Source organism: Fundulus heteroclitus, chromosome 11, assembly GCF_011125445.2.
Source record: "Fundulus heteroclitus isolate FHET01 chromosome 11, MU-UCD_Fhet_4.1, whole genome shotgun sequence".
Classification (NCBI taxonomy): Eukaryota; Metazoa; Chordata; class Actinopteri; order Cyprinodontiformes; family Fundulidae; genus Fundulus; species Fundulus heteroclitus.
The window spans coordinates 12,895,390-12,956,337 of record NC_046371.1 but is presented as its reverse complement, the minus strand read 5'-3'; the positions used below and the strand labels follow the sequence as shown (position 1 = coordinate 12,956,337).

At 40.4% G+C, this 60,948-nt stretch overlaps 2 protein-coding genes across 3 annotated transcripts; one reads left to right on the top strand and one right to left on the bottom strand.

Moving 5' to 3' along the window:
• Nucleotides 1–380: 380 nt before the first annotated feature.
• sept8a (septin 8a) lies at nucleotides 381–39,840 on the top strand. The gene is made up of 10 exons (XM_012876192.3): nucleotides 381–547; nucleotides 14,501–14,615; nucleotides 15,939–16,134; nucleotides 17,869–18,055; nucleotides 24,146–24,307; nucleotides 25,640–25,736; nucleotides 33,082–33,250; nucleotides 33,412–33,544; nucleotides 35,953–36,122; nucleotides 38,761–39,840. Exons 1-10 carry the CDS (start codon nucleotides 518–520, stop codon nucleotides 38,762–38,764), a joined length of 1,263 nt encoding a protein of 420 aa, XP_012731646.1. The 5' UTR covers nucleotides 381–517; the 3' UTR covers nucleotides 38,765–39,840.
• Nucleotides 39,841–45,221: 5,381 nt separating this feature from the next.
• Nucleotides 45,222–54,041, bottom strand: ccni2 (cyclin I family, member 2). 2 transcript variants are annotated; one of them, XM_021323423.2, is made up of 7 exons: nucleotides 53,640–54,041; nucleotides 52,504–52,730; nucleotides 51,346–51,480; nucleotides 51,072–51,146; nucleotides 50,849–50,989; nucleotides 47,499–47,795; nucleotides 45,222–46,564 (listed from the first exon to the last, which is right to left on the bottom strand). In XM_021323423.2, exons 2-7 carry the CDS (start codon nucleotides 52,711–52,713, stop codon nucleotides 46,244–46,246), a joined length of 1,179 nt encoding a protein of 392 aa, XP_021179098.2. In that variant the 5' UTR covers nucleotides 52,714–52,730; nucleotides 53,640–54,041; the 3' UTR covers nucleotides 45,222–46,243. The 2 variants fall into 2 exon arrangements, with proteins under 2 accessions (XP_021179098.2, XP_021179099.2); XM_021323424.2 differs by having other exon boundaries at nucleotides 52,504–52,660; nucleotides 53,640–54,037.
• Nucleotides 54,042–60,948: the final 6,907 nt, after the last annotated feature.

Genomic DNA, 60,948 nt, shown 5'->3' with positions numbered 1-60,948 from the left:
AAACAACGACACGGCTTTGGAAGTGTAGAAGAATTGGCCTAGTTGTCACTTAAAGGGGGAAAAAAAGTGGATCTGTAAGCTAATGTAACACACAATCCGCTTCAATATCTGCAAGTGCAAAGAGTATGAGCTCAGCACTTTTTTCTAACGCTCCATATTTACCTTTATTTACCTGAATGTAGGTGTTTAACTTTAAATGTCATGACTACGTTTGGCACGAGCGCGCAAAGCGTTTCCAAGACAACCAGTATCAACCCTCGGGTAAATATGAAGGAAAAGACCGAGAAGCGGATCTAAACACGGCAGCGGGGAGTCATCTTGTCGCGCCTTCTCTTTGAGCAGCTAGCGGCTCCCCTCCGCCTCGCGTCGCTCTGTTCCCGTCCGTCCCCCCTGACAGCTCAGCTCGCCCCGGGGCTGGTTTAGCAGGCGAGGTACGGAGAGAGGAGGAGGAGTGCAGTTCCCTTTCGCCTCCGCTCAGTCCGCCGCTCAAGCACGCCGTCTACACGCATTCCACACCATGGCTGCCACGGACGTGGACGTATTTTCGGTAAGCAGAGAGCACGGCGCGTCGCGTATCAGTCCCGTCGGCGGAACAGAAAATGGCAAAAAAAAAAAAAAAAAAAAAGTGCAGCGTTTAAGAGGGGCAACTTGGTCGGTTGACGTAAATATGCGTGCGTGCGTGCGTGTGTGTGTGTGTGTGCGTGTGTGTGAGCGGGGTGTGTAGCTAAGCCTCCCCCGCTCATGGAGCCTGTTCATCAGCCTCTGGCGAGATGGTGGAAGTGATTTCTGCGACGGTGACTCAGTGGGTTTGTCGCCGCTACTGCTAACTTGTACGTGTGGCTGTGTCTTCGCATAATTTACTCACGTCTGCTTGCTTGCTTATTTGTGAGTAGAGTGATGCTAACGTTAAAGGCTGGCTGGCTTTAGTAGAAGTGCCTCCAAACGCGACACCAAGGGGGAAGAGAACCACCAACTCCCACGTCGTTGTACGTTCCAGGAGAGAGCTGTACAGAATGGGTAGCTGCAGAAGAAAGTGCCCCTGGGTTCCCACACCTGGAGCACCTTCGCTTGCTTTGACGTGCAGCGTCCCATGTCAGCAACCCATCTCACCTGGATGCTGATGGCTGTGGGCAGGTAGGCTCTCCTGTAGAGGCCTGTCTTACAGCGGCCCCCGGAGAAGCCTCTGACTGAAGAGCCTGTGTGTTGTGGGACGATCTGATGAACGTTCTTCGTTTTTGTGAAGGATCCATATTTTTAACTCATCATCTCCGCAAGTTCTGGAGGAATCTCCATAACAGAACAGAACCGAGCTAGCCATCTGTGCCACCTTTATTCATATAGCACTTTAAAACAATCACAGCTGAAGTGCTGAACATGGCTGCAAAACATAAACGTACATTATAGCGGAAGAAGAATATATAAGTAAGGCGTAGGAGCAATAAGAGGTTAAACACAATAAAAACATATAAAAACAAACGGGGGTAAACAGGCTGTGATCGTTTTGGCCCGTATGCGACCCATAATATATCTGTCTTTTACAATTCTGATATCGCGTAGGGGTGGGCGATATGAAGAAAATCTAATATCACGATCTCTTTGGGCTATATCACGATACACCATAAATATATCACGATATGTTCAAATAACCTTGAAAAGCAAATGTTTTTAGCCACATAGTGCCTAAAGTTGCATTGGTATATCTCAAATTGACGTGTCAATTTTTTTTTGTTTGAAAAATTGATTGCAAAATAAAAAATTTATTTAAAATGTTTTATTTTAGCCATTTTTTTTAACGACAGCTGTACACAGAAGCTTTTCACAAATTACAATATTGTCACATTAGAGCTCTTTCGTGGTCAACACTGGACCTTAAAAAAACAGAACATCCCAGCGGCCAAAAGGACTACAGAGGAAAAATCTGACACAAAATAAACCTGAAATAAAAGGTGCTCTTTTGTGCTTAAGACATAAAAATTTGTATAATTAAAAATGTGACAATCCCAAAAACAAAAGCTTGTATTGTGACTATAAAATCAACTGACCAGTCGCAGCTACATATTCAGAGCATCTCAAAAATATTTCCGTTGCTCTTTAGGTGCTGGGAAATTTTAAACCAGAAACGTTTTTGTTTTTTTTGTCATATGGGATTTAGCAAAAGAAGACGCCAGTTTCAACAGATTTACGGCTGGTTTAATTAAAGTTTCCTTCAGTGTTTTGGGGGGGGGGGGGGGGGGTGGGGGTGGGGGGTGTCGACATGCGGAGTTTACAACAGTCTTCATTTTGCACTGGATGACTTTTTAGGTGGAACAAATTTGTGCTGCTGCTACCTTTTGTGGCAATGACGTTTCGGCATGTTTTGCAAATTACCGCATTTTGTTCCAACATCCTTCTTGTGAAATCCAAACCACTGCCAGATTATTGACCCAGGGCTGTTTCTCTTCAGACTCATTTTCTTATTTACCTGAAACGTCCGCTGTCGCCATAGTTCTCGCTGTCTCGTCAACGTAAATAAGCTCACGGGTTCGTTGTTGTGTGTGTGTGTGTGTGTGTGCGCCAGAACTCTTTCTGGTTTGGAGGAGTGAGTGAGTGATGCGTTCACAGCATGTGGGAAAAACTAAACTCACAGTGAATTAAATACAGCGGCTCAATCTTGCCATTAAAATTTACACTCCATGGTCGCAATAAAGTAATTTTAACCATCGCGCGGAGGAAAACTTGAGATACATTGAGGATATTCGATACATCGGCCACCGCTAGCTAAGCGTTGTTTATTTTAAATGTGTCGATGTCTGAGAGCGACATAAAACAGTCAGGAAAGCTACCGGTCAACATAGCTAACACACTTGACGCACATTACGGCCAAGGTCCGAAATTAACACTCAGCTGACGCCAAATGCCAGTAAATTTTCCATTTGAGTATAAAAGGTGTTTTTCAGCCATCATTTGCTCCTCGCTTAGAATGCACTAACAGCACGCCTTTTGTTTAGTCTTGAAAATTTGTTGAAAAAAGAAGAAACTTGTCAAAAGCTCAGCCTTTATGGTTGAATCAACACCCATACAGGACTAGCTGCCTCTGTGGTGAAAATAGTCCCAAAAAAGTTTCCCTTGCATATTGTTTTCTGAATTTTTAAAGAGTTTTTTTTTTAACATCAAAAAGCATAATGTTAAATAAATAGAATAGAGCCCTGGTAGCCTCTACTTGTTTTTTAATTGCACAAATGAACTAAAATCTTTGAACTGATCCACAGAACCAGAACCAAACTCTCCTCTAACTGTGTAGGATGGACAGTTCTGATATGTTTACGTAATTCAATTAAATTTTATTTTTATAGCGCCAATTCACAACACGCGTCATCTCAAGGCACTTTACAAAGTCAAAATCAATCAAATCATACAGATTGGTCAAAAGGCTTCTTATCTAAGGAAACCCAGTAGATTGGTCTGCCCCTCCCCCCCTATTGTTACATAATGGTGCGATCCCATATGCTCAAATGCGATTGGCTGGGTAGGCGCCATGCTGGCCAATCACGGCTTAGCTCTGCCCTGAGCACAGGGAGCCGAGCAGTGCAAGGAAAACGCTGTTCTTAGTCTCTTCGGAGCGTCGTCTTTCAGGGCCGTGTGCGTCTTTCTTTTGCGGATGACACGTGACTATCTGAAGACATCTGTTGTTTACTGAAGCTTTCTGTCAGTAAAACGTCTTTCTGCTTTGCTTTTGTTTTGCGAGTTTATAATAAACGCACAACTTGGTAGTCAAGAATCGGGCAGTGTGGGACGCTGCAGCTGACAATACCTATGCTGCTAACGTCTCGAGTATCAGTAGCGGTAGCGTAGGCCATCATTAGCGGGAGGGAGAGCGTCGTACAACACAACTAACCACCCGGCTGGAACAAGGTGTGCTGAATACTTGGCAGTAAAATGTTATTTAACGAAGCAATCGAGGCACTCGAATCATTTCTGCCCCAGTAGATGTTATAGTCTGAATAGTGACGCTAAATAACTGGACTTTTAGCTCTATAGAGGGCGGCAGTGGTAGGATGGATATATTTTCAGAGTAGGTTGGAGATCGTTTTGTATTATCCTTATTGGTTTGCTGTGTGTTACCAGTCAGGTGTGACCCAATGAACGCTGGGCGGCACGGTGCAGTTTGCAGGAAGCCCCCGGTAGTAACTCCCTGTAATAATAGTACGAGAGAGCATTTCACAGTAGAGTGGCCGGAGCGAACGGCTGGGATTTAAAGAGCGGGGATTAACTTTTTTTGGCAGATGCTTGAAAAGGTTCTTGAATTGGACAGTAAGCAGCTCTGAGATCCCGGGATAAAGAGATTAAGCCCTCACTGCGGGCCACTCCTACTGCTTAGCGGCGCAACGCGTCTTCATAGAGTAATGGAGCGGATCCGAGAAAAGAGGACGCAGCCAACGCTGCTCAATTAGAACTTTTCATTTCGGACCGAGTCCAGCACCGGTTCCAGGAGATCTTGCAGACTGGTGATTTTTTTTTTTTTTTAAAAGTCTCTCCTGGAATACAAAACCAGAGGATTGATTGGAGGGAAACGCTGAGAATGCAATGGAACGGGCCAGAGTTTGCAGCTGCCTGACCGACTTCCTGTCTGACTTTGTGAACTAAGTGAGACCACATTGAGCAAACTGTCATGCGCCCCTGCCTGTTTGTGTGAACCGAGCGCTGTTAATTATGTGGAGCAATTGATGGAGACACGTGGTTTGTCAGACCTTGTAGGTCCACATCGATCCAGTCTGATGGAAACGGTAGCTCTGGGAGACATTTCTGCGCGGGGACACTGGGGAAGCAATCGACAGAGCCCGACCAATCATTTTTATTATGTTCATCCAGTGAAGGCATCAGATTGTGTACAGTGAAACAGTGGTCTCTATTTTTAATCGGTTATGTAATAAAATACCCCGCACCGTACCGTATGCAGCCTGCACATTGCTTGCTGACCCTGAAGAGTGCTGCCTCTCCCTTGAGTCTTGCATGCTTATAATGACATTAGCGTCATATAGAGCTTGGAGCAAAGAGACAAGGAATGAGGAAGTGGTTCATATGCGCTTTAGTTGGAGGTTTATTTCATGAACTCACTTGTTTTTTTTTTGTTTTTTTTTTACACCAAGACAAGTCGCGACAAATTTCTCTTGTAGTTCAGCTTAAATCATTAAACATATATACTGATGTTGGAGTTTATTTTTTTTTTGGTGTGTGTGTATCGTTGGCTGTATCGTGAATATAAAATCTAGATTCAAATGTATCAATCACAGTAAGATTTAGGGATGCACCGATATGAGAATTTGGGCTGATGTCGATATTAATCTTGTGGTTATGTCCGTTAACCGATAGTTACCTGTGTGTGTGTGTGTATGTGTGTATATATATATATATATATATATATATATATATATATATATATATATATATATATATATATATATATATATATATATATATATATAATACACACACACTAGGCTAGGGCTGGACGATATAGAAGAAAAGTACATTGATGAAATACAAATCATATTGATCAATATTGATAATTATCAATAAATTCAAAACGTATATTGTAAGTGCAGCCCTGGCTATGTCATTCTCTTGCTTAGTGACCTATTTTTAGATACAGAACACACAAGCACTGAATTAAAAAGCAACCCTTTATTCAACCAACTTTTTACCAAAACTGCAAGTTTTTAAAAAAGAAAAAAAAGAATACGTGCTCTCTGAAATCTTTGAAAGGGGCGGAGCTTGCTTCCTTGGTCTGCGTTTGTGATTGGTTTGGAGGATGTAACGACTGTAATACTAACCTACATGATAGGCTGGAATGCAAAAGGAAGGAAAACTGTTATTGAACTTTTTATTGACCCTTAAAACTGACTAACATCGGCCGATACCAACGTTAATGCCGATATATCGTCCATCCCTAGTAAGACTGATGGAGAGTGACAGTCGAGCTGTAGGATCTTTGGTGATAACGACCTATCCGTCTGAAGAAAAGGAATGCAAAACTCTCGGGGAATAAAGCTGACATACCTCTTAAGATGATGTTTGGAAACGATGTTGCACGGACGAGAAGCCAATATTTACCCCCAGAAGTGAGATGCTAGCTGCTCCCATAAGACCCATCATCACCCGTTTGTCCTGTCTGGATCAGATTCTAAAACTCCAAAGTGCTGTAATTCAAACGTTACTCACCGCCCCTGCATTATTGATGTCTTCATTGATTCTGCCGGCCTCTAAGTGGCGTTATAATCGTACCTCTTGGCTATTTGAATTCTTTCTGCGCTGCTTCCATTAGTGTGTTTAAATGGTGGAGCCAAAGCTCGGTTCTCCGGGCGACCTTCAGTCGGTGCACCGGCACCTGCATCTGTACCAAAAAACGTTCCTTAGAGGCCTTACAGTTTTGCCGAGTAAATGCAGGGACGTTTTTTAAGCATGCAGGTGGTGTGGAGCTAAAGTGTGCACCAAGAACTGTGTTAGCAAAACATTGTTGGTAATATTGCAATTGATAACATATGTTTTTCTTACTTTTTTTTAACCCTTAAAATTGCCCTCAACGCTCTTCCTTGCAGAATTGCACACATTATTTCTGATGATTCAGTTTCAACATATTTGCATTAGTTTGGTTTATTGCTTTTCTTTCTAATCAGTAAATGTGTGTAAATAGATTTCAGTTTGATTATGAATAAATGGACTATAGTTGAATTAGTAGCTCGTGGTGATCGGGAGTCTTTAGATGATCGGTCTTGTCTGAAAAAGAATCGTGCCTCAGAGAAATGAATGGACTCCTGGGTTTTGAAATGGAGTATGATGGTTCTTTCTCTGTGAAGTACAAGTAATTACATTAATTAGTAAATATACTGCTTAATTTAGTTATTTATTAATACATTGGAATGGTTGATCTATTACTTATACAGAAGTATTGGATGGGCTCTTGCAGGCTGTGATTTCCACACCTGAGATTCTTGTGCCTGAGATGCTGAAGCTCACAATGTGGCGCAGAAATCACGATGAAACACTTACTTCTGTCCCTCCTTGTGTCTCTTTCCCTTCTTCTATGTGGCCTTGCGTCTATCCTACCTTTTATCTTTCCTCCCCTCTATCCTACCTCCTTCCAAGCTCCAGTCTCCTTCATTCCTTCCTCCCCTCCCCGTTTGTTTGGCTGACTCTCAAAAATGTGGGATTTCCAGACGAAAGTGTTGACATATTGACCTAAACCGTGTGATTTACTTAGATCAACGACAGAAATAACTGTATTTTCCCAAAAGTAAAGCACATCTGCCTCATGCGGTGACTTCCTTTCCGTCTCTTCACATCTGTCTATTTAATTTTTCTTTTTCCTTCGGGCACGAATGAGTATCGAGGCTAACACTTTAGCCGGTACCGTCGACGTGCGTGCGCAGCGACGGCCGTAACGAAAACGAGTTTCGATCCTTTTGTTTGTTGCTGAATTCCTGACCGCAGGCGCGACGTGGAAATCTCAACCGTCAACATTCAAGTAGGTGCAGGAGAGTGACGGCATGCGAGCCGGCTCGGCTGTTTGGGGAGGAACGCCTCGGCCTGTGAAGAACCGCTCCTCCTCGGGTTCCTGATTTAAAATCCTCTCTCTCCTTCTGGCTGAAACTACCAGGCAGCCACCAGACAGGAAAAACCAGTCAGCAGCCACTCTGTGTAAAGCGCACGAGTTGTGAGTGTTGGTCTGCTGCTGAGCTTATCATGCCCCCCCCCCCCCTCCTCTCTCTCACACACAAAACCTCAGTTGATTTTTAAACCCAATAGGTCAGAAGCCCTCGACCTGATATCTGCACATTCTCAGCTTTCAACACCCAGACATGAATCACTCTTGAAACTCTCAAAGGATGTGCAGCACAAGTATTTATGGTCGTAAAACGTTTCATTTTCACATTTGAGGGCACTATTTAAATAATTTTTCTTTTTTTTTTTTTGACAATAAGGTCAGCAGTCAGTCTCTGTTGGTCTAAGCAGCCTTTTTAGTATACGGTTATTATTTCCTCTAGTAGCTTTTTCTGTCTGAAACGCTGCAATCCTTCGGCTTATAGTCACAGAGAGACGGATAAATTACAGTTAATGAATAGAAACCTGCACTATAACCAACAGTTGACACAGTCGTAGAACCTGAATGCCGAGGTTAAATTGCGCAAAGAACCACCAGCATGCTCGCAAACATCGGCCGCGGCGAAGTGCGTCGGGCTGCCCCGGGGGAGGCAGCGAGACGCAAAAACAAGATGGAGACCAGGCAGGTGTGGATGGAGGCCTCAAGGCGTCAAAGATGACTTAAAAAAAAAAGGACGGATCAAACAAAAACAAGATGGGGTCTGGAGAGGCTGATTGGTTGATGATACTATCTTATTTTTAGTTATTGCTGCACATTAGTTTGGACAGCTTCCTTAGCAGCTGGAAGACGAGTTAATCATTTCTTATTTGTTTGACACATCTCTGTCGCTTTGCAAAGGCTGAACCTGTGTGTGTGTGTGTGTGTGTGTGTGTGTGTGTGTGTGTGTGTGTGTGTGTGTGTGTGTGTGTGTGTGTGTGTGTGTGTGTGTGTGTGTGTGTGTGTGTGTGTGTGTGTGTGTGTGGGGACTTTGCACACATACACAAGCAGCCGTCTCGATTTCAATGCTGATGTGTTCAAAGTGACTCATAAACACAGGTGTCCCAGTAAAGCATGCAGCTGAAACAACACAGGCCTGCGAGCGCAGCACCAGGAGCCATGATGTGAAGCTGAGTTATGGGGTTCAAGCACGTTCGGATTCGGTTCTTTTCATCAATGATATTCAGCATCATTGAAAATCATTTATATGCTATTTTTTTTGTTTTATTTTGTTTATAATTAATAGGAAGCCCTTTTGTTGGCGTTACAACAAACGCTTGACCTCCAGCCATAAATCCAGTGCGTAGTTAAGTTATAAAACAGCACAGCCCTTAAGGTTTAGCAGCCTCCAAATGTTACCTATCGGACCTGTCCTATTTATGACTTCTACTAGCAAAAAATACGGAGCGGGTCCCTGACAGAAAACTGCTGAGTCTCTTAGCGCCTGGAGAGCAGCGGACACAGATATAGGGGAGGTTTGGCTGTAGTTTAACGGGGAATGAAGAGCAAACCGAGGATCGGCTGTACCTGCAGCTTGAGGCGCGGTCATCGGGTGGCAGAAACGTTTCTTTTATATGAAAGAGATAGAGCGGCTGCCTATCCTTCTGATAAAACAGAGCATTTTATACTTCACTGGAGCGGCTTAATAAGCTCAAAGTCAGAGGCTGTCAGCGGCTGTACGGGTGTTGTTCCTCACTAGTGCAAGGGCAATTTATTTAACTTAAATATCAGTCCTACTCTTCTTTTTTTCCCCCCACAAATGGGCCTATTTTGAGAGAAAAATGTGTTCATGCCCATAATTTGGTAGTTGGAGGACCCAGTTTTGGGCTTCCTCTCTACCTACTGACCCATTATGGTTATGGTCTGATAAAACAAAGCTTTAACCCCTGGGATCTTACTCTAAATGGCATGTTTGACACGTGGGCATCACCAAAGGTGTACCATATCCTCAGCGAAACGTGGTAAATCTTAAAAGAGACAGACGGGGTCTATGTTGTGTTAAAATTACACTTTTATGTATTCTAGTAGGTTAGTTATCAGCTGTGTCTTATATTTATCTACAGCAGTTTTTTTTATGGTGACAGACATTTCAGATAAAGCTTTGATTCAGAGATGCTTTTTATAATGACTTTTATGAAAAGCAAAAACATATTGAGATAAATATCGTATATCGGCATTCAGCCTAAAAATATTGAGAGATTCTTTTTGGGTCCATATCAACCCAGCCGTAGGTGTGGGCTTACTTTTCTTCAGGGGTTTTTGAAATTTTGAACTAGAGATGCACCTATCCGATACAGGGATCGGATATCGGCTCTGATATTGACTAAGTAGCTGGATCGGATATTGGACGATTGATGCCGATCCTGCTTTCCAATTCATTCAGTCATTTATTTTTTTAATTAATATCATACACAGCAAGCCTGATAACTTCACTCACATGGCAAGGCACACGGTTTATTCATTCAACAGTATCGGTAATCAGCTGATATGCTCAGCCCAGGTATCGGCATCGCATTGGATTGGAAAAAAACCGTGTCGGTGCATCTCTATTTTGAACAGTTTCAAATACCCATCAGTTTAGTCCAAAACCCTCCGCCATCTGCCAGCAATGTGAAGATAAAGAGGGATTTTACATGTCAAAGCGAGTCTGGTATGCATTCAAACTAAGAAAAGAATCACCTCACCAGAAGTGGGGAAAAAAATAACTTTTTCAAATAGCTTAGACAAAGTCACCGGCACTCTTACCCCAATGAAGGCTGAAGGCTTAAACTGAATCACGCGTTTCAAACAAGTATTTAGTTTTTTTCCCTCCAACTAATCAGTTTGTTTGTGCAGTTGAATTGCACACCACGTTTGTCACGTAAAATGTAGGAAAATTGTGAAATGATTTAAAAATGGTCTCATTTGTAACAAGGATGTGAACCCTTTTGAGATCCACTGGATCTGCACTTTCATTCTTAGTTTCATCTTTAAAAAAGAGAAAAAAAGACCTATTTAAAGTCACAATAAGTCACAAGCCTGCAGCTCTGTAATAACATTGTACTAACCAGCCCATAATGTTTGCGCCTCATTTTGTTTTTAAGGCGCCCCGGGGCCTCTCTGCAGCCATTTCCTGTTGGCCTGGCGATACGGTGGCCTGGGAGCAGCGCCGTCTCGTCACTCTGGGACAGTTAACCAGAAGCTTTTCATTCCTGTCATACTTCACGCTGTCTCTGGGGCTCCTCTTCGGTCTGAACGAGCACGAGTTTTGTGCGGAAGCCGATTCCTCACAGTTACTTAGAGGGGTCTAATTCTAAGTGACGGGCGAGCGTCCCGGGTTTTGTGGTGGCTCTTCTTGTCCTCTTAAAATTCAGCCTCTGCGCTTATTTACGCCGAGCTAACGGGGTCGGCGTCTGTTTGGACTTAGTCGTGCACTTTTGGTGGGATTCAGCTGTTTCTGACTGAGGGAAAGGAGTTTAGAGTAAGATATGAAATAATTGATTGGAAAAAAAGTGGGGAAAATATTGTTTTTAGTTTTTTTTTTGGTGGAATACTTTAATGTTTTATTGCTACTGATGTAAAAAAAAAAAAAAAAAAAAAAAGGTGAAAGATCTGGGAGCGTTGTAATTTGGTCCATTCTTCACTGACTTGGTTAAGTCCCAGCTGGGAAGGTTTTGTGTCCACGTCTGCAGCTCTGTTGGGTCGGATCCCCAGAGATAACACGTTTTGGTTTTGGTCAGCAGGCTCGGTTGGCAGCGTTCAGATCTGCCGCTGATGTGTCACTACTACATCCTCTACACAGACGAGCTCGGTGCGGTCCAGTGTGGGAGCTTAACCCCCAATTAGCCGCCCGGGTTAAGATTCCTTGTTGTTCTTTTGAATTGTACAGTGTCACTGTTGCGGCTTGAGTTTGTAGCAGAAGGAAGGTTTATCTTTAAAGAAGGGTTCATACCCCTGGAGTTTCACATGTTGTCATGTTACAAATAGAAACTTCAATGGATTTTGTTTGAATTTTTAATTAAGCAGACAGAAAAAGATGAATAGTTTTAATGTTTTTGTTTTTTTTAATAAATCAAGAGAGTTGGATGTGAATGTTATTCAGATTTATTTTATTGCTCCATAGCAAAAACCACAAACATTTCTGTCATACATTTCCCATGAGCAAATGGGAGCAGAAATAAGATAAAATCTTATTTTGTCTGCCTCCATGAAGCTTCCTTTGTCCGTAGTTACAGCTGTGAAGCTTTTGTTGTATATCTGAGTTTTGCACATCCAGAGACTGCATTCTCTGCATTTGTCTTTGAAATGTAGCCTAAACTCAGTACGATTATATTAAGAGTGTCTTTGGACACCGATTATCAACTTATGTCACATTCTTTATTGAATTACAGAATTTACTGGACCATAATAACATGGACGTATTTTAATCAAAGCCATTGCATTGTAGCTCTGGGCGTATGTATCAGCTCCCTATTTAAGGCGAACCTCCCGTCCCAGCCTCAAGTCTTTTTACAGCCTCTGTTTTCTAATATCATTTCCCTTTGTTTAGCTCCACATGTCCTCCCATTGTCTGTGAGGAGCTTCCCTTTCCCTGCTGAAAATGAGGCATCCCCACAGCATGATGCTGCCGCCACCACAGAGACCGTTTGTTCAGGTGGATGATGCACCCTGTTTTCTGCCACAAGGATTATTGTGTCTAAGCACAAAGTTCAGTTTTGGTCATATGTGACCAGGGCACCCTCTTCCACGTTTGCTGTGTTCTCTATATGGCTTTCTCTCAACAAATGGCTTTCTTCTCACCACTCTTTCCCGAGAAGACAGGTTTGTGGCGTGGGCCAACCCACAGTGGTCCTGAAAACGTTGTCCCTCCTGAGCTGTGGATCTCTACAGCTCATCCAGAGTTACCGCCGGTATCCTTGCCTGGGCTTTCAGTTTAATTACTGGACGGCCATCTCCTGTGTGTTTGCAGACACTCTTTCCACTTTTTCTCTTTAGACGACGGATCAAACTGTGGTGACGTGCCTGCTGTGTTCCTGTCCTCAGGATGCCTCCTGTTCTCTGATAAACCTCTGAGACCTTCTCTCAGAACAGCTGGATCCCTGCTGAAATGAAATCCCCCCCCCCGGAGGCTCGTCTCCTTTTAAGAAGGCAGCTGCACTGCAAAAAGGGAACTAAAAGTGAGTGAAAATTTCTTGAAATTAGTAAATTTTTCTTTGATTTGAGGAGCTAAATAAGATTATTTGCCAATTTAATGAGCATTTTTACCCCTAAAATAAGATAATTAGATATCCTGCACTTGAAATAAGATGATGGACATGAATTGCTCTTATTTTAAGTGCAAAAATCTTATTCCATTGGCAAATAGTCTTATTTACCTGCTCTAATCAAGGGAAAGATACACTGATTTCAAGAAAATTTCACTAAATTCTAGTTCCCTGTTTGCAGTGTGGTTTTAGTGGACTTTATTTTTGGGGTATGAGGGTAAAGGAGGCTGAATGCCATGGTCAGAACCAGCACATCGAGATCCACCGACCTTCGATTGGTGATTTTAAGCCATCCAGGCTTTTAGTTGAACCAAAGAAGGAAGTTTCATTCAGTTTCATGCGTGCTGCATGAAAGAAAAATGCTGATGGAATCATCATGCCACCTTCCGTATGGATCATTTCCTGGATAAATTTAGGCTTATGTAACTTCCCATTTTTAAAACCTTCCCTCCATGATGCTTCAGTGTGATTGCAATGGTTTCCTTCCAACACCCTCCTCCTCCTCCTCCTCCAGCAGGAATCTTAATATCTCTGCAATGTTCAGTCAGCTAGCTAAATACCACAGGAAAAGATAAAGGCTGTAAAACAAGCTCGGAGTTGACAGCGAACAACAAACAGGGACTCTTCCTCATTCCTGACATCTTTTCCGGGGATTCTGATTGTGTTGAGCCTTCGGTGGCTTCCAGCCGACAAATTTTCCTCTTAACAAATAAACATTATAAATGCAGTCCCTGTGAAGAGTCTATCAGGATTTAGTAAAGAATATGGCATCTTAACAATTTATTATTGTATATGTGAGTGTAAAAGTAGTGTTAGATGCAGAGCTTCAGTCCTTGGAAACATTAAGCCCCATTTTCTTTCCTTTTTTCACCCTAAAACCTTTAGATCCCTCCTATCTTACATGCTGCCCATCCTTTATAGTGAACTTCAGGCAGGTTATTAGGAGATCTGGTCTGTCTCGGGAGCCGGTCTCCACCCCTCAGCTCATATGCGCAGGGCTGCTGCGTTCAGCTGAGCTCTCGTCTTTGGGCTGCTCGTGCTGGGTGACATCAGCCCTGAGGTATGCGGCTCTCCGTGGCTGAGCCAGACGAGATCGGGTGGCTCCATTCATCTCAAGGTGCTGTCTGCTCTCTCCTTCGAGCTGCTTCGGTTCAGACGGTGCATCAAAAAGCCAAAAAAAACCCTTACAGTAGTTTTGTCTGCCAGGCTTAGTTTGTTCTATATTTGAAATCTTTGTCCTTTTTATGTTCTGAGATGCCGCTTCAGAGAGAAATGTATTGATTGTGGTGTGACATCCTTTTTATATAGCAGTGGTAACTTAATAAAAACAAAAACCCTCCATAAATATTGAGCCCTAAATAAAATGTTCAGGGTTTGACAGTGTGCATCCATTTTTTTTTTTATCACGTCTCTTGTCCCCCTTTCCTGTAGAGGATTATTTACGCTCATCCCTCCCGCAGGCGCTGATTAACCAAATCACAACATATACAGCTGATGGGTTTTAGATCCGCACACACAGCAGAAGACCTTTGATGTTATACTAGCGTAGAAATGTCCCTCGTCTACTGTTAATTAATATCTTCCCATAGGTTTTTCCTCCTCCGTGCACCAGATTTGTAATGTTTCGCCTCGTGTCTTTCAGAATGAGGAGAAACGTAACCTCAGCCTGGGCGGCCATGTTGGATTCGACAGCCTCCCTGACCAGCTGGTCAGTAAATCGGTCACGCAGGGTTTTTGCTTCAACATCCTCTGTGTAGGTGAGTAACAAAACGGGTTGGTTGGATGATAAAGAGTGGAACATCGGATGTGTTGCAGACGTTTTCGCGTTAACTTTATTTAAAACGTAAAATAACAATGACATGGAACAGGAAATGAAAGAAGCTATCCAACCATAGTACAAATAAAAGCAGGAAAAATAACGGTGACCACCTCTTATAAACCAGTGGATGTAATTTATTTAACTGTATTCAATAGTGTAAGAGCACAAAAACATTTTGGTATGTTTAGGGTGAATGAATTCTTGGTGGAGAATCCACGGATCACAAGTTTGTAGCACAATGGCAAGTCAAGGTTTTTATGTTTCTAAAAAATAAAACTGTTATCTCAAAACAAACACAAAATGTTCAGAGTTGACTTTAATGACTTGATTTTAAATTATCTTTAGCGTGAATTAGCAATAGCGTGGCTAGCTTTCCTTAAAACGGTAGGAAAGCTAGCCATGCTGCGTGTAAAGAATAAGATCCTTGACTTGACTAAGACATTTCTTAAAAGCTCAAAAGGCTAAAACTGAGCAACTTTGCTGCAATCAATGGGTTATTCCTCAAATGACGTCACATTAGCCCCGGAGACAGCCTCGGTTTCCGGGAAGGTCGGACAAAGAGAGTAAAAACTACAATGGCAACCGCAATACCAATCATTTTGGAAGATGACGACATCCCAGGAGCTTCATTTCAACCTGCTTTGATCAAGAAACTCAGCGAAGAACAGCTGAAACGTTGGTTGAAATGTAGAGACCTCAAAATGACCGGAAAGAAAGCAGTATTCATGGAAAGTCAGGACAGGCTGTCTACTCGCACAACGGATGTAGGAGGGTGTTGATATTTGCCCGGCTAATAGCTGTTGTTGGGCGGTGCGATAAAAAGGGGATAAAAAGCCCAAAAAAGTGACTTCACGTTCATAAACTCGCCCAATAAATGGCAACTGCTGACTCTGAAAAGATCTGTTCACTATTTGACTCATGCAAGTTACCTTCTCCGTTTGTACGACCCCAAGATGGCTGCGATGCATTCGCACAGCGCTGTTCTAAAAATAGTAATTTGTTTGTGTTTCGCCTCTAATAATCTTGTAATTTTTAAAGTGCTCTTTTTCATTTATTGTCGGAGGAGTTCTCAAAGTCTTTGTTCAGATTGCATGAAAATCTGGTTCTTTGAAAGCAAAACACCAAGAATCGACAGATAACCGAGGACTTTTTCACAGTAGTGTGCACATACTCATGTTTCTAAGATACCCTTATTGGAAGTGGCTGATTTAGTGACGTACCTTTTGTGTCTAATCTCCTTCTGCTCTTTCATCTTTCACAGGCGAGACTGGCATTGGCAAATCAACATTAATGAACACGCTGTTTAACACCATGTTTGAAAACGAAGAGGCCAGCCACTACCAGAACGGCGTGTATCTGCGACCGCGGACCTACGATCTCCAGGAGAGCAACGTCCACCTCAAGCTAACCATCGTCGACACCGTTGGGTTCGGTGATCAGATCAACAAGGAGGACAGGTATGCTCGATGAAGTCCCCTAAACGCAGCATCTTAGCAAATGGCAAGTTTTCTATGAAGCAAAAGTGCTTTAATTGCTAGGTTTGCTATAAATCTGTGTTCCCATCTTTAAATTCAGTTTATTGTGCGACTGCTTGAAGTGGACACCGATGGGAGGAACAGAGCATATAGCTCCCAAATTCCACACACATTTTTCTTGTCTCTGTGGGGTTTAAAGGGGTGGAGGTGGAGAAAAAAATTAAGAGGAAGTAGTTTTTTTTTTTTTTTATAAACATTCAGCTGTGGAATGAAGCGTACTTGCTCGGGCTCAGCCAGCAAGCCCCACTCTCACGCTCTTTGATAGGAGCGTTCTCTGTAGGCCTTATAACCCGCCATGCTGAAGGACAGACCCTGCAGCGAGCTGGAAATGAACACAGAGAGCTTCAAAAGGTCAGAGTGTGTGCATACCACAGAGAAGATTGAGGAGAGATGTGAAGGTCGTGGACAGATGACCGTAAACATCGTGCTTACTGAGGAAATGGAAAGGATTTTTAACCTGGCTCCCTCTGAGCAGTAAAATGTCACCACTATAGGAAATTCTTGTGTTGAAAGGGAGACAAGGTGGTTTAAACATCGCTCTTGTATGACACAGTTAACAAATATTCATAAGCCCCATGGTGAGGGTTTCTTGTGGAAAGAGTCAGGTACTTTTTGGTTAAAAAAATTGCTCAACTTAAGATTTTAATGTTTCAGAATGAGCATCCATAATTTGAGAGCACACAAAGGAACAGTGTTGAATTTAAGAGCTGAATCTTTATACAGCAGCAGCTCTGCACTTTGGGGCTGTTCCTGCTAAGTTTAAGTGTGCTTTGTGTAAAGGAAAAGTGATAAGCAAACGGTTGTTGTAGAATAGGTAGCGTTTCAGCTGTGGTCGAGGCTGGGAGAAGTTTGTTTTTTTTTTATGAAAGGAGATGAGTTGTTTAAGTTAGCTCACGTGCTCTTTATTTATTTCTTTACATAAAAAAATGGATTCTTACCTAAAATGCTTCTGGGTGTTACCTGCGTCTCCTTCCTGGGCAAAGCCATTGAGAACCACGCCTGCTATTAATTATAATTCAAACATGTTTTGTCTTTTCCTTAGAAAGTACTTCTGGATTTATTCTTCTGTGTTTAGCTGTTAAATTTTACTGGCTAAAGATACTGATTAGCTATTGCTGTCCTTAACGCTCTACCATTTGGTTTTCCCTCCTCGTAGAAAGTACTCTTGGCCCCCCCAGTTGTTTTTTCGTTTCATAGAAAGTACTTGGGGTCTTCAGAGATTAGCTGTGTGTCTTTTCTGTATGAAGCCATGGACAGAGCTACGTTGTTGCCATCTGTCTGTAATGGTGTTATTGCTTTCTCCAGGTCAATCACAGAGTTTTGTATAACATGAAAAACGGAGCTGTAGCAACACATTTAAATTTCTCATGAGAGAAACATAACGAAGCTAAAGATTTCATATTTGTATCGTAGAGAGGACAGGGTGATTTGTAGCGTTTCACCAGTGAGATGATTTTCATCAGGACGACTCTAAGCTGGGATCTTGGCAGTGAATCAGAACACACAGTAACTGAAAACATAACTCTCCCGGTTTGTTTTTTCAGCGACAAGTTCATATTTTCGTACATATTCATTACCAACACATGAATGGGAAGAAAAATATTTTGCTTTCGCACAACGGCACAAATCCAGTTTCTCTTTCGGCTCTGTCCACAGTTACAAGCCAATCGTGGACTACATCGACACCCAGTTTGAAAACTATCTCCAGGAAGAGCTGAAGATCAAGCGCTCGTTGTTTAACTACCACGACACCAGGATCCACATCTGCCTTTATTTCATCGCCCCGACAGGACACTCCCTCAAGTCTCTGGACCTCGTCACAATGAAGAAACTGGACAGCAAGGTAAACACAAGTGACACACACATTCTTACCCTCTGGTCAAAACACTGGTGCTCACCTGAAACCCAGACCTCTCCATCACTTTGAATGGAGCGGGTTTCAGTGGCTTACTGGTCTGTCCTTGTCAGGGTGTGGACTCTTTTGTTCTGAAAGAAAAATGACTTTCAGTCAATGCTATAAGGTTTCAGGAAGAGTTATTTGGAGGTAACTAGAGTTGTTTTTGTTATGTTAAAAAAAAGAAGACTTTTAAACACTGGATTATAAAACAATCTGCTTTTTGTGAATTTTTGTGAAACTGAAAAAACTAAATGTCAGGTATTTGCAACGGAGCTTGTTTTATTTAAAGATGCACCGATCAGATTATTATCACCAGTTTCTACATTTTTGATTTCTCTTTCAGAATTACAAATAACAAAAATATATTTTTCTACTTTCTGGATACATTGAAATTGTAACTCTCTTAACAAACCCCATTCATAGTTCAGATAAAAGCTGGTTATAGTTACAGAGCTGTTTGTCACTCTTCATGTTTGTTTTATTTAAAAGGGAGTCTGCATATTCATGAATATACTAATATAAATAAGCAAGAATTAGCCAAAGGCTGCTTTAAACAAGTAGCATCATTGAAAATGTGCAAATCTAATCAAATCCTCTAGGTTATAGTGTAAAACTTTTAGTTTAAATAAAAGGCAACTAAAAAGAATTACTGCACATTTAATTTATGGCTTTAAAAAGACAACGTTTAGCCCACAAACCTGAACGTGTAATATGCACTGCGTCACACTAGAATACATTTACTACAATATTATTTTAATATAAATAAAGATGTTATCCATTTAAGTTCTGGGCTGTTTTTTTTAACTTTACAAGAGACTTAAAAATCCTTTCTGTCACAAATCATCATCCTTTTTAGAGTATGACCAGATGAGCTGTACCAGTGTGTGTGAGACAGGGAGCAGTCTGCTTTACACAGCTCTGCAGTTTGGAAGGATGATTGCAAAGTGGACATTTTAAACCATCGTAGCTATCTTATGGTAGCAGCTAGCACAGTTAGCCTTACTAACAGCAGAGGCAGCTGGGTGTCTGCTGTAGTGCTAACAGGCCTTAAAGGTATATAGCCCTATTATATGCTTAAATTAAGACCAAAAACCGTTTGATCATGATAAAATAAAGTCCTTTTTGTGGATAAATATAGCCCCAGCGTCGGGCGCGATTAGCAGACATGTAAACAGATGTGGCACCATCTATTAACAGTATTGCAGAACTATCATAATGGCAGTTTGCGTAATTAATAAATAAAAATGAAATAATGCTAAGGCTATGCACCTTTTGACTGTAAGATTTCCAAAAGACTGCCAACATTTCCTAAACCTGTATATTACTTGAGACAGAAATGGAACTCTGTAAAGGATAAAACCGTGCAACTTTGCTATAATATGTTCAACTTGCATGCTTTTGTTTCCTATATTTTCATGTCCTGAACCTTTTTAACACCTATTGCACTTCCTTCAATATTATTTGAGTCTTTTTGACTCCATAACATCTTCCATATGGAGTGTTCAATGAATGGGAGTAAAAAAAAAAATCTTTTTTGTTTGTTTTCATTCAATCTATTAACAATCAGGGCTAATCAAACATAAATCTGCTTCCCATCTCTAGTTTTATTTGTTTTGATTTAACTGTAATCTAAAGACACTTCCACTCATGTAAAAAAAAGCTCTTTGTATCTCAGAATTGGTCCTCATGGTGGCATGTCTAATGAATTTTAAGTTCCACTTTGACATGGCTTCAGCGGACGTGCTTCCAGGTCAATAATCAGTTGTATGCCAGTCAATAGGCACCCTCAGAAACACATTGATTTGTGGCTTGTTCATTGCTCATGAGCGAGATTTACTACACGCAGTATTGGGCAGTGGACTATCTGTTTCGCTGCATCTCTGCTCAATGTAGCTGACTAGACCCCTGGCATTTTTCCAGTTTGTTGAAAATAATCTCCTCAAAATAGGTGGAGCCCATATCAGAGTGAGCGATCCGTTTGATTTCAAAAATTGGCTTGATTTTTAAATAAGATACTTGGTGTCAGAAAACTTGAAAGTGTATTGCATTTAGCAAATTTTTTATCTATATTTTTCCAGGATTTTTTTTTAACTTAAAATAAGAATAAGATAATTGACACACTATTATTCTGTGGGAATTAATGGCAGAGTACACCATGGAAATTTCATTAAAAAGAATAAGGGATTAGGATGCAATTCATATCTAAACATGCACCATAAAAACACATGCCAAAAAACCCTGCGAATGTCTGCAATGCATGAAAACTGTTTTTTGTTGCATTGAAGACAAAGTTTTGGCATTTGTTAGTATGATTCAACATTAATTCATAAGACTGTTTCAGTAATCGAATGTTTGTTGCATCATCAATTTGATGCAGCGCGTCTTGCTCTGGGAGTTTGCTTTCCGCCCTCACATTGTTTCATTGTTATAGTTACTGACAGCACTGCTGCAGAAATGACTGAGGGAAGTCCTTGAGTCGTTCACTTTTCTGCCGATGCACGAATAAGAAATCCTGAATAAACAGATGGAGATCGAGTAACTAGATCCTGCTGCCTTACCTCTGCCAACAATCAGTGCATGTCTGCCAAATACCTCCTGATGCTATTCGTAGCAGTGACTGGTTCCTCAGCCAAAATTCACTATCAAAGAACAGAAATGGGATCATATGTTCAGGAAATAAATATTTAAAGTAAGTGTGCAATGAAATGCAATGAAAAAAAAGCACCTTTAAATATTTATTTTTAATGTTTAATATTACAACTAAACCCAATACACAAAACTTTGACTGCCGTTAAAGCTTTGAAAAGGGAAGCCAGACTACAGTTCTGAGCTACACCTGCTCACGCTTCAGATAAAGGGAAGAAATCCAAATTCAGAGCTCACTGAGTCAGTACTGCTGACCACTGAGCTTCAGTTCTGCTATTTACTGCCAGTAGAGCGATCAAGTCCTGCCACATGGCATTTGCCAGCTGTCTGCCGACACAATCCAAATAATCACGTTGCACACAGCCAAATCTCTGAGCTCCTGTTGTGAAAAGAGACGGTAAGTTACCTGAGCTAAAGATATAGAAGAGCTAAAGTTCTTCTATATATTCAAGAACAACTAAATGGAACTATACAAACTACACTGCAAATAGATCCAGTGCAGTTCTTCAGTAGCAGTATATTTTCCTTCATTTGTGAGCCGCTGATACCGTTATTGTGCATTTATCATTATCGAGGTGAACTGCTCAATATATCACAATATTGATTTTAGGCCTTATTGCCCAGTCCTATTTTATGCAATTTAATTATGAGTTGTTTTCTGGAATTGGCAAAAAAAAGTTCACAAGATCAAATTGTTTCCTTATGTTCAGCACTAAATGACACTTGTTGAACATGAGAGTTAAATGTAATTTACACAGAAACTGGCAGACATGGCAACAGCTGTGGTGTGCCTGTGAGACAGCGCTGAGGGAAGTGGGAACCCTTGCAGCAGCTCTCGTCTCACTGCTGCCTCAGTGACTCCAGAACGACTAGTAAAGTCGTCATTAAAACAAAAAGTCGCTTATTGCTCTTAACATTCTAAAAGAAAGTCGCTGGAGGGCTCTGAAAAGACACAGGATGGACACACTGGACTGTCGTCTCTAGTTTTCTTTGCCTCCTGAGGCCTGCGTGGTAGCCGCTGCTGCCTGTCACTATCCGATCTGTACCGGTAGCACGATCAGCCGCTTAGCTCCTTTGCACATATGCAAGCAGAATAACTTCTTTTCTTCTTTTCTGTATTTTTGTAATTCCCCTTAAATCATGCAATATTCACACAATTACAACACACTACAACACGAAACAACCCACCCAAAATTAGATAAAAAGAAAAAAAGCTAGAAAAACTAAAATTTGCCTTCCAGGAAGTTATTCTGTTTGCACATGTGCTAAAGAGTCAACAGTACGGCTCATGCTTCCGGTATGAAGCGCACGGTGGTTCAGTTTTTCCGCTGTTCCCTCACAGCAAGAAGGTCCCGGGTTCGAGTCCTGTGTGGAGTTTGCATGTTCTCCCTGTGTCTGCGTAGGTTTCCCCTACCACTAAAAGACATGCTGGTCAGGTCGGCCATTAGTGACTCAGGCTAACCGTCCATCTGATCTACGAAGTTTCGTTTTATGTACCTTTTATGTATAATGACAAATAAAGCATCTTATCTACAGATCGGGTAGTGACACTGCCGCTAGCCATGCAGCAAGCTTTGCATCCAGACAGGAAGGAACAGGCAGTGTTGTTTTTTCAAAATAAAGTTCATCTTAATGTTTCATGATTTTTTAATTCATTTCAAATTGATTATCTATCTATCTATCTATCTATCTATCTATCTATCTATCTATCTATCTATCTATCTATCTATCTATCTATCTATCTATCTATCTATCTATCTATCTATCTATCTATCTATCTATCTATCTATCTATCTATCTATCTATCTATCTATCTATCTATCTATCTATCTATCTATCTATATATATTGTTTTAACATATATATAAACAAATTCATTCTGAAGGTGGTGCTCCTCGATCAATTACATGTAGCGGAAACCCTGTGTTTACGCTTTATTTACTCAAGTTGCTCGTTAAATATTTGTCCACGCTAAAGGCTCAAAGTTGGATTATTCTATCCCGTTAAGGAGGTTTAAACGGGTCATGCAGTAAAAGTGTCACAAACTGTATCTCAGGCTGTTTTGCTAGTGATGTTCCTACATGTGAGCAGGAATGTATTTCCAGCTGGTAGTCTTGGTTGTTCACAGCAAACAGAGCTATTTTGGAGAGCGTTCTGGTCAGCTGGGAAAGCCCGGTCTGTGGGAAGTGTGCAAACATCACTGTCCGCTCCTTCCTCAATCTACATGTCCAGCCATCTTCCCCTCCATCTGCCACAGCGGCCCATACGAGGCTGTTATGGGTACCGGGTAGCGATTAGCGAACACGGTTTGTTAAATAGGGGCTAGAACATGATGCTGGGTGCCCCAGCTGCAGATTAATGAACCAATAAAGTGTGATGAGATTGTAATTTGGCTCCTAATGAGCACTGGGTTTTTGCTCGGAGGCTCACTATGGGATTGATTTGAGTGGATCTGTGGGAGTCTTCACATCATCCCGGATAGATTTTTGGTAAAGCAGCTGTGTAGAGGAACGCAGACAAATTGTGTTTATTTCTGCACATCTGTTGCTGATTCTACATGGAATGCAGTTTGTTTTCATAATCACAGTTTGTTCTTCGAAGTTTTAACTGAACCTATTCGCCGTTCAGCTTTGCTGCATAGTGTTTAGTATGCTGTTATGGTTGCCATCCAGTTATTGCCACCTGTGCTAATTGTGTAAAAAGAGTTAAGCTAAGAGTTGTTTTGTAGTTTTTATTATTAGCTGTATTTTATGACCAACATGAGAGTTCTCTTAACCTAGCTTTGAAGATTCTTCTGGACTTCCTTACGAATCTGCTTACTGTGCATTGAGGGTAAACTTGTGCTCTTCTCCAGCCCTGTTTGCCATAGTTTCTATTATTTTAAACACTTTAATCAAGTAGTTCACTGTAGAAATGGGCTTAGTTTAGGTTAGTTGCTATCTTGTTAATATTTCTGCCTTCAATGAATGGCATGTTTGCTTGTTTTTCTCAATTCATAGAGGATGAGAGAGTAATGAAGCTGTTATACATTCTATTTATCGATACAGGAAGTCATGGATTACTGAAAAACAACCTAAAATGTAAGATGGAAATGAGAAAGTGCTGCAGTTGCGTGTGTTTTATATGGTATATAAAGGGGGGGGGGGCATTAATTGTAATGCCTGTAGTTTTCCTAAACATCTCAATATACTTCAAGAACAAACTGGATTTTAAAAGAAATGGCAAAAATGTTTTTTATTTCTTCATAAGACATTTTACAGGGGTGCCAGTAATTGTGGAAGACATTTAGGAAAATCTACACATTTTAAACCCGCACCTTCATGGATTCATCTATATAGAAAACTCAGGATTTTACCATCTAACCTTTTGTTTGTTTGCAACCCCTCTTTAGGTCAACATAATTCCTATTATTGCCAAAGCGGACACAATCTCCAAGAGCGAGCTTCATAAGTTCAAAATCAAGATAATGAGCGAGCTCGTGAGCAATGGCGTCCAGATCTACCAGTTCCCGACAGACGACGATGCTGTCAGCGAGATCAACGCCTCGATGAACGTAAGTCACATTTTGTTTCACTTTCGTGGAGAGAAGATTCATAACATGAACTGGGCAACATGTTTGCCCAGTATAAAAACTACAAGGGGTCCAGCAGGGGGGCCACTAATGTCGTTTAAATGCTTCAGCGGTTTCTTTAAAGGGTTTCATGATCACAGACAGCAGGTCTGTAGTCGTTTGCCTCCATGATGGTGCACATTTGGGGACTGGGATGATGGTGGTGCATTTACAGCATGAGGGAACAGAAACTTGTTGAAGATTTAAGTCTCACTTTATTGAGGTGCTGTTTGCCAAATTATTTGTTTCCTAAGTGTGAAATATTACCAGTATCGATGCCACAAAATGCTGCTACAACGCATGCTTCCGGTGTCCCTGCAGCCCCGGCCTCGTCCTGGAGGGACAGACGTCCTCGTGTGTTGCAGCTCACACAAACTCAACAAAGTTGCAGCACTCATGCATATAAATGTTGTCAGTTTGCTGTCACCAGATGCCACCAATGCACCTGTGACTGACACAATACAGACAGAGGAACATGGCTGGGGACTTTGGGACATTTAGCCGTAAATCTCATTCCCCAGATCCAAAATCCTTACAATTTGTATCTTCTGGTAAAGGTATTTTTATTTAAAATTTTACATATTTTGACACGTGTTGTAAAAACTGAAACATATTCCTCCGATTTTATTTTCTCTCTATAATAAAATATTACAAACACAGTTGAAAAGGTTAATGGGTTTGACTTTATGTCAAATAAAACTATCCTGGACTTGGGTTCTTCCTTTGAACAATCATCTGTTTCTGTGATGTATTCAGACACCTTATGTCTAAACGCACAAATGAGACTACATTTAATTCGCAGTGGTTTCATCCTGGTGCTCTCTCCTGATCTATTTATAGCCTGTTACATCAGTGCCCACACCCACCAGCTCGTCCCCTTCATGGCGAGCTTCATCCCCAGCTGGTCTCAGCCATCGCCATCGAGTTGTCGAGGTAGCATGTCGGGCATGTTTATCCCGCTCTCAGTCCCAAAGAGACGCAGTGTCTGAGGGAGCAATTATGAAGTGTGTGTGTGTGTGTGTGTTCTGTAAATACCGTCATCTGAGGCTTTGTGCTCTAATTAACAGCTCCAGTAAAGCCGATGTATTAATCTGTTAATGAAAGATCGGAGAACTGTGAAATGAGTCGTATCCGACTATATTTACCTATTTAAACTTTTCAGAGTACCAGCTGAATAAGAAAACCACTCCTGTGGTCTAAAAGAGGAAAAGCAAGGTCATAAAAACAACTGGACCTCTTGATTGTAACATTTCTGTCCCCTTTCTTCCTGTGCAGGCCCATCTGCCGTTTGCTGTGGTCGGAAGCGTGGAAGAGGTCAAAGTGGGGAACAAAACGGTGCGGGCCAGACAGTACCCCTGGGGAGTGGTCCAAGGTAAGGCCTGTTCACAAAGACTCACTCGCAATAAGGCCACGTTTGTTTTCCAAAAGCAAACACGTCTCTGTGTGTTGAATGTTAGCTGGCTGTTCCAGAACACACAGATGGAGCACCGAACCGAGGTTCGTCTAAATACTGACGTATGATTACCGTATTTTTTAGGAATATAAGGCACACTTAAAATCCTTAAAATTTTCTCAAAAATTACTCCTTAAAATCTGGTGCGCCTTTATATATGATTAACGTTGTGCTTACGGACTGATTTTATGTGGTACAATGCGCTTAAAAATCTGTTAAAATGCGTAAGTACGACTTTGGTTAGCAACGAAGCCGCTCCACTCAGTGGATATTCGGAGCATTACGGTACACTGTGTCACTACCTGATAGGACCACTGAGCTGTCTACAAGACTGCCTGACTATAATGTCGAAACTAGAAGAGCATTCATGTAAGGCAGTCCGTGCCCGGAGGACACACTAGTAACAATAAACCATGTAAGTTAATTTGATATAAGGTTACGTTTCTTTGGCCTTATGCTAGAAACAGGGCAGTGTAGTCCAACTACTCTGTTCTCCCGACAGAGATGGATAGCTCTCGGATAGCTTTATATATTACACACTTGGGGACAATTTTAATGCGTCTGATGGTCAGAAAATACAGGAACATTTTATTCATTGTTTCTTTAGGCAAATACTGCCCACGTGGCTGCCAGCAAACATCAAAAACAACTTTGGTTTAATTTAAAATGTTTCAGTTTTGTCTAAATAAGGGATGAGTCCTTCAGGTTAGGTTAGGCAGCTTTTTGTCCTGGAGCCTTTTCCTGACACATGAAGAGTAACTCACATCAGTGTTTTAATTTAAAACAAGATGCTCTTTTGGTTTTTCCCCTATTATAAAGAGTGGCTAAGACAGATAGCCCTCTGTCAAGATGGTATTGCTCATTGCTGCCATGAAAATGTATTTATAAATTGTTTAACATCCTGATAAACCTTAAAAGGAGACATAAACCACAACTATGCGTTTTCTGGGAACTGTTTGGCATGCCTATAATTGTGCAACTAATGATTTTTTATTTTATTTTGTTTAGTTAAAAACAACTTCTTTTTTGCCGGGGAAAAAAATCTAATTAAAGGTTTAATTTTTCAGTTTTATATCAGTAATAAAAGAGTGATTCTCAAGGAGGTGGACCAATAAACGTGGAGGACGCTGTAGCTACGAGAAAATATTACGAAAGATGTAAAATAATAACACAACACTGAGTCATAAGTGTGTTGAAAGGAAATAAGTTCAGACATTGTGCAACAGTTTTGCAATAATGTTTAGAATGAATGTTGCCATATCCTTCATCTATGTAGCTACATTTGTGAAGTGTTAATCTTCTCTAGTGATATAAATCCTGTGGTGGGATTATTGTCTTAATTTTTTTTATCATAACCAAAATATTATGTTTCGTTGATCCAAGAAAAGTAAATAATCTGTTTTTGGGCGTTGAATTTATTTTGCTCCTAGTTTGTCTTTTTTGTGTGTGAAAGTCTTTTAGATGTCCAAAGTTGTAGGTTTTTACAGCAGCTCCAATATCGTTAGAAATGTTCTTTATTTTGATTATTTCTTGGTCTGTTTATCAAAAACGTGTCTTTATATGAAGTAAAGGTAGTTTTAACATTTAGTTCTGGTTAATCATTACGGTGTATGAGCTGCTGTGAAGGGCGTCTGACGTTTTCAGAGTGTTTAACTCAGCGTTTCTGTGTCAATGGTGAAAATCTGCCTGGGGCACGGTTGGCCATTTTATTTATACCCAGCCTGTTAATGCTCCACGTGTGGTTTCCTGCAGAGTGAAACAATAGTAAAAGGACAGAAGGTGAAAGACACGCTAACATGTGCTGCTATCAGTTTTTATATTGAGATCTTTTTATGGCTTTCTGTGCGTGTTTTATGCCGTTTTTGGGTTTAAACTCTTTACGTTGAACGTGTTTTGCATAGAGATGTCACCTCCAGTTTCAGATTTCTTCTGAGTTTTCTTTTCCCGCTGCTCATTCCTCAGTGTTTGCCAGCGCTGGTAAACAGTTTAATTTAATAACGTGACCCAGAGATGCGCTGTGAGAATATCGCTGCTCATGTGGGAGCTCCTCTCTGGAAAACGCTCCCTCCTTTTCCTCGGTTTACTGCTCTCTCTCTGGCTGACCCACGCTCTTCCTTTCCTCTCCCCATTCTGCTCTCCGACCACTCTCATTCTCCAACCCTCAGAGGATGCTCTCTGGTTATTTATGAAGCTTGTTGTGCGTTTCCTGGGGGACCGATTTCTCTTACCCCCCCCCCCCCCCCCCTTCCCCATCCCCCCTTTTCTTTTCTTGAGTCACAACAAAAGCAACAGCTCAGTGACAGTTTAATGGTGGTTGAAAACAGCCTTTTAAAACTGCCTTTTGAACCTTCGTTTTTAAACTGCTTTAAAAAACTTCACCAAATTCTTTTTATTTAATTTTTTTTACTTTATTAACTGTAAAGCACAGTTAAAGGGTGGCTATTAAACCTTTTGGCTGCCTTAAGTTCTGCCTAAATGGTCAAGTTCTGTTTGTTAATATCCAATTTAGAAATATCAAATAGATTTATATTAAAGTCTTGCTTATAAGTTATAACATAATCTACATGTGTATTTTTTATACTGTATACAGCTTTTTGGTCACATATGTAAAAAAAAAAAAAAAAAAAAAAAGTAAGAGCATGATATGTTAACTGAAACAAAAAATCTGTATTTTCTCTTCTTTCTTATGCACTTCTTGTTACTGTGCACTATTTTATTTTTATATTTGTATCATGTTCGAATAAATTTCATTTCATTTCAAAAATTTCATTTCATTTCATTTCAAAAAAAGAGTTTTCCAAAGTTTGCCTAGGATAACAACAACTAATGACACTTTGTGGAAAGCCTTTTTTTTTCTCTACGCTGTATTAAAATGTTGTTTTTGGCAAATAAAAAGTGGCAAAAGATTAATTTTCTTTCTCTTTAGTGAAACGTGCGTTGCCTTCATTTCGTTCTTAGCCTTTCAACACACTTTTTTTAAACCGAATGTTAAAACAGGAGGAGGACAGCCGCCCCCTTGTGTTCTGCAGCTCTGTTGACTGAAATAAGGATCTCCCATCAGTGAAAACCGTTCATTCATGCCAGATGTCATATAGATTGGTTATGTAGCCTCTTGAAGAGAGCCATGAGATATTTCCATCTCCTTGAAGCGAGACAGAGGAAGGACTGTGCTGTGACAAAAAAAAGAGTGATTGTAGGCAGCTTGATGAGTGTGTGCTGGTCTTTCCTGAGGATCTCATGGCTCTGTTATCTGTGTGCTTCCTAACATCTGTGACATACAGCAGACCTCTGGTGTTTCTACTCTAAGGCCCTAATGGCTGCGTGTTGTTGTTGCGCTGCAAAAACATTTTCAAGTGTCTTATGTGAAGACGGATGTCGGGAAGCAGTGCACGCATGCAAAGAAAGCATTGAATTCTCGGTGGTCGGTCTAAGTTGGTGTCAGATAAGCTAGGGCTGGGCGATTTGGACCAAAAATAGTATCTGGACATTTTTAGGCTGAATGCCGATATGCGATATTTATCTCAATATATTTTTCTTTTCATAAAGAAATTGTAAAAAGGCGTCTCTGAATCAAAGCTTTATCCCAAATGTCTCACAGGCACATTTTTATTTTTCAAATAGCTGTAGATAAATAAGAGAAACTGCTGAAAACACTGGAATACATAAACGTATAATTCTAATATGACATAGACCATCTTGATATAAACAATATAGTATCATATCTATTTAAAAAAAAAAAGCTTGATATTTTTACGATCTCGATATAATGTCCAGCACATGATACACAATGGATGGTTGATCAGTAAGTTTATAGACACATTTTTTTTTTTTTTGTATTTGTGAGATTTTTTTCCACTCATAATAGGCTTTTATGTCTAATTAATTTTGGTCTCATTAATTAATTTTAACCATTCTTTTTCCAGGTAGGTCTTTATTATTAACCACACATCTACAATGATTGTTTAACAAGAACTGGGCATAAAATGCTAAATTACAAACATAGACCCTCATTAATATGTTTAAACATGTTCTATAGCAAGTTGCAGAAGAACCACCTGCTTTTTTGTAGAGATCTTTCTGCCTGGATAGTTGACCTCCTCCTTCTAATAAATGCTTGGGTCCAAATATATCCGTTTACTTCCTGGGTGCATGTTTCGCTTTGAAGCATTTAATATCCCTGAGTTTACAATTTGGTGGAGTGCCATTCCAGAAGCTTAACGTTAGATTGTTTATTTATTCCTAAACCAGTTTAAATGTGTACTTAGAATAATTAGGTTAAGGTTTGGACCCAACTGTGTCCAAATTTGGACTAAAGTTGAATAAAGTGTTCTCTCTTTATTATTCCATTCACTCTTTCCACTGCACCCGTTCTGCTAGCATTAACTTAATTAATGGACCGCTATGCCGAAAGTTCTCAAAATTACGTGGAAATTACGACACGGATGTTTGAGAGCAACATGGTAAAGTCAGTGAAGCTCTTGAACGTGCAGCTATAAACCTCGTGAGCAACGTAAGCTAACGCTAGCTACGCAACGCGGAAACCCTTGTCCTTGTATTAATATTAATTTTATCCTGCCGAAAACAGAACAGTTTAAACGTGTCATTAAAAGACCAACGTTTTACATTAGATTTATGTCCAGGGTGACTCCAGGTAAACTTGACCAGAACTGTAAGTGGTATTGGAGCATAACTTGCAGTGTCAGCAATTTTTGATGTTGAAACCCTCACCGATTTAAAATTCCCACTAAAGATTTTAACCCTTTAAATATAACCCCAGTACTGTTCATGTTGTTGGAACGTGCAACATTTAGAAACGTATGAGTTTTGTAACTGAGAAGAACGCCCTGGCTGTGACTCTGTTGCTCTGTCATGTCGTTAGGTGGTCCGTTTTTTAATGTGAGACGTGGCCACAGGTTCAAATGCCTTCCTCAGTCATTCCTTACTGTGTTCACTTCTGTATTTTGTAGTTTCCGTGTGTTGATCGGCTCACCCAGGATGCATTTTAGCGGCAGGATGAAACTCCTCAGCGTCAGCAGATTTCCCTGCGTCGGCACTCTGAGGGGCTCAGATCTGCAGTCAGTCGGAGGATTGGCCTTTATTTAGCCCTCAGCAGGGGGCCAGAACAGAGGGGTTATTAGGAGCCCAATAAGCAGGCGGTTTCAGAACAGAAAGTGCCTCCAGAAAGTTTTTTTTTTTTTTCATTTCTTCTTTACCTTATGTTTCTTACCGCTGATACGCGGTTAGGTGGAAAAATGTGTACATTTTTTGTTTTTCAAATAAATTCAGGGTTTCTGGAGTTGTTTCTTTTTGACAAACAGGAATGTGTTGTTAGTTATTCAGTTGCTCTGTTTTCTCCCAGGCTAATACAAAGATTTCCTTCTGTTTAGGTGAGGTGTTTAGGTTTGTTCTGTTGCCTGTTTTACTTCAGTAATATACTGTTATGCTCTGCTGGGCCCTTTCTATAATTTTCCACTAATTAAAGCTAAATACCATGCTTGTTGGGCTCTGTGAAAGTCACATTAGTTGTCTTTACATTTTTAATGCTCGCAGCTAGTGATGCCATTTAAACTGCCATGTGTGGGGTTCATGACTCCTGTAGTCCACGCGCCCCTCAGGTGAAATGTAGAAGAACCTTAAAGGATCAAGCGTGGCCGATGAAAATTAGCTTTCTTCAGGCTAACTCTTCATCTGCTTTCATCTGTAAAAGGCAGCATTTGAAGATTATATTTTTGCCTTCTTGGACAAGTTTGGTTGTTGATATGTAAGAAAATAAGGAAAGGATTTTCCTTGATGAATTGAGGAGGTGGGGCCATTAATTAATGGACCTTCCAGAAAAGATTCTGGACACAGGATATCTAATGGCCCCAAAGTCCTCAAAGTATTTTATTTTCTCCTGTCCACCAGTGTTAATAGTATTAAAATAGTTTTGTATCTAATGCAGTCTTGTTGGCAATGCTACAGATATGTGGGACTGTTGGGTTTGTTCTTCATTACTTTTTGAATCCTCTAACATAAAATAGTTTATCAGTTGATGTTTTTACCAGCATACATAGCAAATCACAACCTCTTTTCTATCTTTACATATAAAAACGAACAAATAAATACTGTTTATATATTTAAACCAAATGTCTGTTTTGATTAAACACAAAATCATGGCTGAATAAAGCTGACTTTGAAAATCTGAACTGCATCCCTCCGTTTACGCGAAGGTCCATCTTATTTATATACTGAGCTCAAACTTTACCAGCAGTGTGACTCTTCCGGAACAGTTCATGCGGTTGTGCTTGACTGAGCGGACCCCCTGAGCAAAAGCTCCAGCGGAATAGAAATGATGTCCAGAGCAGCACCAGCAGCTCTTCTCCTCGTCTGCCGTCAGTCTCTCTGTCAGGAAAGTGTCCAGCTGCGTTTCCCGCAGGTTATCCAACTCTGGGATAAAAATTAATCAGAGTTCAGAGTTTGCTGTAGTTCAAAATTTGGTGTTTTGCAAAAATAATCATACCCCCTGACCTTTTTCCACTTTTCTGCTATAACCATAAAACATTTATGCATTTTTATTTAGGTTTAAGGTGATTACCCAACAGAAAGTCGAGCATAATTAAGAAAAAGAAGGAAAATTATGCATAGTTTTCAATAAAATAGGAAAAGTTTGTATTTGTATTCAGCTCCCATTAGTCGACCAGTTGCCTTCTAAACTCTATCAATAAGCAAACAGAATCAACCTGTATGAATTCACTCTCACTAAAATCCCTATTATTAACGCTTATTTTTGGGAGGGCCTTCAAGATATGATAGAGTATGTTACACCATCCCCACTGTGAAACACGGCAGTGCAGGAATCATGTTGTGGGGATAAAAAGCCAGCTGTAAACGACTTAAAGGGTTAAGATTAAAATTTTGGGTAAACAAAATTTCTGTCTCAAGACGTGCAAAACTGATAGACTTACAACAAAAGACCTACAGCTGTAATTGCACAGGGTCTAATGGAGGTGTTGTAATGTTGTAGATTTTTGACAAAAATGTGTGTTTTTCCTTCCACTTAATAGTCAGCTACTACAGTTTGTTGGCCAGTTGCATAACATTTTAATGAAGTATATTAAAGTTCCTTCTAACACTACAAAGTTTGACCAAGTTCAATGAGTGGGGAAAAAAACGGGAGTTCTGGAAATTAAAGTCTGGAAAAATCATGTGAATTTGATGTGAAAGGTGGACAACATAACGGCACATTTCTGTCCTAACTGTGCTGTGTTGGTGTTTTCTCTCATAGTTGAGAACGAGAGCCACTGTGACTTCGTCAAACTCAGAGAGATGCTGATCCGAGTCAACATGGAGGATCTGAGGGAGCAGACGCACGCCCGCCACTACGAGCTTTACCGGCGCTGCAAACTGGAGGAGATGGGCTTTAAAGACACAGATCCAGACAGCCAGCCTTTCAGGTAGGCCGAGCGACTCGAGCTCGCCGAGTCCGCAAAGAGGGAAAACGATGCAAAAAACCACAGAACTGCTCAAGTGTCACATTCAGAAAACAATCTCTATTGTGTAGAAACAATGCCCTTTTCTATTTTTGTCTCCTTGCCTTCTCTTTTCATTCCTGCAGTCTGCAAGAAACATATGAAGCCAAGAGGAAAGAGTTTTTAGGAGACCTGCAACGCAAAGAGGAAGAAATGCGGCAAATGTTCGTGAACAAAGTAAAAGAAACTGAAGCAGAACTCAAAGAAAAGGAGCGAGAGGTAAGTGAGAAACGAGCTGCCGGGGCACCGCTTGCTTTCCACGTTCAGGACTTTCACCGAAGGTTTTGTTTTAGGTTCATCTGACACTTCCTGATTTAACCGCTTTCACTTACCAGCAGCAGAGCTATGAATGTTGGACCACATAAAGCTTTTGGTTGCAGTTTTCAGTTGAAGGGCAAACGCTGGACAACAGGAGAAGCAGCAACACTCTCCATGGCAGAGATCTCAGCTCAAACTTCCTAAATAAAAAGGGAACTGCTTCTAACAATAAAAAAAAATATATATATATATATATATATATATATATATATATATATATATATATATATATATATATATATATATATATATATATATATATATATATATTTATTTATTTTTCTGTTGTCGTCAAGAGGTCCGAAGGTGGCAACCAGAACTTCTTGCGTCTCTCATCTAGGGCTGGGCGATATGGATTAAAAAATTAATCTTCGATTTTATCATACCAAATGTGATTAATCGATTTTTCTCCTCCTTTTTGTTTCATAAAAAGAAATTAAAGAAATTATTTTAAAATCTTGCTTTTATGTCAAGCATTTTGTCAGGGAGTTGACCTGAATTCAAAGTGCAACTAAAAACAAGCTGTGAAACATGCTTGTAAAACAAGATGGCAGCCGTGCCATTATAAACAATGAAAATATAACAAAACATTTGCTGCTAGTGGTATTACACATTGAGCTAAGAACAGGCTTCACTGCACTTGTGAACTTCAAACTAAGTTAAAAAAAAAAAGTAAATAAGTAAATGAAGTACCTCGTATTATGCTAAAAAAAAGTTTCTACTTAACAATATTTTGACAATACATTTGCCTAAACATATATTCAGCATCACAGTTGAACGCTGTTTTCTTCATGGAAAGCCAATGAGTGTATTGGCAAAACAAAATCCAGATTTTCCAAAAATGAAATCTTAAAGAATTGTAAATCCGAATTAATCGATTAAATCGATTTATCGCCCAGCCCTACTCTCATCGTGTTGGTCAGCGGCTCGGTCTCTACCAAGGCGGCGCTGCAGTGTCGCCGTTTTAAAAACAGAGTTAATGATCTGCAGCAAAATGTAATGAGTCCTTCCGTTTCCCACGCTCCACCCCTTTTCTGTGTGCTCCTTCAGCGTGTTGGAGGAATAAGCTGGCCATCTCTGGCGCGTGAAGATTCCCGTGTACCGTTTCTTCTGGTCCAAGAGCAGAAAAATTTAAATTTCTAATAGTGGCACATGAGTTTCATCGGATCTTAAATTAAAATTCAGATAAAAGATAAGGTGTGAGTAGGTTGAAAAGAAGGGGAGAAGTTGATCTAATGTACCTTTTAGGGTCAAGTTGTTCTGTTCATTTCTGATGTGGATCTAAATTCCTAAAGGAATATGGTTTAGTTCAGAGTTGGGCTGATGAAAGCCACGGACAAAATTAAGACCCTTTACTTTTTTACGGACTGCTAATAATGTTTACCATCAAACTTATTCTTTTAGGCTTATTTAAGACACCTTTCTAAACTTCTAAACAGTCTTGTGCAGCTGTTGTATTTCTCTCTCTTTTTATTCAATCGTGAGATACATTTTGGCTCAGTGTTTAGAAACGTGGAGGCAGCTGTAAGAGCATGCTGTGTACGGGGTAAACAGCGTTTTCATAAAGTTGTGGCGTGATGTCAGAGTCAAAACGGCTCATATTGTGTTCTGTACTCACAGCTATCCGTCTTAGCGTGCTGGATTTCATTATAGAGAAGTCATCAGATGCTTGTGGGATAATTAGCACACCATAGAGAGAGAGAGTTGTTAATTACTGCAAGATCTGAATTTAAAGTATGTAGTTTGTGGATAGCGGTTAGCATTTTACTTTTTATCTGCCAGAGGCCATTTTCATTCATCCGTCGATCCATCTGGTGATGCACCATCTGTCCGTCTATCATGAATTCACAGCTAATTCTTGCATTTATACTTTAAAAATTTAATCCAAAAGGACAAAGGAGTCTGGAAGAGAGGCACAGTCCACTGATGTACAGTTGATCAGTTAAATAACAAGATAAAGTTTAATGCAGATTAGTCTCCTTTGTGTGTGGTAAAGCGTCATCTGTTTTAGTTTTCAAACCTCAGAGCTCTATTTTGTTTAGCTTTCAAACTTCTTAGCTACTTAACCTGCTTCACAACCTATTAGAGGGCAGTTGCAGTTGCTGTGTGTATAAAAGGCAAAGCTGCCGGACTCAAAGTTAGAACAGACATCCAGACAGAAGAAGCTGACATTTTTCTTTTTAAATCCAGATCTAAATCTGTGATTATCACTCAAATATTTACAGTATCAGGGTAAATAAAAATCAGAGCGTGCTTTTCTTAAAAACCTCTGGGTTGCTTTCTTTTTTTCTTTTTTTTTTCCCCCTCAGCTCCATGAAAAGTTCGAGCAGCTGAAGCGGATGCACCAGGATGAGAAGAGGAAGGTGGAGGAGAAGCGGAAAGAACTCGAGGATGAGATGAACGCCTTTAACAGGAAGAAGATGGCAGCTGAGACGTATTCCTTATCTCAACCCCTCAAGAAAGACAAGGACAAGAAAAAGTAAGGCGGTCCCTCCTGCTAATCGCTCCTTTCCTGTATTCTTCCAATAACAGGACGCTTCATTTTTAAGTCTTCTAATTTCTTTAAGCAGCCCTCCTTCCTACCATTGTGTGCCTCAGAGTAAAAACGGCGTCCGTCAGCAGACGTACGGCAGTTTTGCTCTTTAACTCTTTGCTTATGAGCAGGAAGTTCACATTCTGCCATGTCCAGCAGCAGATCCTCTCCTTAATGAGCCTGTGAAGGAGTGTGCTCTGCTGTTTGGAAATTATCTCCAAAACACAAGTACTTCAGCTTTTTTCAAGGACCTGGCAAGTGTGAGGGAAACTTTCCCGCTTTTTGTCCTGCCCATGTTTAACATTTCCTGTGCTTTCACTCGTTCCTTCAGTCTCACTCTAATTATTCAGGATACTTAGGGTGGAGGCAGTCGTCGCTGCCTCAGGGAGCAAAAAGCTTTAAAAAGTGATGCAGAATTTAGTCAAGAAAAGAGAAAACTTGACATTACAGATGTACTGATATTGTTTTTAGCACAGTTAAAGAGCCACACATTTATAGCTGAAACCACATTTAACTAAAAACTACTACTGTATGATGTGCTTTACACTACCTTATATTATAAATTAGATTAAATTATTAGACATAACTTTATCATAACTTCCCCACATCTAAAGAGTGTAATTGAATAAATTGCCTTACCAGATTAACTGTCAGTTTTTTAGTCTTGGATTGTGGGATATAAATTTCTAAATAAATGTGATTTGTAGTTTTTTTTCCCTCCTTTATGACGCATTTTTGACTGATGCGATGTATATTCCAGAGCTACTTATGGTGCAAAAAACAGAAATCTCCTAGTCTTTATGTTGTGTAGAAAAATATTCCCTCTTTACCAGGATCCATAATAGGCTAAATAACATGGAACACACCTGGGAGGTCGAATGGGGTAAATTAGCACAACAAGCCACCGACTCCAACCTGGAAAGTTCTCGTCAGCGCATTTTAGCGTAGCAGCCTGTTGTGCTGAAAGTTGTCAACGCTCTACTGCGTGAATGTATACTAAAACAGCGAAGCAACATATGTACATGTGTTCTGTCTTTGTTGTCTATTAGTAAATGTTTCAATTACATTTTTAAGTGGTACAGGAGCAGCATATAGTTTTCACAAGCCTATAGCACCCTCTTGTGGCGATATATGGTAATGTTTACTACTTGGTTCATGTTGGTCAGTATGATTTACCATTTAAAATTGATAAATAAGTCACACCTGACTATAAGTTGCAGGATCTACCATCTCAGAAGACCTAAACCTTTTTTGTATTCAACGAATCTTTGGATTCTTTTATAAGTAAAAACAAACTTCTGTTTAAACGTCAAATCCAGGCCTTTTCTATTACCTGATTAAGGCATTCCACAAAATTTGCTTTTTTTTTTTTTTTTTGCCTGTCTACAAACAGCAGCAGTTTTTGTCAAGTTTAACCTGATCAAGAATCAGTCGTAGCTTACACTAATAATAATAATTGAATGTTCATAGTTCAGTGAAATATTCTCAACTACACTACTTTACACTCAGTTTTTAAACTGCTTCAACAAGCATGTTCTTCCAGCACAGATATTGTGTTCTACCAAGACAATATCTGTGCTGGTATTTCAACCTTACTTACCTGTCTGATAGTAGGAAAACTTAGAAGTAACAGAATACATTTGTGTCTCTGTCAATCCTGCAAATCCAGATCTAAACGTTAATCCGTGCCTGGAGGAAGCTCCAGAGCAGTAATAAGACACACGTGGCACAGAAGCATCTCAGCATAATCTATAATTGTTCATTTTTAAGGCACAAGCCTTTGTTTTTTACTGTTACAGTAATATGTGTATGTAGCAGCTTAAAATGTGCCTAGTGGTTTGACCTAAAAGTTGCTCAGGCTGCGTCTTTCTTTAACTTCCTGTTTAACAACGGTGGCCAGAGCTGTGCTCAGTTCAACTTCATCACGTTAAAACCTCATTAAATGTAAAGTTATCAAACACTAACGCCGCCATGGAAGAGTTATTTTGAAGGGGTTCATGAACATCAATGGAAAAGCAGATAGTTGAAGATTATCAACATTATTTTGGATATTTTACTAAGGCAAGTTAATATCTGCAGTATTTTTTTTCAGGTGATCAGTTACATTAAGAGCAGGTTTTCTGTTTAGCAAATAAAATCGAAAATGAACAGATGTAAACTTAAAAGCCATTAGAGTGGTGAGCCTTGCTCTGTTCCTTCAGAATTAAGTTAAAAAGCAGACATGTGGCTCCCTCTAGTGGCTGCTCATGCACACTGTCACTGCATACAGGAGGCAAATTAGTCTTCCATTTTGTGAATATCTTAGTGCTTCCTGAGCTCTTTGGCTTTACTGATAAAGTGACGGTTTTATTTTCTGAAATTAAGTTTTGATGAAGTGTTGCATTTTACAACACGGGTGATGAACAGGTATTATATATTAAAAGCTCTATTTATTTTGTCCCCAAACACTTAGGTTTTTTTTAAATCTTTTTATTTTCCTGCAACACCATTTTCCTCTGTCTGCATATTTCACATCTTTTATTCACTGTTTACTGATTCATTCATTGATTTTCTTTATTTTCTTTATTGTTTCATTGTTTTTCAGTTAATTTTTGGGGCGCAGCACACCCATCCACACACGACCATGGATTTGTCCTCCATCACCATAGCAGCGACCACATCTGTCTTGTATTTTTTTTTTTTTTTGTCTTCTTTTGACATTCCATCTTGACATTGTGCACATGGACCAAAGACACTGAGGATGATGATGATGGTGAAGCCACAGGAGAGAGAAAGAGTGAAAGGCGATGAGGAGAAAATGATCATGTCCCATCAGTGGCCATCTCATTGATTCAGGTTCTTTCTATGTGATTTTTTGGACATTTTTTTTAATAAATATATCTGTTTATTTTAATTTTTGTTGATTTATATATTTTTTGTGTTTTCTCTTTTCTTTGTTTTTGTTTCTTCAGCCATTCAAACATTAATTAAAACGTGTCAAGCATTGTAATTTCTTGGTACTACAACGAATATGGGTAAATGATGTATTTAAAGAGAGTAGATATAAGGTGTGCCCAGTTTCTTTTTTTTTAGGACTGACATTCAAATCGAAGAGATAATGGTCCTCAACTTTAAAAGAAAAAAAAAAAATGACATTTAAAATATTCAGATGTCATTTGTCTTGACCGATTTTTTTGCAACCATGAGAAATTAGTTTAGTATAATCAGTCCGGCGTTAGAATGATCGATTTCAATTTCAGTGTGTCAAGCAATAACTGAGTACCTGCATTTACGGTGGTACTGACAGCCTAACATGTAGTCATATGTCTTAAAAGTCTATGCAATATTCTAGTGCTGTAACCCAGTTAATGTATGTGAATATTTTCTAGAGCTTATCAAGCCTTACAGTAATATGCAAATGTACTAGTTTTTAAATATGATTAATAAATATGAGGCAAGAAGCCCGTAAGAGGCTGTACCGTATTTGTAAGTGACTAAACGCCATTGTAAACCCTGCGTGATGATGTCGATATGTTGCGCCAGTGGAATCACGACTATGAAGCCAGTAAACATTTAAGCCTCAGCTCGCTGTAGGAGAGTTTGCGCTCTGACGTGGAGAAGAGAGCAGCTGTATTTACTGTCTGTCCATGCAAATAAATGCAAACCCTCCCTCCTAAAATATGAAGCCTGATTTGTTTGTCTGTGTTTACTCCGGGGAGATGAGAGCGGTGGTGAAAACGCGGGCCGGCACAGGCGCACTCAGCCACGAGGCGGCGGCTCCCGTCTGAAACCAAAACAGCTGTCGGTTCGAGGCGTGGCGTTTCAATGATCTGTAGCTGAAGAGCTGCACGATGTTTGCATAGCGCGCCGCTCTACCAGCTCTTAACCTCGCTGGGTTATCTGTTTGCCAAAGGTGGGGGTGAAAGGAGAAGTACAATGTTGCACAAAACTATTCATTAACCTTGAACATTGTGTTATGTTACAAGCAGGTAATTCATTGCATTTTTACAAATTTATATAAAACAGGTTTTTTCAGATATGTCTAAAAAGCCTTGCATCAGGGACGTGCAGAGACCGTTGAAGGGGCAGGTGCTCAAATTTAAAAGAGGGCACATGGGGCACGGATTTAAAACACGATACAGAAACATACCTTGCTATACATCCGGCTGAAATGTACCAACCCATACTATAAAGAATGTAACATGGAATCAAGGGCGTAGGTTTGATTTGAACTTTGATTTGAACTTTAACCCTAGGGACACTTCATTGCTCTGACATCATTGGTCCTACGCAGTATGCATGCTCCTATTTCTTTATGCTTGACTTGAGCGTCAGGGCGCGTTTCTTCTGTCTAAAGAGAAAAGCAGTATTTCTTACTACATTTATACAAATTTTATAAGCACGACACACACTAGATGCTTTTTGTTAATCTGGTGGCCTAGTGGTTAGAGCATTGATCTTGGGTCCCAGAGGTTCTGAGTTCAACTCCCACAGACTACCATCCTGGGTCCCTGAGCAAGACACTTAACCCCGATTGCTCCCCTGGCGCCGCACAGTGGCAGCCCACTGCTCACCAAGGGGATGGGTAAAGATGCAGAAGTGAATTTATCCATTGTGAGATCAATAAAGTTCTATTATTATTATAAATTATAAAGCAGCGCCCGATCTGATGAACGTTGAATTGAGACTTTTTTCCCACTTTGAAAAAGTTTGCATTTGAACTTACCAGCAACAGAGACCTATCAATTTTTACCATCTGCAACATTCCAAACACATTTCTTACATCATATATCTGAAGAGTAGATAACAGCTTCTCCTTACCTACATCTTCTCAGACAATTAAATTATTTCCCTAACAATAGTGAGTTGTCGATGTTTAAATGTGCAGTAAATCTTAATACATAAGGAGCATGGAGGACCCAATACTGTACTTTGAGTAAGATTGGTGACACCAAAACTGAATTGTTTCATGAGTGGTTGTCCATTTCATCACTCAAATGAGAACCACATACTATTGGTATATACTAGTAAGACTAATAAAGAACAGCAGATAAAACTTTAAGATACGTTAAGGCCTGTATTAAATAAATTTTACGACCATATCAACAGATTAAATACTTTTTACTTTTTTGGTGTACCAAATTACCCTCGTAATGAAGTAATATTTTATGGATTAAGTCCCTGATGATAAGAATGTCTAGCTCCGCCCCTGGTTTGCACTAATTTACTAATAGACAGTGTGGAAATCTTTGTACAATAAAAGCAATGTAAATAGTGTTCCTCGGTTGTATTTGTCGTAATTCTAATTCTAGAAGTAGAAATAGTGAAATAAATAGCACTATCATTTTGTGAAATCCTAATTACGCTATTATAAATAAGTAAAAGTCTAAACAAAATATAGCAGTTGTTTAGGCAGCATATAGTGTTGTTATGTTGTATATCATATAAAAGAAATATCACCTGCTATTTATACCTGAACTGCATCAGAGGGTCAACAAAAAAATTAAACAATAATAGCAACGAAATATTGGTAAAAGGGAAACCCTCACCTTTTCTTTTTCAGGCAGCTGTGGCTAAGAATCAGAATTTTTTATAGTCTACAGTCTTTGCTTTTCCATCTTTCCAGCCGGCTTCAGAACTCCAGCCTGGCACAAAATATTTAGTTTTATAAAACAGATTAGGTTTCTGTTGATAAATGCATTATACTAGATGCTATTTTGAGATGCTAACGTTGGTTACTTACATTTCTCAAGTTCCATAAATCAAAACTCTCTCGCCTGCTTCTTTACAGAACTGCACTCAGCAGCTTTCACCTATTTTACTGCAGATAATTCGTTTCTTAACTGGGACTAGTTCCGTAGCCTAGTATTAATTGTGGTAACCACAGTATTCCTGTATGATAACTGTAAAACTGAAATCTCCTCTCCAAGCAAGCATGCACAAGGACAGACTAGAAAACAGCCAATCAGAAAGAGGGAAGGCGGGATTTAAAGCAGTATAACCAATGACAGTGGAGTTAAACAGCACAGAGCACATTCAAGTGTGCTGCAGATTTAAAGGGGCAGGACCACTGAGCTATATTATACACTGGAGTGCTGATTTTGCCGAAAAACTGAAGTCACTGGCCGCCATCTTGCTACTCCCTACTCTCACAGAATCCCATAGGATTTGGTTGCAACAACAAGCAGTTTTCTGACTGTGTGAAAATATTTCACAGGTAATTCTACAGTCAGTGGATGTACTAACACTATTAACTACTAGGAAATTAGGTGCTGAAATATTTTACATGTTATTCATATTAAATATATATATATGTATATATAAGTATGTGTATATGTATATATGTATACACATATGTAAATATATGTTTTTGTACATTGTTATTTATATATTTATAAATGTTAAACATATATATTTAAATGAATAAAATGCAAAATATTTCAGCACATGACTTTCTCAGTACTTGATATTTTTAGAACATAACATAAAAGTATATGGCATTTGACATTTTAAAAGTCTTAAGCCCCCCCTGAACATGAGAAAATCCTCGTTATTCGATGCTGTAGCGCACATATTCCCTAGTTACTGGGGGGAAATAGGGAGTACCAATATAGCGGCTGGTGGCTTCAAAGCGACTCGTTCAAACAGACGGTGATTAGCACTCCAGTGTATTATATAGCTCAGTGGGCAGGACAGACTGGCCAGCGTGAGGCAGCGGAGCTGGGAGCTGCGAGAGGAAAAGTAGGGCAGAGTGAGGGTACGTTATGTGGATCATGTAACCAGCCACGGTAGATCTAAATTATTATTCTTTTGGACATGCACCATGCACACACACACCAACAAACACGCACAAAAAAAAAAAAAAAAAAAAAAAAAAAACTGACAAAAGGGCACTTTGGGCACCAAGGGGCAAAGGGGCAGGTGCTCAAGCCCCCCCCCGCCCCCCCCCCCCTCTGCACGTCCCTGCCTTGCATGCATTTGTATTCAGCCCCCCGGAGTCGATACTTGGTACAACCATCATTCAAATGCAACTTCAGCCAAGTCTCATGGCTTTGCATATCTAGAGACTGAAATTTATGCCAGTTCCTTCTTGCAAAATTGCCCAAGCTCAGTGTGTGAAAACCTGCCACAAATTAGCCATTTTATTTTAGTTTGGACTTTGAATGGACCAGTCTTGCACATGCATTGTCGTTCTGGCTGTGTATTTAGGGACGTTCTTCTGTTGGTAGGCAAATATTTTCTTCATTCACAAAACCTGTAAAAGTTTTTTTTTTCCTTCCAGAACAGCTCAGCATTTAGCTTTATCTGTATTCCCTCCAACCCTGACCAGTTTCCCTATACTTGCTAGGGAAAAATAAAAACCCAAACCTTCCTTCCAGCTTTGTGCTGTACGCCACCATTTGTCTCACTGATGTTGATGGGTCCAGGTTATTATGGAGCGTTGAGTTTCCAAAGGTGTAAAAATATTTTTTTTGTTTAAGATTTTCTCACCTGAGCTGTTGATGTCTGCAGCTCCCCCAGAGCCACCATGGACCTCTTGGCTCTCTAACGCTCTTCTCAGTTGGCTTGTCATATTTGGTAGACTGCCATGGCTTGGTTATCCTTTTTCATTTCTTTTTTTAATCATCTAACCCTGCTTTAAACTTCTCAACTTCATCCCCAACCTGCCTGCTGTGCTGATCTTCAGGAGGACTTTTGTTCACACATGTTCTTCAACAAACCATTGAGGCCTTCACAGAACAGCGGCGTTTATACTGAGACTCGGGTGGACTCGTCACTTCTAAAGGTTAACGGTATACTGGAGAAAAGGGGTCTGAATACTATTGCATGTCAAGCTCCGATTTTTCGTTTTAAACAAAAAAATGTAAACCAAGCTTCCTTTTCGTTCCAATCCCTAACTAGGCACTGCTTTTTGTTGGTCTAAGACATAAAAGCCTGATGCATTGAACTATTGCAGAAATGTTTAAACACTTTTCACCTAATAACTTTTCTAACATTGACAGGCTCTATGTACTGTATGTGCTGTGCAAATTGCATGCTAGGACAATCATGAACCAACTCATTTTACTATGTGTCAAAGGAAGTGACTGTGAGCAAATGAGCAACAAACCTAAATGTCTTTAGGAAATTTTCTGCATAGAATGTTAACTTATTTAGAGTTGTGTGAATCGGTCTAGAAAACTGATATTTTTCAAGAGTTTGGTTTTGTTAGATCGCTTTTATTTTTAGAAACTTTTTTTAATTTTTTTTCTGCTATTGGTTTCGGTGAATCTTTAGAAACAGCCAGAGGAAGTCACACCAGAGTAAAGCGTTTTTTTCCTGTTTACAGAGGAGCCTTTGCCAGGTCTATTATTATTCTGTGCGCCACCCGCGGGGCTCACTGGGTCTCTTCCAGCAGCACAATATGTTCACCGCTCTTCGTCGTGTCCTTTAAAGCATCAGGACACCGTGCTAACAAAGCTGAGCGATAATCACTGACGGGCTGCAGCAGCTGCTCATCTCTGCTGCTGCCTCCGCGTTTCACAGCACAAAAAAAAATAGAAAGTTAATGGCAGGTGAAGCCATGAGTTTTCTATACTCTGAAACTAAGCTTTTGCTTTTTTCACATGATTTTGGACCATAATTGGCTTTGACTTGTATGAAAAAAACCTTCAAAACTTTATGGGTACTTATTTGACCTCGTATTGATGAGGGAACCTTGAGAGCTAATTAGATTTTATTTGATGGTATAACTGAGCCAATTCTAAACAAATTAAATGATTTCTTTTACTAAAGAATGTCAGCATATTAGCGTATAGCCTTATAAGAAAAATACAATTTCTGTTAGGAACTCCCAAACTCTGCTGCAGCAGTCAAAAGCGCTGTGGTATTTTCCAGTGACTAAACGCTAACCATAAATTGCACATCTATTTGGCATCATTCTAAACAAGCCCATAACATTCCTTTTAACACCAGGTGAAGTTTTTCTTGAGATTCATGCCATAGTGCTATTAAACTATTTCTTCAACCCACTTTCATTCTCTGGGAGTGACAAACCAAACATTTGACGCCTCAAACTTTTTTTTTCTTTCAAAATTGTAGTTTATTTATGTGGTCAGAAAAAAAACCCATATGAAATAGCTGCCTCAGCACATGGAGGAAAAACGTGAAATAACCTGATAAAACCTCTACGGTTTGGAAAACAAAAACTAGTTCACATTGGAGACATTATTGCTTAAAGTATTCAGTGTTTTTGAGCTTCAGAGCTTTGGCAGTGGAGACGCGCTTTGCCCTCATAAGACAAATTTATTTTAAACGGCCACATTTTTCTCCACCACGCCAATGGATAAAGTAAAGCTCATGGCACTGACTAATCTCTGCCTGATCACATCAAAACATGACACCTTGATCCCAAACTTCAGTCTCGCATTACTTGTCCTCTCACACCGAACGCACTCACAAAATACTGAAAATGAAATAATACCATGAAATTAATCACTTGAACTAATCTCTCAAAAAAGGTGCTCATTTGATATGTAACAACAGTTAGCATGAAGGAAATGAACACATGTTGCAGTATAGAAAAAAAGGAAATTGCATAATTTAGTCAAAGTAAAGCTTTTGTGTAAAATGTCGCTTTTGTAAATAAGGTGTAAATAAAACAAATGTTAAGTAAAAGTTTTATATATATAAAAAATAAGGCTGAAAAAATATTAGCAAAAAGCTAAACTTTATCTTAAAGTGCTTTGTGGCTCTGGTGAGGAACCTGAGCACCAAGATGCTTCACATAAAACACCTAAAAATCAGGATAGTAATCAGAAACGGAAATTAAAACATCCAACGCAATGAAACCGTTGATAATCTAAAACAAAGTCCACTGAAGACAAACAGCCACGTCTCATTGTAGCGACGCTCACTGAATTCTTACAGTTCTCTCGTTCGCTTCACCCGCCGTCACAGCAAAAATAAAAAGTCACCTTTTACCCTAATCCATATTCATAATGTGACTGAAGGCAGACGCACAGAAGGAGCTATAAACTACACTAGGACGTAGAAATCTGTGGCCTCTGGAATCATGAGAGCGAAGGTGGACGGTGACAGACGTCCCGTTAGTCGTCAGCAGGGTGCAGCGGCGGGCAGGGTGAGACGCCCTTCTGCTGAAGTTCAAAGAAACCCTCTATATGGCTCTCCTCGTTATACAGACGCCTAAAACCGTAGTAGTCCTCCAAATCCCCTTGCTCACTGCCGCCACGCCCCCTTCTGGCTGCAGAGTGGCGCTGCGAGAGGCTGAGGACCTCCTCCTGCTGCTGCTGCTCCTGGATCTGGGCGCTGTCCAAGATGTACACGGCGTTGGCCGGCAGGGAGAACTCCATGCTGTGTAGGTACTCGTCTACGATCTCTTTGCAGTGGATGAACTCGGCGCTGTCAACCTGGGGAGGGGCAACACAAGCCATGAGTTCAACTGGATTACAACCGGGGTTAAAAGACAGCTCGGAGATAATGTGTGTACATTTTTCCAAGCGTTTAACTTGGCCTCGGCGTGCCCATAAACTGCTAGGCTTGTGCGCCTGCATTTAACAGTTTCCTTTGTTTCCCTGTGCCGATTTACAGAGGTTGTGGAAGTAGAGGTGACTGTTAACCAAAGATTTGTCTTTTTTTTTGACAGGAAATAACGCGTTTCACCCATCTGCATGTACCAAAATGTGCCTTCAGAGGGATATTTCTTGACACACCTCAGGTGGATTCAACATATGGCAATATATTCAAAGAATTAGTTTGATAAAGAAAAAAAAACACGCTGGTTTCAGCGCATCTTTAATTTCGAGTATTAGCTGATTTAAAAATGAACATGTCTATTTCCTTATAACGATGAGCAGTAGGCCTTGTCCAATACTAAAAACGTCTTGCGATAGTCATTGCAATATTTAACAATGTTATCAGTTGAAGTGTTTTGCCTGCTCTTAAACTGTCCAAAATATTATATTGGCGTGTAAAATGCAAGTTTATTACACTTGCAATACATTAAACAAAAATTCTTGCTCTCCAAACAGTCCTTTGCAATATGAATATTACACACGCTAATATATGGTCCTAATAGTGTTCCGTATCTTGGGATCAAGTCTCCATACCAAAAATATTTTGAATCTTTTATGCACATCTTTATCATGTGTGACCAGTAGAGGGCGCTCTACTTCACAGCTAAAAAGGTCACAGAAACTGAATTTCCTGCAAATTATAGTGCTGGAATTTGCACTATTAATACATGCTTTCATAAAAGTCAGTATTTTTAACCTATAAAACCTGATAAAAGGCAACGATTACACCTTCATTTTATCTTCCAGTGGGCCTAAGCTGCTCTCTTACCTGCGCTTTTTTCAGTAGGTCGGTGAAGACTGAGAACCAGTCGGGAGTGAGCGCCTCCAGCTCCAAAGTGATGATGGCCAAGGCCAACGTGGAGCCCTTGAACTGCCAAAGTTGGTGGCAGGCCATACAGTGCTGTACCTGCCTGGTCCACAACGCCGCCTGGAAGCCTGAGGGGGGGATCTTCTGATGCCTGGGCTTGACGGGGATCGCACCGGCACCCGTCCCGGGGTCCATGCCGGAGCCGGGACCAAAGGACGGAGCGAGGTGGGGATGGCCGGAGATGAGCAGGGCGTGGAACTGGGAGCGACACGGAGAGGAAGAAAAAAAAAGGCCAAGATGTTAGCGTAATGTCATTTTCCGTCCGTCTCTCATCATTCCCTTATGTTTACTACTTTCAAATTCCTCTCATCCAGTCAGCCTAAACTATAATCTCCTCTGTCAGCTTGCAGTTGGGGATTTTATTGTCCTCCCAAGTGTTTGTAGAGGTTCAGTGCTGAAACTGTGCTACTTTATCCATTACAATTCTCCCACTCCGCGTCTCATGGCCATCCTGTTGGTTTTGTGTTGTCCGTGCAGTGCTTTTCCGTGTTCTTGATTATGTGCAGACAGTATAAAACCTAACCGGAGCAGAACCAAGGTGTAAAAAAAAAACAATAGAAAAAACAAATCTCAGTTTGCACAGTGACTAAAACGGCTTCAGCACCATTTCTTCGAGACAAACGGTTTAACGAGACAAACATGTTTGTTCTTCTCATCTCTCGTTTTCCCTTCATTACTACATTCATATTGTGCTTTAGTTTCTCTGGCAGAAATAAGCCATGTTGTTTAAAAGAAAGTGAATTTGCACTGGGGAGGTGAATTCAGCGTTGTGGTGCCAAAGGAGATAAAGCTAACCTAAAAACCCATCCGAAATTCCTCCATTTGACTGATTAAGCAAACATCGTGGGGCGGATCTGCCCTTAAAAATCGTCCACACGCAGCGGCTGTTCCCCGCCACCGCGCAGCTGAATGGACCTCTCTGTTTTTATTTGGATGCACACCAACTCGGCGGCGGCCGAATCTCTAAATGTATCCCTATCCACGTGTCATGGTGGTGAGTCTGTGACAAATCGCTGTTTTGTAGATAACAGGGAATAAGTATTCAGTATTTAAAAAAAGGGAATGCAAAGTGATTTCTTCAGGGCAGATGTTTACAGTATAGATGTGAGATATTTAAAAGTAACTGTTATTTGAAATATATTTATTTAACGTAAAAAACAAGAGAGAGAAAAGAAAAGTCTTTATTTTGTTATAGTTTTGTTACATTATGGCTCTTTATTTTAGGAAAGTCCTGGATTTTGTATTAACCGACGACGACTCAAATTCAGATCGTGAAAAAGTGTTAACAGCGAGGCGGATTTGGAGTCTGGGAGACGATTCTGCTTCTTGGTGAAAGTTTTTATGGTGTGTGGCTTTAAGGAAAATATGTCTAAAAAAACGTTTGCAGACCAATCTAGCACCGGTGCTGAGGGAATGTAGAACATCCTTGTTGATGGAGAATGAGATTGATAAACTAAACAGACTGATATAAGTCTAAAAGTTGATTTTGCAGAAGGCAAGAATCAAGGTTTATATCGAAAAGGAGCCATCTGATTGTAATGTCCAGCTCAGCACAGTGTGGCAACCATTAGAAAATGGGATGCGTTCATAAAGCATTCAACGTTTGGCTCATAAATTTTATTTTTTTTCTCTGGGTGACTTACAGAGCCTTGCGAAAGTTTTCCTACATTTCCATTACGCGCTTCAACATAATGCCAGACTATCATAATGTAGTGCCTAATAGTAACGTGAAAAGGAAAACGATACATGGTTTCAAATTGCTTTGCAAATAAGAATCTGAAAGGGCTGCGTATGAGTTTGTGGAATCACCCAGCATTCATAGCTGCAGGGTCTTTTACGTCTCTGCCAGCTTCGCGTGTCTGCAATTTTTCCCCCTCTTCTCTGAAAAATAGTGCAAAATCTGTCAGACTGGAATCCAGCTACAGACTCAGTTATAGTTATGTTTGGACTTTGACCACATGAAAATGCTTTGATCTAAACTGATCCAATGTAGTTCTGGCTGTAATTTGGACGCTGTGCTGCCGAAAGGTGAACCTCCCCACGCGCTCAGGTCTTTTTTCAAGCCTCCAGCCGGCTTTCTTCCAGTGTTTCTCTGCATCTATCTCATCCACTCTAACCAATTTCCATGTCCTCACTGGAAAAAAACCAAAACAAAGCAGCCTCCACACAGCATGATGCTGCCAAATCCTTGTTTGACACCCTGGACGGTGTGTTCAGGGGTGATATTCAGTGTAGAATATCCTCCATTCACCATGTTTTGCATTTAGATTAAGATTTAGGAGTTTCAGATGCACTATTCAGATTTTTATTAGTAAAGAATATCAAAACCGTGCATCCTTTTCCTCAGCGATGAGCCGCTTTGCGTCGACCAATAAATACAATCAGGAAGCACAATCTAAATCAAGTTTGCGGGCTTAACACGACAAATTAAAGCCCAAACAGTAAGATCACTTTTCTGAGGCTCTGCCTTCATCCTAAACCCAAAGCTGTGCTCTGTGCTGCCTTCTGCAAATTAATTCGGTTTAGCCCTCGAAGCCTGATGCATGCAGCAGGGATTTGTGCCGCCCAGACAACGTCAGCTCATCCAGCCTGCCATCTGGTGGCGACAGGGCTCGTGTTTCCACAACACGGCTGCAGACGAGTCAGAAGTGCCTTGGCCCAATGCGCGACACGCATGTTGTTTTGCTGGTAGCTTGCAAATGCACTTAGAAATCTGGAACAAATTGCTCTGCTGCATCCGTTCGCCATTAAACAAAAACGCGTCTTCGAGAAGACGTTAATCGTTACTGTGTCAGAAAAGGGTCAAATTTATCCCGTGGGTTGTGTGTTTTTTTTTTTTAAAGCTACAAATGTTTCCATTCAAGACACTGATACAAATTCTACACATTTTTGTGCAAAGTTATAATTCGCCAGAAGGTGAGAAACCCACCGCTACTCTCATCAGGCTTTGATCAGAGGTGTGAGATGTTAAACTGAAGTGAGCATTGTCAATCAGAGCTGAATAAAGTTTGTAATTATGACCACAGGGACATAAAGCCCAAATTAAATAAATGCACAATGTAACCCAGGACCAATCCTGTAATGTGGGACAGACACAGGATCTTGAAGCATGATGGTTTGCAATGTCTGCCGTTCGTACCGCTTGTGTCGTCACTGCAAGACCAGAACTAACCCGGTGATGCCGAGTTCTAGTAAGAAGAAGAATAAAAATAAAAAAAGAAGTTTGTTTATCTGCTGGCCTGTAAACTCACGATGTGAATAAAGTCGACCGGTGTTGCCGTGTACAAGTCCCAGTGCAGCTTGTCCAGAATGATCCGCTCCATGCGAACAATCTCCGCTGTTGAAAAGTTGCATCCACTCCGCACCACCAGGTCTTTAACGGAACCAAGAACCTGTTGCCAACAGAAGCCAAATAAACATAACGTTTTGAAAATGTCTAACGTGTTTTTCTGTGCGTCCATAAAAGATGATTACCTCATCCTCCTCGTTGATTTTGGCAGCCAGGACCAGGGAGGTAAAAGCGATGCATTTCAGATATTTTCTCTGTGCCTTTGGAAAAACAAAACCAAAAAAAAAGCAGGGTTGACTGAGTTTTCTAACCAATTCAAGCCTCCCTCCACCAAAAAGATAAAGTAAAACTTTATGCAAAGCACGTTTTGAGTTTTAGGCGCAGATCCCGCCAAATCTGAAAGCGCTTGAACAGAAGCTAAACGTGGACCGCTGCGTAACAAACTTGCAGCCATCTAACCTTGACGGTGGACAGGAGGCGGTTAAGGACGCACGCTCCCAGCGCAAAGGTTTCCGGACAGAACCGAAACAGCCGGCTCATCTCTCCGATCCAGACGATCGTTTGCTGGTGTTGGGACAAAGAGATGTCAGCGCCCTGCGAGACCAAGAGAGACAAGTGTTGATCATTAACTGACGCATTGGGGAAGATGTGTCCCTGGCGAAGGACGTTAAATTGACCCGACACGTTCTTTCACATCAAATAAAGAGAGAGAGAGAGAGAGAGAGAGAAAAAAAAGGCCAAAACGTACAGGCAGCACATAACAGGAAAGGGACGAATGCTCTAGAAAGGCAGACGGTGGGAAAGAAGTCAAATCACCCAAACAATGAGTGTTTTGAAGATACAACCCTGCGGCTTTTGCCTGTTTTTTTTTTGCAAAAATTTTGTTTTTTTTTTTGCAAATTGTAAATCTACAAGAAAAAACACTTGGTTTTCCTAGTGATGCCTAGAAGTCAACACTATCTGTTTTATGCTTGCCATTTCTCAAACTGCATAACCAAACTAAAGACCCCAAGTCCTCAGAGAAGTTTATAATAATAGTTTCAGTGGACTCTGGCTTAGTAGCAGATGTACACAAGAATAAAATGACTGCTAAAGGGTCCCTAAATCATCAGACTCCCCCGGCCCCCTAAAACATTTTTTCCCCCTCTTCACATAAAGCATGGATCGCAAGTTTTCACGTTTGTTAACCGAGGATGAAACTACTAATAAATTAGCTCTGACGGTGTCAGATTAGCCCATTTAAATTGATTTCAATTGTTCAAAATGTAAGTTTAAGACTTAAAAGAATTGACAAATCCATAATGTACAAGCACCAAAAAATTTTTTTTATCATAGTTTCATTAAAATTGTCACAATTTAACGTTTCAACAGTGTTTGACCTGAAGTTGTTGACAAATGCATCAAAAAGAAGTTTTCCATAGGTCCCTTACTCCTGACTCAACCAGAACTCGGTTAGTGGTGCTTAACATGAAGTGAGACCTAAATCAAACTCTCCTTAAGCCCCCATACACCCTTGGGCTGACCTTGCTCAGTCCATTTTGAATACAGCTCTTTGCGTATAGTAACAATAAAACGAATGCAATCTCTCTCTGAAGCACGCCCTTACTACCGGCTCACCTGAATGCATCCGTTTTTGAAGACCGGCACCTTCCAGAGACGAGCCTCCCTGAGCAGAGCGGCCTCCAGCAGGCCGAGCAGCCTGCGGCTCTCTGCGGCCAACGGGTTCTTCATCCCCTCCGCGGCACAGGCCAGCCTGCACCCAGGGCTCACGCACCTGATGGTAGACATCCCAGTGAGATCAAACTCGTTTGCACTGAACACAACCATCACAACTCTATCAATGCCTGGGAGAAAAAAAAAAAGGTTTATATGGTAAACTATATGGTATATTTTAAGCGTTGGAGTATTTATACAAAACACCAATAATCCATTAACTATATTAATGAACGTGGAACTCGTTGCTTGAAAATTGTATTAGAAAACCCTGTATGATTATTTCACACACCCTGTGATAAAGTCAAGGACAAGATCCTTTCAGATCTTATTAGGGCTCAAGAAACGGGCCCTGCAGCCAAAACCAATTCAGGGCGTGCTGCAACACGGGACGCTCTACATTGTGTGAAGAACAAAAAACATTATAGATACATGTATTTATATTAGTGCATGCATATCCTTGTTTTTTTGTTTGTTTTTTAATCATCACATAAATATCTGATGAGCACTTGACTTATTAATATATTGAATCCAGGCACTTTTTGCATGTCATAGCCCTCCAGGTACATTGTTTGCAATACACTTATGTTCATCCCAACGCAGTTTACCAAATTAAGGGGGTTTGTTCTTTTTGGGGGGGTGGGAAACGAAATTAGCTTGCATTTACGCGTTTCACTGTTTTAAAAGCAGGCCAGGTTAACCCCGGTTAGGATAGATAGCAGATCTATCTGCTATCAGCATTCAGCTGCTATCTGCAAAAACACCCGAGAGTGCAGCAGGAAATAAGCTGCCCGCTTTTACTTGGTTCAACAACAACAACAACGCCATTTTAAGACTCTGCAGGCAGAAACGAAACAAGAAAAGAAGAAAAAAACTTTAATCAACCAATTACAGGGAGAAAATCAGCCTAAAGCATTGGCGGTGAATTCTGGCGGAATAACGAACAGCAGCCGCTGCAGCTTCCTGCACAGTTGCTCTCCCCCTGCAAACAAAAGCGCTTTGGCTTCCTGTTACTTTTGTTGCACTCAGACGGATCTTACCTCTTTGATTTCGAAACCAGGCAATGCTTTGGACGGCGGTTGCATTTATACGGTGTTTACAACAACAACGACAACGAAAAAGCAATTCATGTTCAGCGAAGGCGACAAAAACCAAGAGTCGACAGCAGAGGGATGAAGCTGTTGGGGAAAACAATCTCGGAACAAAATGTATCTCGTAGGCAATACAAGGAGAGCAGCCGCATTATATCTACACAGAGAAAAGTCAGTCAAAAAGTAGAAAAGGAGACAAGTTTCGCAAAGGAGACGATAAAAAAGGAGCACAGTAATGTGCGTAAATCCAAATTTAAAAAAAAAAAAAAAGAGCGCAAAAGCGGCAGGAAGCGGAGATCAGGACGGATTGGGGACAGGCTGTGTTTTGAACGCTGCGGGCACCGCCCCCGACCCGCCGTGACGTCACACAAACAGATCTGTGTTAGTGGGTCAGACGTGCGGGGCTTCACGCACAAAATGGTCGGGCTTTGTCTGGAAATGGAAGATCCCAGCTGTCCTGGGTTTCTCTGGAAGCTGTTTGTTCAGCTGCGGGTTCGGCGAAGCGCGCACGCTGCACGTCCGCCCGCCGCTCTGTCTGTCTGTCTGTCTGTCTGCCTGTCTGTCTGTCTGTCTGTCTGTCTGTCTGTCTGTCTGGACAACCCAAACACCAACAACTCCTGATCACTTAAGCAAAGCTCTGGACGTTTTGTCCTGCTTCACAGCTACGCGGAAAACAAAGCGCGCCCTCTTTCAAGTCAAGGATTTTATTACCATATAACATAATAATAAAGAAAAAAGCTTCTGGTCCCTCTTAAATCCAAACTTCAGAGTCCAAAAATGCCCAATAAATTCCCTGCTAATCATCATTAGTCATCCTTAGACGTTGCCAAAGTGAGAACAGTAACAAATACTGCTGTTTCCTTGGAACTTGTGCACATTTGGCCTTGTAGCAGCAACATGCTGTGGGGATATGTGGCATTCCATTTGCCACGGAAAACGAAAATAGGAGCTGGAAAATTTGGTAAATCCGAGTCGGAGAAGGCCGGGGTACCAAAATTAAAACAAAACAACAAAAGGTTAGGATTCCAATATGCAGACGGCCAGGGAAGCTGCTGTTTTGTTCGTAGTAGCTCTTATAAACGTCCTTTAAAGCTGTACTTTCCACATGCAAGCACCATTTTTCATTTGTTCGGTTTAGAATGGCAGCCGTTACATGTAACGTTGATTTTAGACGCACTCTTATAACTGTGTCTTGTAAACACGCTTACTGTTGTTGATGTGAGAAGCTGCCATACTGGGTCCGACAATCGGCATTAAAACATTTCTCATACTTTCCCAGGGGGAAAGTCCGACTATAGTGACCGTCACAGTTGATTTTTTCGAGTGGGAGCCGAGATTTCCGAGTTCCAAGTTCTGACTGCGAATGGAACGCAACATACTGCTCTTCAGCAGGAAGAGAGAAACGGATCAGAGTTTATGAGTAAATGGGCTTTCCTGAACAAAATCCTGTTAAAGCAGTGGTCTGTCTCTAACGTTTTTGTTTGCACCATGGACTGAATTAATTCAGACAATATTTTCACAGACTGGCCTTTAAACTGTGGTACATACGCTGGGTTCCATTTACCTCAGAAGTCAAAACTAGGAGCTAGAAATGACGTGACGTCCAAGTCAACAGCGTTCCAGTTAACACATTCAGAGAAGTCGGGAATCCTTAAAAAAAAAAGAAAGAAGAAAAAACAACAACCCACTGCCAGGAAAGATGTTGTGTTGTTCCTAATACCTCTTATATTTGTCCTCTAAAGCTGTACCTGCCAACACCACTTTTCATCTGTTCCCTTCATAGTCGCAGCCGCTACATGTAACACTGAAAAATGCAAGAAAATAAAATGATACGACCAGCAAAAAAATCATTTTCTGTTTTGCCACCTTTCATGTTTAACACTCACAAAGTGCTTCACAAATAAAAAGTAAAAAAAACAAGACAAGTTTTTAGCTAGTCTTGATCACAGGGCCTCAGGGGCCCTAATGTCGGGGAGAGCTCCCCGAGTCAAAACTAGGATCTTGAAATGTACTCGAAGATAAACTGGGGGCCAATAAGTTGAATTAGCAGCGGCGTCACATGGGAACGTTTTGAAGATCTAACAGCAGCATTTTGTACAGCGTGCAACCGGTCTGGGCATGTTTTGGTAAGACGTGTGTAAAAGCGCGTCGCAGAAATCCAGACGAGACGAAACAAAACCATGGATTAAAATTTCCATCTCAGGACGAGAGACAATAGGGCTGAGTTTGGCCGCGTTGCGCAGATGGTGGAAACAGCAACAAATTAGAGATCTGGCATGCGTTTCAAGCGTAAAGCCTGAATTATACGGTTATCCCAAGGTTTCTAACCGAAGATTCAGCCAAATAGCCAAGAGGCCAAATGATTTTTTTATTTTTTTTTCTAGTGCAAAATTGATCACTTCAGTTTTCTTCTTCATTTAGCTGAAGTGGACTTTCAGTCATCATGCTTTTAATTGAACATAATAATCTTAAGAAATATTTACAAATATGAAGTGCATGAGAAATACAGCTCAGCACAAACACTGAATCAGTGTGAGCTCGTTTCTCTGTAATGAAATGATCCCATCAGCGTCTGGCAACGTCTATTTATAAGCCTCGGCACAGATTCTCGGTTGTGTTTTCTTCTGGACATTAGTTGGGTCATTGCAATACACAAATACGCTTTGAGACGTGTCCCTGCCCCTGCACATCTGATTCAGATGATTCAATCCCTTCCTTATGAAGTGATGCAGAGGCCTATGGATGACCAATTTGTTAGAATCAGACAGTTGGTAGCACTAGATTTTATTTTAAAGAGTGCTGAACGCAAAGGGCTTTATTTTGTTTGTAAAACTACTGAAAATAACTTTTTTTTTTCACCTTCATTTTATAGATTATGTCGTGTCAGCTTCTTAAAAAAATCGAAATGAAACAAACTGAAGTTTGCAGCTGTAACGTGACAAATGTCCAAAGGGTACGAACTCGGGCTTTCCGCGAGGTTGTCTGTCAGCGTAATTGAATGACAAATAACACGAGAGACATGTTGCTGCATTAGGCTCGTTTGTCATGTAGCCTTTTTCATCAACGGCTTTTCTGAGTTTTTTTCGGCGCAGCACATCAAACAACAGGGAACGGGATTGGTGCTAGATTGGATCGGTTCTGTTGTCAGTAATAAACCCGCTCTTGTCCTCACTCCCAATCACGTCCCTCCTGCTCTTATCTCCCTCGCTTCATTCAATTTAGCACCAGGTCTGAGAAAAGAGCTGTCAGAGGGTTGATTAGGCTTTTTACTAAAAGAAAAACAAAACAGAAAGAAAAAAAAAGGAAAACTTGGTAAACAACACAACTGCAGATGCATGCATAACTGGTGCTGAAAAACATAAATTTGAATGATTGTTTCATTCGTCCATATGCAAACTTTCTCAGGTCCTTCCAGTTTGGGCTTGATGAGCCTTGCAAAGAAAGCCACTAGAGTAGTTCACAATGCGCGTGCCATTTGGCACAAAATGTTTACTGATGCCTGCATAAATCCATGTTCAGAATGAAGTTAAACTGAATACAAAATTCAATAAGCAAACAAATTCATATTTTAAACAGAATAATAGGACTTCAGAGCTTGTCTGTTGTGGCAAACCTTGTTTTAATCTTTTCCCAGTGCTGTACAGCTCCTTGGTCAGGCAATAATAATTAGCAAAGACAATTTCAAACGGCCGTGTTATTTAAATCTAAATGGCAAATCCCTCATTTTTGTTTTTCTGTTCTATTCTAAATCCTTTGAATGCTGTTATTAGCAATCTTAATATAAAACTGATTTACACTGATCACAGCCCAGTAGATGGAGTGAAAGACCGGTCCAGCATTATTGTAAGTCGTGCATAGCTTTAAGCTTACACAGCTCAATAATTAGAATATGTTTGAAAAGCTAATTGGCAGTGCTGTGAAAGAGTATTGACCTCTTTATAGATTTATTTTTTTTCCTTTTTTATCAAGCTTAAATGTTAGAGATCATGAAACACAGATTTATATCAGACTATCAAACTATTTATACATATTATTTTGGTTCAATCTTGCTACTCACTGCCAGGCCTAGGGTGGACGTGTAGAGTCAACAAGTAACTGTCTCACAACATGAAGTAGGCTAAAACAAGGGACCTCACCCTTTAGTGCTTCACAAACAGGACTTTCTTCTCTGAAAAAGATTTTTTTCTTCATGATATTGGGAAGGTGTTGATTTTGCAAGAGCGCAGTGGATTGGTGGGAGTTTGGGTGTTCGTGTTTCATAAGTTCTGATCCTCATCGCCACAGAAATTGTGAAGTATCGTTGACTCCGCTTAAAGAGCTCCTAAAGCAGCGCATCCTGCCGTGATCCAGACGGAAAAAGAACACAAGATCCATCTCGACATTTCTCAAAATAATTTCATAATCTGCGGACTGGCGATACTAAAGTGAAGCTTTTTGGAAGGGGTCGGAGCAAACCAACAATTAAACACGGTGGTGGTAGTGTGAAGATCCGGGGCTGCTTTGCTGCTTCAGGACTCAGGCAACTTGCTGTAACTGATGAAGTCATGAATTGATCTCTCTACAACAAAAACCCTAAAGGAGAATTTCAGACCAGCAGCTCATAATCTTAAGCTCGAGTTTACTTGGGTTGCGCAACAGAACAGTGAACCAAAGCACAACAGGAAGGCCACCTCTGAATGGCTCAATAAAACAGAAGCAAAAATGCAGGTTTTGAAGTGGCCTAGTCAAAGTCTGGACTAGGACTAAAATCAGATGCTGTGAAATAAAAACAGGCCGTTTATGCGTGTAATTAAAACAACACCAAAAAATACTTCCACAGCAATGTTAGAGACTGATTGGCAATTAATGAACTTTCCAGAAAGTAAATGCTCAAGGGTGTTTTTTTTATCCAGACTAACTAACACTCTAAAATTTTAGTTTGCCTTTTATCTGATAGTTCTCTGGTGTTCAAACAGCTCTCACTTGGGCAGAGGAGGATGTTAGTAGTTGAATTTTTTTCTCACTGCGGTGCTGCAGAGATAACGTTAGAGGTGGTTTAGATTTCAATTATACAGTTAAAATGTTTCCCTTAGCATGAGAAGTTGTTTGCTTCCACTCTCGGCTGACATTCACAGTAAAGAAAAAAAAAAAGAAGAAGAAAAAAAAAGAGCTATAACCAAGCGTTTGAGCGCAGGTCGTGGCAAAAATGCTGATAAGAAATGACGGTCCCAGCAGGCAGCAGCAGCTCTGCATGTTGATAGCGTGCAAAAAGCAGTGGGAACGCGGGGATTATGTTTCCGCATGAGGTCAGGTTGTGTTAGACTAAAAGTAAACTTGGGTTGTTCTTTACGCCCTGATAGCAACGGTCCGTTTGACCCGATTAGGCTCTAAAGGTTGTTCAAACATATGATCAGTGAGCGCTTTCTATCTCTCTCTCTCTCTAGTTTTCAATTTTCCGCATTACCTCCCCTCTGACCTATACGATGTTCTGTGGCAGGTTTTCTCTCTTCTTCTGCTAATTTAAAACATCAGTGTTTTTCTGCATTGTGAAAACTGTTACAATATAGTTTTAAAGCACCGGGTGGTGAAGCTGTTCTTTGTAAAAAAAATACTGTAGGCTTATCTTGTTTTGTAAGCTTGCACCATGTTGTCTACAGATTTGAGAAAAAAAAAAAATCAATTCAATTCACTTCTTCATACCCCTTTTCAGACATAATCACTAAACTACACATTTATTATAATTAATTAAATATGTCATGATTTGTACAAAATGTTTGTATGTTTTAACTTTCACATTCTGCTGGATTGTCGGAAATAAATTATTCATTCATTCGTGTTTTGGATACAATTGCTTTCTAGTGTAGAACTGAAGCAGCAACAATTACCTGGCCAATAATATTAAGGTTATCATTGAAATATAAAATGATGCTCATAAAGAAAACATCCCCCCCCTTACATATACATCCTTAGATTTAAGGTTAAGAGTGAAGTGGAAGCTGTTATAAACAAAATAAAATTGATTTAACAAGTAGAAGTCCTATCAACATCATCAAGAAGTAAAGTGACTTCAAAGAAACTGTGTCCTATTCCAAAAGCATTTATTTTCTTTTATATTCCACATCAAAGGATTCAGCTTCACACTAAATTAATTGGAACTAATGAGAAAAACTGAGTCCACAGTCAAAACAAAGTTGCAACGGAAAAATATATTCCACTTTAATATTTACCATAGTTAATTACGTATGTGTAATTAACTATGTAGAATTTGGCAGTTTTGTTTAACCGATCATCTGAATATCAATTCCCTCGATAGACAACGAGGAACCTGTAATGCGGTGATGTCGTTATATCCACAAGGAAGCAGGAGACGAGAAGACTTACATAGCCTAAGGGCAGCCCCGGTTTCAGGCTGCTTGGTTTCTCGTTGTGAAGCTCAGAGGGAGGATCTGCATGTTGAGCTTTCCTCACTGAAGGCTGAAGGATCGGTCTGCCCTAACCAGTTTAACAAGAGCACACAGAGCATCTGTAGATCCCCTGCCTCCCCGCTCTCTTCATGTGTCCGTTCTCCATCACACCGTAAATTAATGTCAGCCCTTAACCAACTTTGTCCCGTCAGGAAGGCTTTGTGCACTTGGCTGAGCACATTATGTTCCCAAAGTCACATCTAATCTCTGACTTTGATAACGGCCTCCTGGGCTAAACACAAATGGATTTTTCTTTCCCTTTTTTTTTTTATCTTTTGAGGCCTCTCTCTAGCCTCCGCTGATATTTCTGGGACTCACAGTTCACATAGAATTAGGTCCCATAGATATCTGCTGACAGAGCTTTAATCGCATGTTCTGTAATTACATTTGACAAGATTGTGGTCAATGTGATCAAAACGTCCAGCTCTTAGTGGCATAAAAAGTTATAACTAAAACTGATGCTGTTTCCAATCTATTTAACTTTTTAAAACCTTAATTCAAATGCATCCGATCAAGTGCATTAATATACACCACCAAAAACGAATGTTCAGGTTTTTTTTTCTTTCTTTTTTTTTTTTGGCTCAGACCAGAAAACTCTAAATATCCATGTGTTTTGAATTCACTCAAACAAAGTGAGGCCATTTTAATCTGACGTCATGATTCTGTGTGGAAATGATGATGCTGCGGTATGGCACGCTTTAAAAATTCATTCTCCAGCTCAACTGGAAGCATCTACTCTCTATACGCGAGCTGAGGAAATTACACAGATCAGCGGACGCTTCCTGTAATTGTTGCACTTACCCATCGACCTCCAA

Excerpts from the sequence above, each read along its gene's own strand:
- sept8a (XM_012876192.3), top strand. The coding sequence starts at position 518 with ATGGCTGCCACGGACGTGGACGTATTTTCG. Across the intron at positions 24,308-25,639 it reads AGATCAACGCCTCGATGAAC|GCCCATCTGCCGTTTGCTGT; the intron begins GTAAGTCACATT and ends CTTCCTGTGCAG. Across the intron at positions 33,251-33,411 it reads CCAGACAGCCAGCCTTTCAG|TCTGCAAGAAACATATGAAG; the intron begins GTAGGCCGAGCG and ends TCATTCCTGCAG.
- ccni2 (XM_021323423.2), bottom strand. The coding sequence starts at position 52,713 with ATGGTTGTGTTCAGTGCAAACGAGTTTGATCTCACTGGGATGTCTACC. Across the intron at positions 51,147-51,345 it reads GCCTCCTGTCCACCGTCAAG|GCACAGAGAAAATATCTGAA; the intron begins GTTAGATGGCTG and ends GTTTTTCCAAAG. Across the intron at positions 46,565-47,498 it reads ACCTACTGAAAAAAGCGCAG|GTTGACAGCGCCGAGTTCAT; the intron begins GTAAGAGAGCAG and ends GCCCCTCCCCAG.